Source organism: Lagopus muta, chromosome 21 (assembly GCF_023343835.1).
Source record: "Lagopus muta isolate bLagMut1 chromosome 21, bLagMut1 primary, whole genome shotgun sequence".
Lineage (NCBI taxonomy): Eukaryota > Metazoa > Chordata > Aves > Galliformes > Phasianidae > Lagopus > Lagopus muta.
Window position 1 is genome coordinate 6,235,766 of NC_064453.1, and position 71,586 is coordinate 6,307,351.

The window sequence follows — 71,586 nt, forward strand, 5'->3', positions numbered from 1 at the left end:
ATTATCTGGAAGTGGTGAAAGAAAGAAAAGAAACAGTAAGAAATGCTTCCAGCTGCTGTGAAACACCAATCTGGGTGCACAAGGCAATCCAACCTCCTCCAGCCCTGCTCTTCTCACCTGGCTGAGAAGGGATCTCCTCTCCAAACTGGAAAGATAAGGATTTGATGGGTGGACTGTTCAGTGGGTGAAGAACTGGAGATGAGATCGCACCCAGGGAGTGATGGTCAACGGCTCAATGTCTGCATGGAGATCAGAGAGGAGCAGTATCCCTCTGGGATCACTACTGGGACTGGTGCTCTTCAATCAGTGACATCAACAGTGGGATCAATTGCACTCTCAGCAGTTTGCAGATGTCTCCTCCACTCACACAGGCACAGCCTCTCTATCTCAAACACAGGACCATGGGCACAGCGATGAGGGGAGGCCAGGCCTGGCACCAGGAAAGCCACAGGGCTTCTGCTTGCCCCTCAGTGCTCACAGCTGAGGACAGATCCCAACCACCTCCTGACCAAGCTGTGGGCTGGAAGGGCACTGGGGGTACTTTCTGCTCTCACTTTCCTCTCTTGTGTTCTTCCTTCCTGCTGGAGAGCAGCTCTGCAGAGAACAATCTGAATGTTCTGGTGGCCAACAGTTGAGCAACAGTTGACCAACAGTTTGATTGGCCAACAGGGTGACCGTGAGCCAGCAGTGTGCCCTCGTGGCCAAGAAGGCCAGCTGAACCTTGGGGTGCATGGAATTTGGCCAGCAGGGTGAGGAAGGTTCTCCTCCCCTCTGCTCTACCCTGGGGAAGCAACATCCAGAGCACTGGGCCCAGTGCTGGGCTGCCCAGTTCAAGGCAGAGAACAAAGTATTTCATAGAATCATAGAACCATAGAGTAGTTTGGGTTGGAGGGGACCTTAAAGCCCATCCCATTCCAACCCCTGCCATGGGCTGGCTGCCCCCTACCAGATCAGGCTGCCCAGGGCCCCATCCAACCCGTACACGCACGTTTCCCTTTGCGCTTCTGCATCAACCACAGGTCCCAGCTGGCTTTCAGCAGGAAGAGCCTGGTGAAGGGTAAAAGCAGTGGGATGTTGTAGATCCTCATCGGTGGGAGCAGTGTCAATGACACGCATGGACAGCTCTCCAGGGGACCTGATGTGACCGGGTTGTCCCAGCCCAGCCAGTTGGTGGAGACGGAGCCATTCCTGCCGCCGCTCAGGAATGTGGCTCTGTGTGCAGCAGCAGGTGCTGGAAGGAGGGTTGCACCAGTCTCGCCCTCCAAGAAAAATATCAGCCCCGCTCACCGCAGGGAAGGAGCAAGAGTGGCCTCTGCACAGCCAGATTTATGGGTCCCATCGGGCTGGAAAAAATCCAGTGAACATTTCAGCAAATCCAGGCTCCGTCAGAAGTTACAGAGTGATAGGTGTAAGCCCCCACCAGCCCCACAGCTGCTGCCCTTCCCCGCATCGGTGAAGTCACCCTCACACCTCAGGGCTGTGGGAATTGGGGTCCGGGTCGCAGCAGGTTGCAGTGGGTTGTGCAGGCACTGGGTTGGCCAGGTTTCTGCAAGGGGAACAGCGTAGGAGCACTTGGGGTGGGTGAGGTATCCTCAACACCTGGAGTTGCACTGGGGGCAGAATCACATATAAATGGATGTGGCATCTCTTAGGGAATGCCAGTTCTGCCATGAGGTGCATAGGGATCCTTTACCTGATAGAGGTGCATCCAGGCTGATCTATGCATCCCCTTCCACACCCCATCTAACCCACCTTACTCTCTCTGGTGGGATGTGCCAAGGGTCACTGCCTGTTTGCATCCATTTGCTGCTGCCCATCGAGAGTGCCCACGAGGAACATCACAAAGCTTTTGGATGCACAGACAGCTTGTTCACAAGGATCTCACAAGGGCATCTGATCACTGAGAACTGAATAGATGGATGAGAGGAGAGAAAAAAAAATGGGGATATTCTAATGGGGATATGCCTATTTGTACTGCCTAGTGCCAGGTCTCTGCCTCCACCATTCCACTTATCATGGAATCATAGAGTCATGGAATAGTTCGAGTTGGAAGGAACTCTTCCAAAGGCCATTTGGTCCAACCCCCTGCACTGAGCAGGGACACCCACAGCTCCATCAGTGCTCAGAGCTCCTCCAGCCTGACCTTGGGTGTCTGCAGGGATGGAGCACCTCCACCACTCTGGGCAAGCTCTGGGCAACTTATCCTCATCTGCACACTGCAGACTCTGTGACAAGGCCAATTTCCTTGAGTTTGGAAAGGACTTCCCAAGCTGCTATTAGCTTCCCAAGGTGCTATTAGCTGTCTGGAGCTGGGAAGAACCACCACATCCCATATATCCTTCCCCATTCATGCTCCTCTGCCGCACCTCCAGGGCAACCCCTGCCCTCTGCCATCTCCATGACTGTTTTGCACAACAAAACCAGCCCTGATCCTCAGATAATACCTCGATCCCGACATCTGATTAGGGAATGATGGATGAGAGGCAAGCCTCTACCCTTGCACAGACCCAAAACTGGCGTCTGCCTTGTGCCCTTCCCACACGTTCTGCTGCAGAGGAGACGTCCGAAATCCCCCCAGATCCTCAGCTGTAAAGGCAGAGGGGATGAGGGAGGGAACCTTCTGCCAGATCTCCGCCGTCTGAGGCAGATAACAGCCCAGTGCCTCCCCCATCTCTGCAGAAACCCGAGCGTCTGTCTGGAGACACAGCTCAGTGGAGAGGAGCCCTCAGAGCACGAAGCGTGAGGAGGATTAATCAGCTTCCATGCTCCATGCTACATGCCCTGGAAGGACTTGCTTTGTCCTGCTCGTTCTGTCAAGGCGCCTCCTGCATCCATTCCTTCCTCCGTCCTACATGGAGCCGTGCAGGACCCAGAGTTCTTCCACAGACCTTGCAAGGCGCCGTGTCCATGGAGAGATATGGTGGGTTAGGGAAGGACTGCCCATGGCCATTCAGATCTCCCAGCCAGTTTCACTCCTCACCTGGCTACGACATCTCACCAACCTAGAGCCTGGGGTGGGACTCAGGGCAGCAATTCAAGGGCTTCTGCAGGTTTTATAATGCTTTTTATCTTGGCTCTGAAGCAGGCTGTGCTCAGCCAGGCCTTTGGAAAGGGCTCACTCTTCACTTTCCAAGTGCATCTGTCCATTTTAGCCACATTTCCTAATGAAACAGAGGTCATGGGATAGCATTCTGTGCATCTACATTTCTCAGCCCTCTGAAAACTTGCCCAGCTTCTTCTCCAAACATCTAGCACAGTTCTGAGTGACATGGCGTTCCTAGGAGATTTTTGGAAGGAGGGCTAAAGAGGTCCAGGCCTTCATAGAGCTAGATGTCTAAGTTCAGAACTTATTACTCATCAAATAATCCTTTCAGAGACTGTTGTCTAGGCACAAGTAAACAGGAAATACAGCTCCAACATAACCGCTCTTCCCAAACATTCTCTCCTTCTCATTCCCGAACATTCTCCTTCCTCAGCCTAAAACTCCCCCTTTGTCCCATATTTCTCTCATGCATCCACCTCTGAGCATCCCCTCCAATTCTGATCTAGAATCATGGTATCACAGAATCATTAAGGTTGGAAAAGACCTCGGGGGTCACCCAGTCCAGCCACCCACCGACCACCAACAAAGCCCGCTGCCCACATCCCTAACCAGGGATGTAGCAGGGCAGAGAGGCAGCGGTTACAGGTGTTCCCTGCCATCATCAGAGATCACTGGATTGAGTTAGGAAAGCCATCTTTCAGATATCAGCCTCAGGGTTCATTAAATGACTGTCAAGGACAGATAAAACAGCGCGGCCTTGTTATTTATTTATTTATTTTTATCTAATTTAAAAACTTTCTACCTTGTGATAAAAAAAGGGGGTGTCGAAGCCTTTGAATTCTCCCCCTGGGCAATCTGTAATCCCTCAGCTAAGTCCTGAGCCCTTTAATTAAGACCTCAGTCATTTAAATTGTTAATGAAGATTCATTTGGGGACCATCATCCTCATTCTTGATTTCATCGTGTGCTCATTAGGGGCTCCTGATTAAAATTCATCATCTCAGAAGATATTTATAATTCTAACTATCTCTAGACCTCATTAATTTATAGACACCTGCTTGGAAAGGGATGAGGGACCTCAAAGGCACCACCCTGATTAGGAGATGTGGTAACACTGTGTTGGCTGATGCAAACAGTGGTGGCCTTACGCTGTATGTGAAGGGACACGAGGCTGGCAGTGATACCATGGGACCAGAAGATGAGGTCAGACTGTTCCTAGCAGTGTGCAAGGACGACCAAGCAGCCAATAGATGCTCCAAAGAGGAGAGAGAGTCCCACATCGGCATTCTGGACGTGAGGATTTGGAGATGTTGAGCCACTGGGATACAACACCCAGCAACTCCCTCTTTGTCTCACTTGGGTCCTGTCTGCCCCAACAGACCAACAGGGACAAGGCTCCCCATCTTCCCAGGCTCTGGGTCATACAGCTGGGCTTTATGCTCTGCTCTCCCCACAGCACTGAACTCCTTTCCTGAACGTCACTAAAACTCAACCAGCCTTGTGGACCTGACCCTTGGATGGCACATGGGTTCCTTTTCCCAGCAAAAGTGACCAGTCTGTGAGGGAACACCAAAGCATCCAAGCCAGCTTCTTCCAACCCTTGCTTCTGTGTTTCACCTCTCCCTCTCCCACCATGTCCTCCTTTGCATCACTCACACCATATCATTTGCCACAGCTCTCTCCTTGCTGATTCCTCACCACCTCTCCAGCACCAACAATTGCCATGACTCTGCTGATCTCTGTGCCAGGAAGTTCTCCCCTGTGCTTAGCCCATGCCTAGGTGAATCCTGGGGCTGGGGACCAAGCTTAGGGATCAGAAGCATCATACCATAGAGTCATTAAGGTTGAAAAAGATGACTAAATTCATCCAGTCCAACCCCAACTCATCCCCACCATGCCCGCTCTGTCCCTCAGTGCCACATCTCCACGTCTTTTGAGCACCTCCAGGGATGGGGACTCCATCACCTCCCTGGGCAAAGAGCTTTTTCTTGAGTCGTTTCTCCTCTTGACCCAGAAGGAACCCTTTCCTTTGGGAGTCCCAGTGTTTTTGCTTAGCCTCATGTTCTTCTGCTTTGACTCATTCCTTAAATCAAAATACCCTAAGAAAATAGGAAAAGAGTTTTGTTTCAAGGCTGTCTAATGAAATACTCCAGCACTTCTGAAATGAGACATTTTACCTTGGAAATATCTCACAGGGCTACGCTGACACTTTCACACACATCCAAATGGCTGAAACCTGAACTCACAGCTCCTTCTGAAACCCCGTTTTTGGAGTTCCAGCTGGCTGCTCCCACCACGGCCCAAATTTCAGTGCCCAGATGAGATCCGGGACAGGTCACTGTGGGCTCCTTCCACCTCGTGTGCCATCACCAATACTGCAGGAGCAGCAAAGTGCCGTGCCAATGATGTGTGGTGGTGAGCGGAGGCTGCTTTGTAGCCACAACCACATAACGAGCAGGAAAATGTCTCTGGGTTGCTGTGGACAACAGAGACGGTGAATAAGAAGGATGATAAACGCTCTTTGAATCTCTTTGCCTCTAGACAGACACATTTAAAAGTGACCTGCGAGGGACCTTCGCCTTTTGGTCACAAAGAATAGGAGCTCTGAATGGGTTTATTCCCCTCCTGCTTTTTTGTTCCTATTAGAAATTCAGGTCCTTTTGCGGGCTCCTGAATGAGCGAGCGAAATGAGGATGCAACGGGAGGGAAGAGTGAACACAAGGGAATGAAAAATTATTTTTCAACACTTTCCAAAGTGCGCCGTTTTCTTCCAGCTGCGGTGGGAGAGGACGCTTTTCAGTGCTCTTCTCTTTGTGCATGACAGATTTATTTAACTCCAATGCTTGTGTCACAGCTCAGAGAAAGAAAACTTTTGTTAAAGTTACAGCTTTCCATGGCAAGCGAACCCCATGCCCTTGCAGGAGATGGGCCACTTTGCATGGGTGAATTCATTGCCTGTGTGAACTGAATTAAGACTGGAGCCTGCTGCCCGCTGGGCTGGCCCACCTTCAAGACTTAATGCCATCCCTGATAGACAAAAGGACCTAAGGAGTACATGAGGCCATCCCAAAGAGCAGAGTGCCCCCTGAGCGATGGTGTGACCCATGGTCTGGGCCAGAAATGCCCAATTATCATCAACATTCCTTGAACTCCCTGCAGGGACATGCTCATGGTTGGAGATCCCAGGCAGCATTTGAGGAAGAACCACCTGGAGTAATGAGCTGAGTGGGATTGATTGTCTCCACACCTGCAGGATTTTTCTGCCTTGCCCAGGTCCATGAAAAGGCTTCCACTTCAAATCATCGTCTTGGTATATATAGCATCAGGCAAGGCTGATGGTTTGGAGAGATGTGGAAAAGAGTCAGGTCAACACGCTCCAATGCCTGTCCAGATAAGCTCCCCATCCCTCTTCTTGACCATTTCCCACCAATCTATGTGGACAGCAGCTGGGGAGAGGGCAGCCAAGCAGCAACAGAGCTGCTCCGATTTAGCCATGGCATCCATGGCATCATGCACATCTTCCTCCAGCAGATGCATGTCACCAAATCATGTCCCATGACGGTGTGCCGTGTCCCGTGATGATAATCTATGTCAGCTCTTCCCATACACACAGTGACACGTCATGAATGAGCCCCATCCATACCATTGGGCTTCCCATCCAAGCATCAACCTTGGCACACGTACCTGAGCTCTGGTGATACACGTGTGTGGTGCAGGGTGGGTATGGCCCCATGCAGCAGAGGTACGGTCCTAAATAATGTGGGTATGGCCCTATTTAGTGGGGGTATGGCATCATGCAGCCCGGGCATTGTGGTTAGGGCAAACAGCAAATTTAGGGAAGGACCAGGAGCACCCTGGGAGCCCTGGACAGTCAGCACCCTCAAAAGTTCCCCCAGCACTCAGCCACATTAAACAGTGAATCTCCACAAGGCATGTTATGCTCTCTGGCATCTGGGAAAACAAGCATGCAGAACCCAAAATGGCTTATACAGCCACATGGCCCCTCTTGGTTTGCCCATACAGCTGAACACTGACCTCCCAGTAGACTCACAAGTCAACTTGTGCTCTCTGTGGATGCTGGTACTGGGACTGAGCCCAACAGGGAGAGCAAGGGATGAGCAATGGCACAGGAACCAAGTTTCTTTGGGCCCTCTGGTTGAAGAAGGCTGGAAGATTGTAAAGATGATCAGGGCTGGCTGGAGATAGAAAAAATCGACCTGTCTACTTAAATATCTGACCCGGAGTATATTTGCAGAAGACAGCAGTAAAGGGCAGAGCAGCAAATCCAGGGGACCTTCTGGCTGCTGGGATCTGAGGTTCTCTCTTTGGAACCCCGTGCCCATGGCCCATAATGATGATCTTGGTCAGCTGTTCTGGCAGAGTGACACAACATGAACCAGCCCCAGCCACCCACTGTTGGCATCCCATCTTGGAAGCCCTTCCAAACCTGTAGGACGCCATCTGGGTCCCCACTGAAGGCAATATGAAGTGGCCGTGAAATCCAGGTAATGTAAGGCCAAGGCCAAGCAGCCTAATTAAAATCTGTGGGCACAACGAGTGGCAGAACATCCCCAACTTCTCCCAGAGGTGCTGAGACAGCCCCAAGGGGGATGTTTTAGGAGGTCTGAAGATGAAAAGGCTGAAAAGAAATAGCCAGGGGAACTGAGAAGAATATGCAAACTCAGCCACAATCTACAAGGAAATGATAAAGGCCAGGGAAAATCGGAGAGAAATAACACTGCCAAGAGGGCTATTGGGAATAAGAAGGAATTTTGCAAATTGCAGCAAAGGGAAAGCAAATATAGTGTGAGTCAGCCCATTAATAAATGAGAGGGGAACACAAATTAATGAGAATTCAGAAGCAGCTGAGGTACTGACCTGCTTTCAGATTTTCTGTTGCATTCCCAACACAACAGGTTTTTAGGAGGCATTAACCCTTTCCTCTGTGCTCTGCAGGACTGGGCATGTCATTGATGATCCTTGAGGTCCTTTCCAACCCAAGCCATTGAGACTTGATTTCCTCAGGAGCCCGTGGCATCGCTGTGACCTCGTTCAGACTCCTCCCTGTGTTTGTGAAAAGCTTCGTATCACCTCTGGAGGTGTTCAGGTAACGTGGAGACGTGGCACTGAAGGACGTGGTTGGTGGGATGGTGGGGAAGGCTGGGGTTGGATGGGGTGATGTGTGTGTGCAGCCCTTCAGAATGGTTTCAGGTTCTGAGGTCATCAGCAGTCCGCGCTGCTCAGAGAGGCTGTGCAACCTCCATCCCTGGAGGTTCCCAAGACCAGACTGGATACAGCCCTGAACAAAGTGATCTGACCTCCCAGGTGCTTTGAGCAAAACATTGAACCAGAGGTTTCCTGAGGTCTACTCCAACCTGAACTGTCCTGTGGGTCCTATACATACAGGTCTATGGACAGGCACTGTCCTTTCACATACAGTGAGCATCCCTACCCTGGTGCCAGGCCCAGACACAGAGCAGGAGATGAACGCAGAGCCTCAGAGAAGCTGGAGAATCTGCTTGTTTCCATTTGCTTCCTTTTTGTTTTGTAAAGCAGCAGGGAATCCATCCAGCCCTTCTGCCTGAGCATTTTGCTATTTACCCAAATCGCATTTTCCCTGCTCTCCCCAGGAATGCACTTGGCCCTTTAGGAAGATGTCCCAGAGGTTTCCTTTTAAGAAACACAGCCTCAGAAATAGTGTTAAGCTAGAGCAGATGATGGCTTTTCCTTCACTCACACCACCTCCCATCCAAACCATGGCCAAGCCAGTCGCAGAGCACACTTAAACTCCAAAATAGCATGAAATTGGCTAAGCCTCTCGCAGACTTGTTTAAATATTACATTTGTTAATTTGGTTTATAGGCCTTCAGCTTTCAGGGCGTTTAAGCTGTTTTAAAAACAGTCCCTCAACCTTTTTCCCTTGCAATAGGAGGATTAGAGATGGAGTTTTAGTTCAGAGGAGAGCCAAGAGTTGTAGGCATTCACAGGACTCAGCATCTCAGGTTGTTAGGGAAACAACTGCTGGCAACTGTGTGCATTGGCAGCACCTCAGCACACACCCACACCCGTGTGTGCTCACACCGTGCTTTGTGGGTTCACACGTGGGGTCTTTGTTCCCATGTCCCCAGTACCCCAATGACACCCAGGCATCCATGCCCATATGATGTCTGTCCATCCCCACGTCTCCATGGTGTCCCCAGTACCTCAGTGTCACCCAGGTGACCATTCCCACACTGTCCCTCCATCTTCGTATCTCCACGCTGTCCTCAGTAGTCATATCCCCATAGTGCCCCCAACACCCCAATGTCCCCGAGGTGGTCATGCCCACATGACGTCCCTCCAACCCCACATCTCCATGGCATTCCCTACATCCCAATGTCCCCAACATGGCCATGCCCATGTGACGTCCCTCCATCTCCATGGTGTCCCAATGTCTCCTAGGAAGCACCAGATAGAAGTGGGCCAGGACTGAGGATCAGCTGCAACACTGGCAGTCAGGGGTCTTGGTGGTTATGCTAAGGCTTGACTGAGGACTGAAGTCATAAATGCTGGTTCAGGTAGACTTGGCCTTTAACCTCCTTCCATGCCAGATGGGAAGATTGGTGTGCGGCACAGTTTTCTCTTTATCCCATCATTGGGTGAGGAAGGAGAAAAGATACAAGGGAAAGAAAGGAGAGACAAATTATAAACCTCGCAATACAAACCACTGTGAAGCTTATCCAACTTCCAAAAGCCAGGATCTGCCCTCCACAGGCACTAAGAACCAATACTCACATACAGGAAGGCTCACAGTTTCATCACAGCTGAAATGCCCCACAGTCAAAGTCAAGCCAACTGGAGAGGACAGCCTTGAGGTAAGTGCTTGTGAGCATGGCTGTGCTGAAGGAGAGGAACTCAGCACAACAATACAAAACCCAAGTCCACCCCAAGCCCTCTTGCTGTCCTCATGTCCCTGATCTTTCTCCAGATTAGGATGCCAGAGCTGGCACTGCAACCTGCTAGGTGGAGAATGAAGGAAGTGCAAGTGGCCCAGGGAAATGCCTCTTCTCACAGGTAACAGCGATAGGACAAGAGGTAATGACTTCAAGTTGCACCAGAGGAGATTCTGATAGGATATTAGGAACATTTTTTTCTTAGGAAGAGTGGTGATGCACTGGAGCAGCCTGTTGGGGAGGTGGAGGAGTCACTGTCCCTGGAAGTGTTCAAGAACCGCGGAGGTGCGGCACTGAGAGACATGGTTATGGGCATGGTGGAGGTGGGTTGGGGTTGGACTGGGTGATGTTAGCAGTCTTTTCCAACCTTAATAACTCTATGATTCTACTTCTTTATTATTTGTACTTCTACCATTCATCCAGTACAGAAAAAGGAAAGGTTACAAGAAGAGCGAGGATACACGGAGCCACCACGCTGAAGGAGACAGTGGAGAAAAAGCCTCGCGTTGTGGGAGGGATGGCGAGGCTCCCCGCGGCCATGGGAGCGGAGGATGTAGGGCTCGGCGAGGTGCCGGTGTGGAGCTCTGCACTTCGGCCCGGCACGGCTAGATGGCACTGTGTACTCTTCCAGCAGTGAAACGTCCAGGAACGTCTTCCATGCCCAAAGTTTTAATTTCCTGAGTGGTTTTATTCACCGTTGAATCTCTGCTCTGAGATGCAGAGTATCTGAGGGATCCCATGGGCACAGGCAACCTTCTTGGGGGAGAAAACTCTGGCAGGATTTGTTTCAGGATGTAGTAAAAATGAATATGCACCTGAAATAAGAGAAAATATAATTTCCAGCCCTCCATAGGCTGCAGAGACAGGACCCCAGAGAGCTGGTGGTGCCCCATCCCTGCAGACACCCAAGGTCAGGCTTGGAGGGGCTCTGAGCACAGATGGAGCTGTGGTGTCCCTGCTCCGTGCAGGGGGTTGGATCTGATGGCCTTTAGGGTCCCTTCCCCCCCCCCCCCCCCCCCCCCCAAACCATTCTATGATTCTCTAACTCCAGGAGTCAGGCTAAGATTTACTGAGACCATTATACCTACCAGGAGCCCTACCAGGAGTCCATTTTATCCATACCACCTCACCTGGTGTTGGAGATAAGGACCTGGATGTAGGACTGCCAAACACCGAGAAAACCATCTGGTCCATCTGGACATTCTCTTCTGCAGAGTGGTAGGCAGCTGGTCACCAAGCAATGGGTAGAGATCAGAGCAAGAGGAGCAGAGCATTAGGTGTGAATAGGAGAGCGGATGGGTAGAGTCAAGAAGTGGACAGGAGGACTATTGAGTGCCATCATGGCTTTTTGGTGATACGAGATTTCCTTGGAGCCAGTCTAAGATTGCAAGTATGACTTGAGATCCAAGAAGCTGGTTTTGCAAAAGGCAACCCCATTTTCTCCCATATGGTGGGAGGCTGGAAGGCACCACTGAAACCCAGCTACGAAATGTCCTTCTGGACTCACAAGCTTGAAAGCCACCAGCATGGAGTCCTGGGGCTCATGGACCAGCTGGAAGCCCCCGTGCCCCTGCAGCAGGCTGCACAGGAGTCAGATAGTTTAATAGCCTGGGAGCCGGGCTCCCATGTTCCCCTCTTCTTGCCAGCTGGCCAAGCGGGCTGCCAAGGGTATGCTGGCAGGAAACCGGGCAGGTTTCCATCAGGATTTCATCCACGGTGACAGAACTCTGGGGAATATTTCCATCCTGATGAGTCAGCAGTCTCCAGTGGGAGACAGGCTGCCCACTGGAAGGGTTAACATGCAGCAAGGTGTGAGTGCCCTGCCAGGCAGGTGCTGGATAATCCATCCCCACCGAGGCCTCCCTGTAATCTGTTACAGTCGGCATTTGCCCCAAGGCTGTGGATCTGATATCTCTTCCAAGCATGGTGTCGATATTAACTATTATAACTCTGGATATTCTTGTTAGCCATGTAAATGTCCAGCCCTGGCTGGAATCTTGCTAACTTCCCTTCCTCAGCAACATCCTGTGGGCAAATCGCTCGGCTGCTGAACTCTGTGCAGAGACGCTCCTGTTTATCAGCCCCAAGGCACCACCTGTTCATCTCCCCGCGTTCCAGCGTTATCCTGCAGTCAGAGCACGCTGTCTCTGCTGCCCTCCCTTGTCCCACAATGTATTTGATACCGAGAAAATGTTGGCCGTGGCCCTTGAATCCAAAAGTCTCTGTTTTCCAGCGGACTGGAGATGAGTGGGGAGAGAAGAGTGGGATGCTGAGGGCCACCTCAACCCATCCCAAGTGGTGGCTGGGCTGTTTACTGTGCACCTACTCATGGCAGAGCCCATTTATTTTGATAGGATGAGCGGTGATGGGCTGGAGTTGCACCAGGAAAGGGTCAGGTTGGATGTTAGGAAGAATTTCTTCTGAGAAAGAGAGGTTGGGCACCAGCACAGGCTGCCCAGGCGGGTGGTGGGGTCACCATCCATGGAGGTGTTCAAGAAGAGGGCAGAAGTAACACTTGTGATCATAATGGTGGTAGGTGGATGGTTGGATTAGATGATCTTAGAGGTCTCTTCCAACTGTAATGATTCTGTGCTTCTATGTCCAGGTGAAGTGGTTGCATGAAGGGTTGGGATTGGACTCAATGATCTCTGCAGGTCCCTTCCAACCCCTACAATTCTGTGATTCTGTGTGATTCTGTGAAGAAAAGCTGTCCAACATGGCTAAGGACTTGACGCTGAGCCCCTTGTTATCAGTCCTACCCTGGAATCAGTGTACCCTCCCCACAGGATGGGGAAAGATAAATGGCTTCAAAATGGCCCATAATGGGCAAGGGGCAACTTTCTGCTCCAGCGACGTGTGAGGCTCCTATTCATCACGTGGGAAACAGGTGTAGAGCTCAAACAGAGACCGAATGGCAGTGGGACAGATAAATGTTAACAGGACCAAAATCAGCAAGTGCTGCACTGAGCACCGCAGTGTGATTAATAAAACAAACACGTGAAAAAAGATCTCTGTTTCAACACATGGCCAGAAATGTGGAGTGCCATGCTATCGGGGCTCTCTTACCCTCTGAATATCTGCCTCTCTGTTTGGGTTCACATTAAAATATTCCAACGTGCTCTCAAAAAAATGATATGTATATATATGTATATATTTTTTAAAATTTTTATTTTTACAAATGCTCAAACTTTCCTGTCACAAATTATTCTTGGCTGGGTTACAAGTGGAACGGCTGCCTATGGCCGTTTCTTGACTAAAAAAAAAATAAAAAAGAAAGAAAGAAAGAATAGAAAGAAAAATGGTTTATGAAATATTTTGGTTGCATGGTTTCGGTTTGGTTTTTTTTTTGTTTTTTTTTTTCTCTTCCACCGTTGCACGCTGTGAAAGTTCAGGAGTTCTCACCTCTTTCCACCCCAGAGCTCAACCTCCAGCAGCTTTGGCATGACCTCACCTTCACAGACTGTGCACTTGGAAAGCACATCGTTACAAACAGAGCCTGCACAAGATAGGCTCTGTGGGCTCCTCTTTCACCCAAAAAAGTTGTTGAGATCTATTGGAGGGACAGGCTGGCACCAACAGCTTTAGAAAATATTAAGTGTAGGCTCTGCAAGATTATGACTTTGGCATAGAAGCTGTGATTAAAGCGGCCATGAACAAATGCACCTTATTTGCCTTTTGCTCCCGGCTGCTCTCAGGTCATCGTTTTGAACCATGAAGGGTAGAGCCTTCGTGGGGGACTGGCTATGAAAGCACATAGTGCCACTAAGCTGAGAATCGAGGGAAAACAGCAAACACTGAGACTTGCAAAGAGCCTTGCTGAGGAACTGGCACCTCTGATAGCACAAATAGCTATCAGATAGCTCCCCTGCATCATGGGAGCTCATGGGCAGTTTTAGGATAATTAACCCCCAAGTGCGTTAGGTTCAAGTCAAACTAATTACTTTCATGGAACAAAAAAGGTTGTGTTACAGGCACTGTTGCTCTTTGGCCACATCTTTTCTGGAAAATGGCACCGGTGACATGAGATCAGTTTTATTAACTGGCTTTGCTACAAAGGGATTTACAGAAAAGGACTGTTTGATGGGCTTTATTTATAGATAGCATGTCCATGACCAGAGCTGGAAAGAAAGAAGAGCAAACCTTTCACAGCCTGGTGGAGATTCAGGTCCACATCAAGAGGTGCCATCTGAGGTGCCATGCTGCACTGAAGGGACAGCTCATTGTCCTTCAACAGTAAACCCAATCAAGGGCCCATTACTGCATAAGAAAATAAAGATCTCTGTTATCAGCCTTTTGATTAGGGGTGGTTTTTTAGTTGCTGGGTGATGGAGGTGTCGGGAATTTGTCACTCGGGCTGAAGGATGAGAGGTTCATTTGAAAGGACTTTGAGAGCCTCCCCAACTGCCCCAGATGATGGCTGGGCTCTTCACCGCGCATCTGCTCGTGACAGAATCCATCCATGTCCAGGTGAAGTAATTGTGTGAAGATGACTCATCCCACGTGGATAAGGACTGGACAACAAGCCCTTGGTTGTCACAAGAGTAACAAATGCACACAGCCCAGATCTGCACACAGCATGGGATAAGGTGCAGAAAGGTGCACTGGGAGCACTGCTGCCCGGTCCTGCGGGGACAAACTGCCTCTCTGGCCCCAGACATGGGGAGGTCTTGTCTTGCTGGAGATTGTTTGGGTAAGTCGTGATGGATCGTGCCCCGATGTCGAGAGTTGAGGTGCAGCAGGAGACTGAGAAACTGAACGTTGAAAAAGCTGTAAAGCAAAGGGAACATCAAAAGATCTCCAGGAAACGGCAAACACCCAGAGTTCAGCAATCTCTGAAAAAGATCCCCTCCTCCCATCTCCATGTCTGGATAAGAGAGACTCCCAAGACAAAGGGCAATCAAGATCAGAGAAGATGGTAAGCTATAAATCAGCCACCTCTCTCTTTTCACCTCCCTCCCTCTGCCCTCCAGGCTCAGGAAACCCACAGAGCTGCAGACACAAATTCAAACAGCCCCATACCTCCTCCCATGTGCTCCTGGGGGATTTGCCCCACACAGCCCCCAAGCCTTCCTCCAATGCTGCCAAGCCCGCAGAGATGCCCAATGGGAAGCATGAACCATTCCCTGCAGGGCTGCAGATGATTTTAGCTGTCTAATCCAATTTAGGCTCTTCTAGGAAAGCAAAATCAGTCTCAAAATCCAGGAATAGGGCAGAAGAAGCAATGCTGGTCATGCCAGACAGGGCTCAGGTCAGAGCCCTGAGCAGGCACAGCCAGATCAGGCACTGGCAATGCTGGCTGTGCCTTTGGGTGTTGTTGGGCTCCTTCCTCTCCATATCCAGCTTCTCAGAGCACCTTGCACCTTGAGTTGCACCAACATGGGTGATTTGGCTGAGGAGAGATGTGTCAGGAAGGGAAAAAGGAGAAAAACCAAACTGTAAGGGCAAGATATACCTTTGAGAAGGGCCCACCATAAAACAGCAACTCAAGGAGCGCAGCCTGTCTCCAGTGTAAGGGGATACGGTCCTCAGTGGGTGCTGGCGCTGGTTCAGGGGAGATGTTTTATGAACATGCATGCATTAGTGCAGTTGCCAGGTTACCAGGCAGACAAACTATGTTCAGCCTTTCTGGCCAAGACCTAGAGCCCATGGGGCTGTGGGTCAGAAGCACCAGCAGCCCCCAGATGCATGAAGGGACTTTACTGCGGCCATGAAAGTAGGAGAAGGAACCGAAAGGCAAAAAAAGAAAGAGAAAAAAAAATGAAAAGAGAGATGCTGGGATGGAGTAGCACCCCCAGCTTACTGCCATGCCCAGGGTACCCCTGGTCTGAGCAGACCCCAACTCCAACTTCCCCTATGGCAAATTGCTATCACAACAAGGGACGGTATAACTCTCATCTTTGGCATTTGCATCAGTTCTCAGATTCACCAGACACTCCCTCTTGCTTGTCTTCACCCACAGGAAAGCAGATTGGCCGCACTCCATCTCCTCACTTCCAGCCAGGATTCGCTCCTAACTTAGAGCCTCTTGGCTTTCCTTAGGGGCATGTGTCACCTGCCTGGGTAGGACTTCATTACCATCCTTACTCAATTACATAGGCCTTATTCTGGGGGAATTGGGCTCCTGGATCTTGCTGGGGAGATTTGATTCCAAAGCTCCCTTAACTCACAGCATCTCTGATTACCCACTGTTAATCATCAGAGAAGCAATCACTTGTGTGAGTGGAAACCACTTTGAAGGAGTAAATGCTGATGATGCCCAACAAACAGTCCCTGGAGCAGAATGTCATGGGGACTTTGCGAAGCAATGTGAGCCTTGCTTTCCACACAGGCCATTTTGGGGTTCCCACTGCAGAGCTGGGATCTTCACTGATAAATAACATCCAGAGTGTGCTGAAAGGGTCTGGGAGTCAAACCATGCCAAAAATCTAACTATGCTATGCTTCTAGTCAGCATGGAAGCAGGGTTCCCAGATGGGCACCCCAAGCCCTACCATGCCCAGAAGGCAGCCCAGACTCAGCTTTCACCATCCTGCCCCAGTGCTTCTCCCATGAGTAGAGCTCCAAGGCCATGCAAGATGTGGGCTGGGATGAAGGAAAAGCCTTCTCACCTTGCTGAAGGACGACACTGCCATGACAAAGCTTTTCTGACAACGGTCAAAGCTGCACCGTGTGGGAAGCTCCTTGGGAATGGTGTGGGTATGCGATGGCCTCTCATGACCTTGAGGTGGTGGTGCCCCATCCCTGGAGACATCCAAGGCTGGAGGGGCTCTGATGGAGCTGTGGGTGTGCCTGCAGGGAGGGAGGACGGAGCAGGTGGCCTTTAGGATCCCTTCTAACTCAAACCATAACTGTATGATTCTGTGATTTTGATGGATCATTGAGGACTGGATTGGGAGCACACAGCATCTGGAATTGGGGCTGGAATGGCAGCAGGAGGCTTTAAGACCCACAGGAAAGCTGGAAGAGAGCTTATGGCATGCTGGGGTGGGCTAGTGGGGAGCAGTAGTCAGAGTAGAGCCGTATGCACAAGATAGTGCTTGTGAGGACATGATTTGGGTGGGAATGCCGGGCACCAGGGAGTCCAAGGATAAGAGACGGGACTGGCAGAGCCCGTGTGGCTCCTTGGAGGAGGGGGGCCAGCCCGGAGGTGTTTTGCAGGCACCAAGCCACTATGGCCTCCCCCGAGGGCTGTAACTTCAGCTCAGCCCCAGTCCCGCTGTCAGGCCCTGCGCCCAGAGCTTGTTATTGCAGGTGCAGCACCACCTCCCCGCTGCCTGTCCCTGTCCCCTCCTGGTGCCTTTCCTCCGCTCTTTGCCCCCCACAACAGCCACCCCCATGGAGGTGACCCCGCAGCGCCCAGGGATCCAATCCTGCAGATCCCTCTGGGCATCCCCGAGGCCTCCCAAAATTTGGGTCTGCCCTGAGCCTCCAAAACACCTCTGCTGGCGGGCCCCAGGGCTGGGCGCTGCAGCTGCATGCAGGGAGTTGGTGATTTTATTCCCTTTGGAGCGGAGCCAGGCGTCGAGCTGAACACCCCCTCCTGTTAAAAACGTCTCTTTGACATCTTGAATGACCTCAGCTCCGGGAGGTGCCACCGAGTGGTGCTCAGCAGCTCGGCTTTTTCAGCCCCTCTTCCAGCTCTTCTCTGCTGGGTTTTGCTGGTGAGGATAACCAGGGGCTGTCTTATCGCACAGCAAGTGTTTGCAAGCCCTCCACCCTCCTCTCTGCTTTGCAAGGAACAGAGGAGTGCAGGCGTGGAAGCAAAGCCCTGTGTTCCCATGCCCTGGCCTTGGCCTTGCTTAAACACCTTGATGCATTCCAGCACTGAGCTCCAAAGGACGAATAGTCCCACGGCTCTGAAAATTAGGAAAAAAAAAAAAAAAAAAAGGTTAAAAAAACCCCAAAAGCAGTGGTGGTTTGCATCTGCTGGCACGGAGCAACCCCCTGCCCGTGCATGGAGGCTCAATGCAGCTCCCAACGCAGCTCTGAAATAAAGTAATGCTCTGGAAGTGCCGGGCACTGACTCAGAGAGGTTTATGATGTAGGAAGTTCATAAAGCCTCCAGCAGGGCTCGGTGTCCAGATCCCCTTCAGCTCGGTGGTGAGGAATGGGGTGAAAGCTGATGAACAAACACATGGTGCAGGAGTGGTGGAAGGTGCCGAACGGGCTGCAGAAAGCTGGGGAAGGCAGAAATGTGGGTGTTTGAGTTAATGCTCCAATGTGAGAATGCTGGAGGCTCGGGATGCAGAAAAGCAAGAAAGAAAAGACGTGGTGATCAGGGCTGTGCTCTCCCACCAGCTCCCAGACGTCTACATGGGGGGTGCTCAGGGGCTGTGCCCCATCTAGGTGGGGGGACAGCTTCATGGGCAGACCTCCGTGCCAAGGCTCTCATGGACAGGACATCCCCATCCAACCCTTTTGAGCATCCATCTCCCATCCTGTTAGGGGGTCTGGGGTGGTGGATCCGGGTAATGGCGTCCATTCCAGGCTGGTTGTGGCTCCCACATGCCCAACCCAAAGATATCAGTCACAAAGTTGGGTGTCAGCCCATGCAAAACCCGACGCTGAGTTCAAGGTGCTGAGTTCCTGATCCCCAACTTCAGCACTCAGCTGAGACAGCCACTCTCATTGGCTCCCTTCTCCTGTCCCAGCCTCAGTCATCTCCAGAGCACCTGGAGCTTACTTGGAGATATCCATCTGTGATGGATGGGATCTGTTGTGCTTCTTTGAATAGGGCTAGATGACCTTTCAGGGTCCAACACAAATGATTCTGTGATTCTTTAAGGGAGGAGAGGTTGATCTTCCCATGGGAGGACATGGTACACTAAGCTCAGGGGAATGAGAAAGTTGCAGGGTGGAAAAAGACATGATTAGAAGCATAAAATTTCCATAAAAGGAGACATTAGCCCAGCAGAGAGACAGGGAAACTGTGTCACAGAGCAGCAGACTGGCCTCGGAGATGACAATAGAGTGAGACCTCTTAGGGGCACAGAGAGCAATTGCCTCAAAATCACTGAGTCACTAAGGACTCAAGGACAGAAAAGACAAGAAGGGGTGGGCCAATAGACTTCGGTTTCTAGATCTTATCTCTCTTCATCTTAATGTTTGGCATTGCCCTTCCTTATCTGCTCCAATTTCTATCCTGTAAACACCTTGAGCAGTCCTTAGAAGGCCAGGACAAAGCCTGGCTGGAAAGCAGAGATCAGATCCCCTCGTCAGTACCGTTGACCTTGTGCTTACTCGGTCTGTGGACGTATCACTCCCAGACCCCCACCAGGCTCATTGCTCCAACCCCTCTTTCATCTTTTACCTATTGATTCACATCTGGACAGAGACGTGGGAGAAACAGCACCTGAGTGTCATCTGAACCTCACAGTCATGGCCTAAAACAGAGCCCTGACCTTTTGTGCATGAGCTCTGTGGACCCCACTGTGCCACAGCACAGAGCGGCTGAAAGGAGCCCAATGGGGCTCCCAGGCCTGGTAGCTGTAACAATTTTGACTAAACAAAATGGGAAAAGACTCCAGCGCTCCCAAGATGCTGCTTTTTTCTTCCAGAAGGTGAAGAACTAGAGAAGGTCACTCTGGAGAGACCTCTGTCCCTCGGTGCCTTGTCCTGGGTCAGAGCTGGAGGAAGCCACCAGCACATCTCCCAGAAGATTGGTCCATCTACCCTTGGCTGCCTCATCCCACTTCTGCACTGAGCGTAAGCACATCTCTTGTGATGCTCCAACAGGAGATGACTAAATTAGAGCTCTCCCAATCATGCCAACTCCTCTGCTGGCCACTTCTCCACGCTTATTCGGCCAAGATCTTCCTGCTGTGATCTTTTTTATAGAATCATGGAATCGCTTGAGTTGGAAGGGGCCCTGAAAGACCATCTGGTCCGACCTGCCTGCAGTGCACAGGGACACCCACAGCTCCATCAGTGCTCAGAGTCCCTCCAGCCTGACCTTGGTTGTCTGCAGGGATGGGGCACCACCACCTCTCTGGTCAACCTGTGCCAGTGCCTCACCACCCTCACCGTAAAAAAACTTCTTCCTTATATGCAATCAACATCTCCCCTTTTTTGCTCCAATCTGAGGCAACTAGACAGCTTCATGCTGCTAACATGACCTTTATTTGCAGGCAGGCAGCATCTGAATCATGATGATTCGTATACACTCTATGGCTCTATGATTCAGCCTTCCTCAGGGGTTGTGGTGGGGTTTATAATCAGCAGCAGGACTACTTTTTGACATCTGAAGGATGGCTTCATCTGGAAGCCATCCAGACCAAGGCATTGTCATGCAAAGAACTGTACAAACGCAAACACCTCCACAGGAGAGCTCTACATTTGAGCACATGAGTCACCAATGGAGGCAGTAGAAATGGGTACGGAACAGTTGGAGACAGTCTCTACAGCCTCCTCTGTAAAGGAGGTTGAAAGGAGGTTGTGGCGAGGTGGGGATCGGCCTCTGCTCCCAGGTAACAGTGATAGGGTGAGAGGCGATGGCCTCAAGCTGATCCAGGGGAGTTTTAGGTTGGATATTAGGGGAAATTTTTTCTTGGAAAGAGTGGTGAGGCATTGGTACAAGCTGCCCAGGGAGGTGGCGTGGTCATCATCCCTGGTGGTGCTCAAGGAAAGGGTGGATGTGGTACTGAGGAGCATGGCAGTGGGCAGTGTTGGTGGATGGTTGGACTGGATGATCTTAGAGGTCTTTTCCAACCTGAACGATTCTGTGATTCTATTTCAGCTGTCTCTCTCCGACCTGCACGTTTCTGTATTGGAGAGGAAAAGGAACAACACGGAAAGCAGGAAGAATAGAACAAAAAGTGAGAAACACTGGGGACAGCACGTCCTGTCAGGGGGTTTCATGAACAGGGTGTTATAAAATCTCTGTGTGGTGACGGGCAGATGGCTTTGCCCATGCTTCAGCGCAATCCCAGTCTCCCCTTTGCCCAACTCGCCTGGAAGGGAGCTGCTGTGTGGCCCTTTGCCTCTCGCCCTCCTGCCCGCTTTCCCAGTAATCACATTTTTTCCAGTCCCCTGTCTGTATGACCTGTTCCATAACAAGCTACAGTCGTGCACTGATAGATAGCATTCAAGGCTTTTGGGGCCACAGAGTCTGGGCCCGGCAAATCTCCCCTTCACCTCCCCATAACTCAATATTCCCTTCCCTTTTGCCCCTAGTCTGCACACACACTGAAAAAAGAAAAGAAAAAAAAGGACATTTTAAGACATAAGCGACCTAACCAGTGGGAATACTGTAATTGCAGATGGTGACAGATTTTTGAAAGACAAACATCTCCTAGCAGCTCCTGTACGGATTACTTGAGCCAAGTCTTGCAGGAACCTCAGTGTCCAACAAGCAGAGCCCCCAGCCTCTACATGTCTTAGCAAATTCACATCTCAGATTTGCAAAACAAGACTGGTGACTCATCTGAAGAGTTTGCAGAAAGCTCAAAAATGTGGTGCAGCAGAAAGAAGTCTGCAAAGAAGCGTAGATCAGTGAGAGAGAGTTACCTATGGTGCTTCCAACGTGAAATGGCTTCCACCACAACACATGCTGGTGGCTGTTTGGAATGTCAGAGTTCACGTAAGGCAGAGACTTAGGTGACAGGAAAAGGGGAAATGGTTTCCAACTAAAAGAGGAGGTTCAAACTGGATATAAGGTTTACAGTGGGGGCGGTGAGGCATTGGCATAGGTTGCCCAGAAGTGTGGTGGATACCCCATCCTTGGAGACCAAAGGAGAGGCTGGAGGGGCTCTGAGCACTGATGGGGATGTGGGTGTCCCCTGTGCATGGCAGAGAGTTGGACTGGATAGCTTTTAAGAGCTTCCTCCAATCCAAACCATTCTGTGATTCTATTCTGTAATTCCATGACTTTGTTCAAAGAGCAAGACATGCTGCAGGGCATTGCACAGCAGAAATGAACACTTCACCCTCTAAGCCACAGGAATCATCCAGCCTGATGCTAGTGGCCGTGCAGAAGCAGGGCGAGCTTTACAGAGGCAAGAGACCCCTTCCCAGGGCTGCTGGGAAACATCAACGTTGGTTTCACCATGATTTGCACTCAGAAATCCCTGAGTTCCCCATGATGGAGCCAGGCAGAAGCCCTGGCTTGCAGCCCTCAGCAGGGTGGGCGGCTGGAAGGGTTGAGGCACGTCTCCTTTGGCCCTCTGCCTGCTTCCCATCAGAAATGCCGAAAACTGAACCCTCTCCATGAAAACTTTTCCATTTTGATGAGTCAGCAAAGGTGTTGGCAGGTTTTGTGCCCTGCCTGCAAGTGACTGCTGGTTGGTTCTCGCCTTCCTCCAGAAGGTCCAGGCTGACCTCAGGCTCTGTTTTCACCACCAGCATGTCAAATCCTGCAGACACTGGCCCAGTGCCTCGCACCCAGATGAGGGCTGGAGCTCTGCAAGCAGAAACTCTAGGGTTAAAAGCTGTTTCATGCTAATATTGTCCATAAACTCATGTGAGGGATGAAGGCAAGTCCCTCCAGTGACAGGAAGCTGCTTTTATCACCCAGTGCTGATAAAGCAGAAGGCAGCAGCCACTGCCTCTTTGCCAGCCTGGGAAAAGAGAGAGCTGCATGGTCTGCTGCCTGTGGGAGGCTGTTCCCATGCTGCAGGTCTGGCAGTCCATGCAGACTGCAAGGCCACCACCTGTGGTCATGTTTGGGGGTGGACAGGGGTGCCCATGTCAGCAATGCCGGTGATCAGAGCCATGCCCACCAGCTCTCCATGGCTTGTCCATCCTCTCCTACCCACATGTCAAAGCACTTTATGCTGTCCCTGGAGTACAGACCAGCTCCAGCACCATGCAGAGGGTGATGTACGGCAATTGTTCAGAACAAGAGGATGAGCATGAAGTTCAAACCTCCTGCGCATGGACGAGAGCCTGCCCTTTCTCCTATGTGCTGCCCTGCAGGCTGGGGAGGGTCCCCATGAACATCTCCCAGCCATGCTGCTCATGGAGCCTGTCCCAACACAGCACCTTTCCCAGTGCCCCAGTGCAACATCCTCACCTCAGTGAGCAGCACTTTGCTTGGCTGGTCACACTTCAAAATGTCTGGGAGCCTCCGAAGAGCACAGCACACTTTGGAGAGGTGTTGAGGGGCAGACTTGGTGCCCTTTCCCAAACTTCTCTAGTTGCAAGGACCTTTCTTCTGCTTGGGATTTGGTATTTGATATTTCCTGCAGCCACCATGCACAGCAAGAGAAGTATGGGTGCCCCATCCCTGGAGGTACCCAAGGCCATGTTTGGGGCCTTGGGCAGCCTGAGCCTGAGCTGATGGGGGGCACCCAGCCTACAGAAGGGCTTGTGCTGGATGGCTTTAAGGTCCCTCCATTCTAAGGCATTCTGTGGTTCTGTCTACTCTCCCTAGAGATCCCTGCACATGTTCCCATAGAACATCCAGCCTGGGGCTATCTCCCTGCTTCCAGCGCTGCCACCCCATCCCATCCCACCCATCTCCTCTGCACATCCTGGATGATTAAACCCGGTTGGTGTTGCTGACTTCCTCCCACACCCATCCCTGGGCATACGCCTTCTGGGACCAGTGTGGGCAGCCCAGCTCCCAGGGCTCTTGGAAAGGGTCTGTCATGGGAGATAAGGGAGCCACGTGCCACTGTGGTGACAGGGAGTTGCCCTGCCAGACCGAGCTTTATCCCAAACCAAACAGATGCTGAGGCAAGGAGGGTCTGGGAAGGGGTGAGGATTTGGTATCTGGCTTCCTGGAGAGCCACAGCCCTGGGGAATCTGCTGAGCCTCCCATGGTAACACCCCAAATAGTGCAGGGAGGAAGCAGCTGCCCAGCATGGCTGTAGGGCCGGGAACAGGGAGGACAAGGCAACATGCCAGGCAGTGGGACTGGTGCTCAGAGAGCAATGTCAGCCCCAGGCCAAGCAGAGCTGCACCTTCACCATAGCAAGGGAAGTTGCACTGCGATGCCAGGGATGGGTCGTCCCTTTATCCACCTTTCTGACAGAGATGGGTCTTTGCTTTGCCCATATTTTGTCTACTTGATTTCATCTCCCAACAGCACAAAAATACAGAAAGTTCATGAAATTAAGGTGAGGACTACATTACAAACAGCCTGTCTTTGCCTTGAGCCCTGTGTGAGGATCTCCTTTAGGTATCTAAAAGGGGGCTATCCAGAAAAGGGGACAGACTCTTTAGCAGGGTCAGTTGTGATGGAACATGGGGAAATGGTTTCCAGCTAAAACAGGAGATTTAGATAGGATGTGCCATCCCTGCAGACACCCAAGGCCAGGCTGGAGGGGCTCGCAGCACTGATGGAGCTGTGGGTGTCCCTGCTCGTTGCAGAGGAGTTGGACCTGATGGCCTTTAGGGTCCTTTCCAACTCAATCCATTCTATGACTGCGATTCTTCATTCTGTTGCTCCAGGAATTGGTCTCAGCCACAGGGGTGGTGGTGCAGAAGATAATTTAGCAACTTTTAATTAGAAGTTGGCCAGGTATGAGACTTGCAAGGGATTTTTGCCACAGGGTTGCACCTCCCCTTTCATTCTGATACTGAGAAAAAGAGTGGAAGGAATTTGCATTTCATGAAGAGCATTTTGCTCAATTTTTCACCCTGGAGATGTGGGTGAGGTGGGTTGGGACCACCTGGAGAGGTGGTTTTAAAGAGGAATAAGGGAGCACTGCATGTTTTGTCTTCACAGCTCTGGGACAATGAGGCAGAATCAGTCCTTCAGGACCCCCTTCAGTCAAAATATCGATTTGCCCATTGCACTTCAGATAAAGCGGTCTGGAGAAGTCCAGTTCCTTACAGATGCCTTAGATTTCGTCCCCAGTGTCAGTGCTTTGCTTCCCTTGTCACTGCAAAGCCTTCCAGCCTAAACAAGGCCCCAAACACAAAAACAAACACCCAACTGGGGGAGAGGAGAGAGCGGAGCACAGCAGCAGCTCTCAGCCCATCTGCTCCTGCGATAAAGGCGCGGGTTGGGACGCTGGCCAAGGCTGTGCTTTGTTCCCTCTGCAGGTTGCACCCAGCGCAGCTCTGCAGCCATGCAAGACATGCAGGTATCCTTCAGCTCTCGGGGGATGCTCAGGTGCCAGGACTGGGCTGGCACTGTCCCAGTGCTCTGTGCAGTGGGATGCAGCCAATGTCCCCCCTCCCCACACCGGCAGTGCGTTCAATTCGAGGAGAAGCTGAGCCCTGAGGTTTTAACAAGAGCGCTGGGCTCCATAAGGGGGGCTTTACACCCAGCGCCAGTCAGCCATCTCTCACGGCTTTCCGCTTGCTTGCTAATCAAGCCCTGCTCTCAACAGTTAACAAAAGCGATAAATTATCAGGCAGGCTGCAATCACACGCCCCGCACTGCAGACTTCCAGTGTTAACCCCAATTAACTCCTCAAACCCACCCCCAGACCACCCCATAGGACTTGCCTCGAACACACACTGCCCTCCCAAGGGTGGTGGTGCAATGCTTGCCAGGCCCTCATGCACAAGGGTCTTTTATCAGCACGGACAAATTAAGCCTCATAAGGACTAAACCTTGATGCCAGCTTTGCTCCCCGAATCATGGACTCATGGAATAGAATGGTTCAGGTTGGAAGGGACCTTTGAGGTTGTGGAGTTCCAACCTCCTGCTACAGGCAGGGATACCTCCCACCAGACCACCAGGGTGCTTACAGCCCCATCCAGCCTGGCCTTGAACACCTCCAAGGTGGGGGCATCCACAATCACAGTGTGCTCTCCCCTTGCAAAAGCATCACCCACTCCTAAAGGAACCCTCTCATCAACTGGGATCGCAGTGGGAGGTGAGTGGTCACCTGCACCACAGCAGAGATACCCAAGGTCAGGGAATGGGGCTCTGAGCTGTGATGGAGCTGTGGGTGTCCCTGCTCAGTTCAGAGGGGTTGGACCAGATGGCCTTTGGGGTCCCTTCCAGCTCAAACCATCCTATGATTTCCCACATGCACACTGTAGTCCTGAGCCTTGCACATTCACGGAGAGGAGCCCTTGGAGAAACCCAAACCACTTTCTCCAGCACCTCTGAACTCTGTCAGGATCATCATCCATCAGAAATCGCTGAGTGCCAAGATATTCTCCCCAAGGGCAAATCTCCCTTGTGCTGTCAGGAGCAAAGCTGCTCAGGTTCACATTGCTCCTCAAGGTGAATGCGTGGCATGTCTTACCAACTCATTATGAAATCACTGGCTGCTCCAGAGGCAGAGAGAGGCATTTTATTGTGAGCAGAAAAATTAATCATACCTGGGGCAGTACAGATGTCAGCAAAAAACAATGCAGAAAGGATTTCTCAGGAAGATTGCTTGACATAAACAGGAAAGGGTTTGGCAGTGGAGTTTTTTTTCAGGTCTTTTTTAGAGAGAAGTGAAAGATACTCAATGGCTTTTGTGTCTCCTGTTTTTACATCTCTTTTCTAGAGCTAATGTTCATGTGCAGAAGCTGAGATATAAGGGGCAGCAATGTTATACTTGAAAAATGGAACCTCCCCATGCCAGCGCTAGCTGATGAGGATAGTTTGTGGCAGAGATTAAAAGACACGAAGGATAAAGCATCTCAAAAATGGCATTTAAGCAGGAAAACAAGAACAGACTAGACTTGGGCCCTTTGCTTGTGCAATGCTGGGCTGATTCGCTCTCTGTCCCAGCATTCAGGTCCTGCATGAGGAAATACCTCTGGCTGCTGTTTGCGTGTGTGCAGCACAGTGTTTCATCACACCCTGTGTTTGTTGCTGAGTGGATCCCCTAGGTAACACAGCCACCCCCTCTTCCATCCCTTCCTCTGTGTGTTTTTCTTTGATTGGCCCCATTACCCTCATGCCCAAGGATGTGCTCTCCAGTGGCTGTTTCCCATTTGGAGGCTGCTGAGGGATTGGTCCTATAAGTCACCGCAGGGCTGTCATTGCACAGCTTCTTCCTGGCAGCATGGGGCTGTTGCTCCAGCCAGGGAGGGAAGGAAGGAATTGTGATCAATGCAAGAATGGAGGTTACAAAATGGCTGAGTATGAAACAAAGCCACATGTTGTGAAAGGTGAGGAGGAAAAGGGAGGGCATGCGAGCAACAGGCGGTTGGGCTGTGAAAAGTTCTGGGAGAAGGACGTTTCCTACAAAGGATGCATTTGATGATAGAGGACAATCCCACGGCTTGCCACCCAGCCTCTCACTCAGCTCCGTTTAGGCTCAGATGCTCACAGACCTGGAGATGTGAACAGAGTCCCCCCTCCTCCTATGCACCACATCAGCCCATGCACAGAGCCAACACCAGCAGCAGAAAGGCAACAACCAAGTGAAGGCTGGAGGACGTGTTAGAGACACAGGGCTCCTCCAGGGACGTGCCCTGACCAGCAGGTGAGGGCACTGCATGGCGAAGATGTGGCATTCTCCTTACTCAAGTTTACTTTTGCTTTATAGGAGGAGCCATACAGCTCAGGACAGGCTGCTCTTTCCTCCTTGTCATCCTTATTTGTCACCTCTGGATGATGCCAGGCATGACACGAGGTTACGGCGATGTTGTCTACCTGCACGTGCTCCCATACCCATGCCGATGACATCAGAGTCTCAGGGTTTGCACAGGGGACCCACTACCAGGAAATGACTTCTCTTTAAGCATGAGGAAAGCTCGGTGTTGCCTTTGTAGCTCCTAGTCCAACAAGCTGTAATATTCACAGGAATGAGACTCAAATTTCTAATTATTGGCTGAGTTATTTGTAGCTTCATATATTTTAAGGCCAGAAGGGACCATCATCTAGTCTGGCTTCCTTAAAAGGAAAGCTCCATAACCAACAACCAATTCCCCGAGCTTCGTTACAGTAATGAGCTCAGGAGTCCTGCCGTCTCGTCTCCTGCTCTAACTGCTCGCGCCCGCCATGCCAAACACAGCTGCTCAGATCTGCCTCCAGCTCCAAAGGGAGGTCTGAGAGTTCCTCCCGAATAGGTAATAAATCAAATGTCAACATCCACGCTGATGGGCTGGGAGGTACAGGGGGCAGAGGAGGGAGGAGTGCCCCACTACCAGCTCGTGGAGTTGCCCCACTGCACCGTCAGCCCCTCTCCCGTGCCCGGCTGCCCCAGGCTGACGGATGTGGCTGTCTCTCTGATCTCACGGGAGAGCTGTCCCACACACAGCCTCCCTAATCTGCAGCTCAGTCTGACAGCAGCCTTAGCTGGGGGCTGCATGCTGAGGTGGGCCCGGCTGCCTTGCAGGTGTCCAAGCTGCATGTCCTCCCTCAGCTGCAAGGCAAAAGTGGCAGAAGCCCTGCAGGGCTTTCAGTCCCATCCTGGCCTCCAGTCCCATCACAGCCTCCATCTCCATCACAGCCTCCACCCTCATCACAGCCCTCATCTTCATCACAGCTCTCATCTTCATCACAGTCCTCATGCCTATCACAGCCCCCATCCCCATCACAGCCCTCATCCCCCATCGTAGCCCCCATTGCCATCACAGCCCCAATCCCTGTCACATCTCCATGTGCAGTGCTACAGGTTTGTGTTGGAGGTGGGTGAGGGAACCATTGGCACTCACCAGCCACCGTCCTGGTCCCAAAACCTGGCACCACATCTCACCACTCTCCACTCCTGCCAGCCCTGGGCATCAGTGCAGGGATCGTTTCAAAGCAGCCAGTAACCAGACACCCAGTGGGGCAGCTCTTGCAGGGCCTTTGTCCCCGTCCTGGCTCTCAGGTCAAATGGCATGAGGAACATGGTGACAGCTCTCCTTTCTCCCATGTGTCAGAGGCAAAGGGAGGGATGACAGCCTCCAACCGCTGGCACCAGACCCCAGGAACAGTAACTTAATTCTCCTTGATTGCATAGGAGTGGGATTTGAAGATTGGTCACCTGAACTACATGCAATGGAGGCCAGCCCCTTACCCACACCATGTTGGCTCTTCAGGCCATTAGCCAAGGGCAGAGACTTAGAATCATAGATGGAAGGGACCTTCAAATGTCATCTAGTCCAGCTCCCCTGCAACGAACTTGTATTGGTGAAGGTAAGCTAGATGGACAGGGCAATAACAAACTTCTTACATTGGTGTTCACATGTTCTTTTTCTCTTGCTTTTCCTGAAGCACCAGCAGCTGTCAGGAGCATTTGGGAGACTTCTGTGTTTCCCACTGAGGCCCCAGATTTGCAGAAGTGCCACCAGAGTGGTTATGGCCACCGGTAGGAACCTCAGCTATGGGGAGATGGATGGAATTGGTTGAGACTGGGAGCAAGCATCTTCATAAAAACCAAAGGCCACCCGCAGCCTGACAGCTCATGGAGGAAGGAGATGTTCCAAGTTTTTGGTCAGGACACAAACCACAGCCTGTGTCTGCAACCTGACTGCTGGAAAGAGACAGGGCAGCAAAAAGCCAGAGCTGTGGGCATGCTCCCCGGAGGCAGCTGTAAATATGATCAGCAGAAGAGAAGCCATTGCATCAATCAGCAAGGCTTTGCTGAGCACCGTGGGCACTTCCCACACTCCAGTTTGAACTGCTCTGGCTGTGACACCCCTGTGAGTCACCACCCCAGTGTCTACCTGGTGGGATGTGTTGGCTGCTGGTCTCCTTGTGCAGCACAAGTTGCTTACCCACGTTGCCACAGCTACCACCCGTCCTCCCCTGCTGCCATGGTGTTTGTAGTGATAACAGAGGCAGCTCAAGACTTCTTCCTGCAGGCAAGAGGTGATTTTGTGCCAACAGAGGAGCAGGCTCTGGGAAGAATGAGGGCTGGGTCAGAGGTGTGGCATAGAGAGCATTAATCCAGGGGGAGTTCTGCTCATTTGTGCATTGAATTGGCCCAGCCATCACTCTGTGCACCCTTGGATGTGTCCGTCACCTCCTTGGGTACCAGGCACAGAGATGGCAAGTGTCAGGCCTGTTGGAATCAAGGTACAATGCAGAGTCCTGCCAAAGCCAGCCCAGTCCTTTCAGGGCCCAGTAAAAAGCAACCTCCCTCCTACCTCTCCATCACCTGGGGAACCGCAAGACCTGATCAGTAGGGTAGTGAGGACAGCTCGTCTTACCTGACCTGGGAGCTCCGGCCGTGGGGAAGGATCAGCTCCCTCCACCCTGAGCTCACACAAAGGGCAGGCATTGGGTTAGCTGCCAGCCCATGGGAAAATGGAGCCTTGCCTGCTGGGAAGGGGCTGGGCAGTCTCAGTGACTTATTGCAGGATCCTAGGGTGATAAATCGTGGCTAATTGTGGGCAGGTGACAAAGGCAGACTAAGGGAAAGGGAGCAAGGACATTCACTCCCTTGGCAGCTGCTACCCAGCCCTGCCCCCTCCTTTCACTGTTCACTTCAGGCCCATTTGAACTGTGAAAACACAGTGCTTTCCAAAACATCCTGAGCCTCCCTCTGAGGGTTCTTCTTGCCCCCCTCTGTTCCCATCCCTTTGCTCTCCTGGTGGCTGAGCAGCCCTGCCAGCAGCACCATGTTGCGATGTCACACTGTGTCACACGATGGATGCTTCACATTCCCACTTAAGCCCTCTGGATCCAACCTTGGTGCTCAGCTGGCTGGGAGGAACAGCACAATGTTGTGCCTATCCACAGCATCTCACTAAAGAGTTGGAGCGGGGCTTCACACCACCTGGAAAAAAGTATTCAGCAGATGGGATGGGGATGCTGTTGAGTTCAATGACCCTTTGGAGAGGTTGGTTGCTATGTAGGATATTGTTTTCCTGTCCCTAGAAAACTGAGCCCGCTGTAAAGAACCCAGTGCTTCTGCAGGGTCTGCAGCCCCACACGAATTTGTGACCAGCTCTTGATAGAGGTCGGATGAGTCAATAAGGGGAAGCATTTCCAACCCAACCCATTGCATGCTGCTTCCATGAGGGCTGTCCTCAATTTCTGTGCTGTGTTGAAGGCAGTCTTCCGCATTTCTCCACTTCCCACCTCCCTTCAGACATCTTCACTCACACTCGCCTGCTTCTTTGCAGCTTGTCAGAAGATGATACCCACACTGGAAAATCAGTTTTAAATAAAGTCTTCACAGGCAGCTGAAAATTATCAAGCAACATGCTACATAAATGAGCTAGAATTATTTCTTTGTTGTGCTCTATAGAGCTCTTTAGGTTCTACTCCACACACCCACCATCCACTGCAAGCCACTGAACGTTTGAACTCGGCTGATAATTGGATAGCAATTAATTGGATAGAAGCACGTGGCAAATACCAGCTACTGTGCACTAAATGGATTTATCACGCTTGGAAATTATCAGTATTTGTCTGAACATTTACTGCTCCCGACCAAAAAGGGCAAAAGCTAAAAGCGTACAGAGCGTGCTATTCCAGCAGTGAAAGAAATCTGAACTCAAAAGGGGTGAGGTTATAGGTGAGCTCTGCCCATGTTTGTGTTGTTGATTTGGAGTATCTCCAGTAATGTTGGCACGATTAAGCTCATGACAGATGCGTGACCTTGGCAGCACATCTGCAAGGCTGACGGGAGATAACTGAATCCCACAGTGTTCCAAAATTATTTTCTGAGGGCTCCCATCATGGAACCATCTGATTGGGAATCCATATGATTGTGACACAGAGACAGCTTTACCCACATCACCACCAGCCCTCCCTCTGCCCAGAGAAATGAAGGCAATAGTGAAGGTCCATTCGAATCTGTTTGGCAGCCCAGACAAGATGGCATTAACTCACTGCCTTACATCACTTGTGTTTGCTTTTAGACCAAGCAGGTGCCTCCACACTCCCACTCCAGAAAAGCCTCAGCATCTTTGCCACCCATCCCATGCAGCTGCAGTGTCCCCACGGCACTGCCCTGTCCCTAGGGTGGTGTGGGAGGAGGCCATCCACTTTCAGCAGCTTCTGGCTCTGCTGCTTCAAGTGCCCCCTGGCACACACACTGCATGGATTAGATATTTGGAGGACACCTGCCCTCACCCTGAAAAACAAACTAGGCAGTGTGAGCTTGGAGGGCGCTCCGGGGTTGCTGAGGCTGAGGCTGCCTTACGTCACTTCATCCCCTGTTGGATTCCAGAGATCCTATTTGCTCTCTGCAAGCAAAGAGCAAAAAATCCTGCTTCTTATTTTAGGAGGCTCCAAGTGATGTTTAAATCCAGATCTCACTTGCACGTCTGCCCAATTTCCACTGTCCCTGCCAGTCTTCTTCTAGGGCTCCCTGGGTAGATCTGGAGGAGAGGAGGGGGTGTTTCTCATGCACAGAGCATTCTTCTGCCTCCAGGGATGCAGAGTGCCACAGACCACCAGGAAAAATACATGTCCAATCCCTTCCCTGTTTCCTCCCTTGACTGCCTGCAGTGCTTTAGATGGCCAGACATCCTTCCTCCCATTCCCATGGTGCCCCAGTCCCCACATCTACAAGGATCTGGGAGCTACCCCATCTCCTCCAATTGCTCATTTCCCTATTTAATTGCATTGCTGCCCCAAGGTTTTTTCTAAGGGGTTGGTCATTCCAGGGGGCCCAGGCCCTGCAGCATTCAGCCTCTTTGCTTGGCCCACGCTCCCCACAGCCCCACTCAGGAGTCACAGTGGCTGCGGCCATCCCAGACAGCGCCTGGGCTGCAAACACATCCAACCCCCTCGTGCACCCAGCACCCGGCACCACTTGGTGCGTGTTTGTCTGTCTGCCTGTCTCCTTTGAAAGAGGTTTCCATAGGAACAGGCATGACAGCAGCCCACTGCAGCCTGGTTCTGGTGCATTACCCAGCATGAAAGCACACAGCTGCAGCGCATTGTCCGACAGCTGTTCCCACATCCCCTGGTGCTCAGCACCGCCATCGGAGCATTGCGAGGCCGCGAGGACACAGCACTACAGCTCCGTCACCCAGGCACCCAGCCAGGGCTGGAGATGCTTCTTTGTGGGGTCAGTTCCCACTCTTTCAGCTGCACGCTTCCAGCGGTGCCCTATACGTGACGCGGCGGAAAGCTGCCCCATGCTGTGCTTCCACCCTGCAGTTCAGGTCTCACGCTCGCTCCCAGACGGCACAAAGCCCAGCTGGCTGCACTTCACCAACAGCCCGACACTGCAGCGGGGCTGAGGCCTATGGGAGAGGGCGTGAGGAGCTCACCAAGCAGGGGGGATCAGGCTGGGACCCATCTGCGTGTGTGGCATCAGCCCAGCGGCCGCTCGGCGTGGGATTGGCAGCGCACAGTAGCACAAATGGCCGCACGGGGGGCCTGGGGAGGATGGAGCTGGCTGAGCGCGGAGCATCTCCCAGACAGGAGATGCCAACAGAGCTGCTGTTGTGGCCCCGCCAGGATTGCTCCCAGCTGGGAGTGGGGCAGATCCCCTTCCTCCTGCCTGCCCTGTCCCTGACACTCAGCTGCAGCTGCCTCTCCTGACGCTGAAGGGCGCTCGCCAAAACACCGGAGCCTTGGAGATGGTACCATGGCTGGGCTGTCAGCACAGCTCAGCAGCAGGGTGGGCTCCTGTTCTTTCAGGAGAGCTTCCAGCTGGGAGGAAGCTGCCTTTGTAGCCATTCCTTCCCGATCTTCCTTTTTTCCTAGAAGACAGATGTCCTCCTGCAGCCCCCCTTCTCTCTCACTGCTTCATCCCAACCAGTTCACCCATTCTTCATCGTTCCCTCATGTCCCACCCCTTTGGTAATGATGGCGACTGAGGAAGAAGGTTGGTGAGAGGGAGGAGAGCAGGGTAACCCTAACAAGAGAGGCAAGTGATGGAGAGCATGGGGGAAGGGCAGGGAGCAGGAGAGGAGAACAGGGCAGGGAAGGGCTGTGCTTTATAATTCACTGCTTCACCAAGCCCCTAACTAGAGATACCACAGTAGGAACATAGCAGGCTGGTCAGCAAGCAGCCTCCCTACCAGACAAGGGACAGGGAAAGGCAACTAGGGCAGCCTTAGCAGGCAGAAAACCCCAATAACCCCATGCTGCCTATCAATCCCAGGAGCAGCTCACCTGCAGTTGTGCCCTTGCTATGGGGCAGTGCCTTCAGGCATCCCATCTCTGTGTTCCTGGGGGGCAAGGGGTGTCCTGCATCAGCATCAGCTCCTTTTCTGGTTCAGGAAGGGCGATGCAGCACCCCAGCAACTCTAAAGCAAACCCCAAGGCTCTCCCCAGTCTCTGCAGTGCGTGCCAAGAGGAGCATGTCTCAAGGAACCACAGAATCATGGTTTGAAAAGACCTCTAAGATCATCCAATCAACTGTCCACCTACCACCAATACTGTCCACTAAAGCATGTCCATAGCGATGAACCTCTTGTGGAGAGAGAAGACCCAGGTGTCCCCAGGTGTAATCCTCTGACCCTGTGGTCAAGAATAAGAGGAGAAAAGGTCAATTTTAGGAAGGAAACTTCCATTTGGGGTTGTGAAGCCATAAGAATCAAAACTGTGCATATGGTGATGGGTTGATGGTTGGACTGGATGATTTTAGTGATCTTTTCCAACCATAATGATTCTATGACTCTATGTTCTTCCACCTGACAGCCCTGCACACCAGAACTAACAAAAGTCACTTTTAGGCACAACTGCTGTGAACTGAATTTGGAGCTTGAATTCCTTCCATCCCAAGGAGTGCTGGAACAGAATTTTCTGGACATGCCAACCTTGCAGGCTGCAGCCTTTGCCCAGCCATCTAGATGAGAACTTTTTATTTCTTGCCCCGTTAAACTGTTGGGGACAGTTCCTCAGCTCATGTTAAGCAGCAAGATGGGACCCTGTGTGGCATCACCCTGACCAGGAGTACCTGGGCTCACACCCACTGCCTCAGTGTCTGATGGAGCAGCTGATGCCTGTGCCCCTTAGCAGGAAAACAGCTGAGGAAATATACAGGACCAAAGCCCTCCTCAAATAGCATCCGTAAAGATGCTTGGGAAGTGTCCATCAAAGAGTGGTTTTCAAGATATACTGAACATTTCACCCAATTGCATTCTTTTTCATTAAAACATCTGATTCCAGTGTTCCATATGAGAAACACAAAAGACCAAACAAGCAGGGTTGCACTTGAAAAGGGTGCAGCTGCAACACCCAGCAAAGGGAAAGCTGGTGGACCCTGCAGTCCACGTGCATGACAGCAACACCAGAAGGTGATTGGAATCTTAGATTATCATTTTTTTACCCAAAAGCTCAAACATCCCATAAAATTTAATGTCCTGCCCTGCTCTAACCTCCTTATATGCGCACACAGATAAGAACATACATGTGCTGCTACATCTACGATGTGCATAAATGTTCTCTCATATCTTCAAGGCATGAAGTCCTGCCCGTCTGTCCCAGCATTGAACTCCCACATCCTCTGCCCCAGTTAATGCTCCCTGGCATGGAACTCATTAATTCCATACAAAGCAGCCCCAAAACCTGGCACCAAACTGTACACTGTATAGGCCCTGTGGTGAGCACCAGGGAGACGATTCTGGCTGACAGCACCTGAGCCTTGGTGCAGAGATGCTGCTCCAGCCCACATCCTGAGCAGCCACCCCAGCGAGGCCAGGTTGGACCCTGCGAGATGCCGTTTGCATGGGGCTATTGTTCCATGGGAAACTGGCTGTCTTCCTGCTCTTCATCTGTCAGCAGGATTTTCAGAGAATATGCTCCCAAATATGAAGTGAATGTGGCAGGCTGGGCTGGAGCCCTTTGCTAGAAAACCTGGACGTCAGAGTGTGTCCGGTTTAATCCCAGAGTCTGTGAGAATCAGTGTAAAGTAGCATATCAAGTGAACTTTTCACTCTGTGGCAGGAGGGATTACCACAGCCCCTTTGTTTGTTGTGCACTGCGTAACCGAAAACACTTTAACCCTTTCGAGCAGCCCTTTGGCACTAAGTACCCATGAAAATTCCTGGGCAAACTGCAGCTGTTTTGCTCTCCGCTGGGTGGGGGGAGACGGGTGCTCTTGTTGTGGACAAGCTGCCTCTCCTGGGTTCATTCCCAGCTTGGGAAATGGGGAAATGGGTCCTTCTTTAACATGCGCCCCCACTGTACTCCCCGTGAAGGTTTTGTACGAAGATGTTTCCATCCACACGAGGGGGCGAACCAAAATGGTTGGTTGGTGGGATCCTGGGCAGCCTGAGCTGGTGGGGGGCACCCAGCCCACAGCAGGGGGTTGGAACTGGGTGATCTTTGAGCTCCTCTCCAACCTCAGCCGTTCTGTGGTTCTGTGATACGACGATGAAGGCAGCCCCAGCTGCTTCTAGCTTGTTCACAACCCAGGCTTTGCAAAAGCAGGGAGGAGACTGCACCAGTTCGCCATACAAGTGAGTTTTGCAGCTATAAAGCACCAATTACAGCCCTTTCAGCACCCACACAGCTCACCAGCCCGTCATCTTTTACAGCCCAGCGTTGGTGCGGTTCAAAGGAGGAAAAAATACACAAGAAAACCCTGCCAAAATGTTAAAGTGAGATCATTCCTGTTAGAAATGTTCCCTTTGGGGAGGCAGAGTTCGACGTGAAGCAAATCAGAAGAGCTATTCTAGTTCAAAATGAAGGAAAATGTAAATCCTGGTATCTGAAAAGTTTATTTTTGATTCATCACTGGCATCAGCCCTCCCTCCATCATTCTTGATCCTTTTTCCCTTCTAAAATGCCTCAGAATGGCAGCAGTGCTGGGGAAATCGCTGGGTGACAAAGTGCCACAGTCGTAATGTTTCTTTTCCTGCTCAGTGACATTCCTGCAGTTGTAGAAAATGAAGGGGGAAATAAAATGGGGAAAAGGCAGAGAAGAAACCCTCCAGGACGTGAGTCATCTCATTGCCCTCAGCTGCGAACAGAGGAACGAGAGAAGAACTCCCATTTCCAGTTTCATAAGCAGGGCTTTGCAATGCATGCTGAGAAGCTGAGATTGAGACAACACTGGACTTTCCACCTCATCCTGCTCTTTCCCATTGCCCACTAGAGGAAAACAAATGAAATAAATCCTGGGGGGGAGCAACAAAAAAAAAAGTATTAAGGCTTTCCTGATAGGAAACTTTTTCCCTTAGCTGGTAGGTCTTCTCTACAGCATCTTCTCAGCATTCATGGGAAACCAGCTGTGCAGCTCCCACTCATCCCCTGAGCTTATCTTCAAGGCCAGCTCACGTGTAAAGGCCGAGGGAGTTTTCTGGAGGGATTTTTAATTATTTCACGTGGAAGTTGCCACAAGGTGCAGGCAGGAGTGGAGAAACCCAAAACGAGTGTCAGGATGCAGCAATGAAGTCAAGCCTCCAAGTGGAGGAGGTCGGAGATACGAAGGTCTCCCAGTCCCTCAGCAGACTGTTGCTGTGGTTAATCCAGTGGGTGATAACATCTCTTCCTCGTTTCTAGTCAGAGTTTGCTCAGCTTCAATTTCAGGCTACAAGACACTGTTATACTCTTTTCTTCTTTTTTTTTTCTCCACCGGATTAAGCCATCATCCCCCAGCAGGAATCTCTTCCCCTCGAAGGTGTAACATGAATTTCAATGGTAGAGAACTTGTTCACTTTTAGATTTCAACTCTCCCTCATTGCATTTCTCCTGGAAAAGAGGAATCTGTGCTTGCACACAGCTGATGCTGTTGGTTAATAATCTGCAGCCAACTCTTATTGTGTCTTCAGGCACAGGGATGAGGTCTTGCATGTGTCTGTTCTGAGTTAGCAGTAGCATGGGCTTGGCTGACTTCTGGAGGGTTTACTCCTCCCTGCCCAGTCAGGGGACGCTTCCCACACCCTTGTGATGTGTTGTTTTAACAAAATCCTATCAATTTTGTCTACTCCACACTTTTAAGCTTCTCATCTTCATCCTAATGGTGAACGTGCTCTGCACCCCCTGGGCCTTTTCATCTTCCTGAAGGGATGGAGAGGTACTGGATACCAGGAAATGAACGGTGCCCACGAGTCACTAAATGCATCCATCCTCACCTCCCTGTTAGCAGAATCTCAATTACTCCCAAGCACTGGGCTGGTGACTCAAACTCATGGGGGAAAACATCAGTCCTGGGAACAAAGTGATCCCAAGAGTTCCCAGAGATGTCCAAGCCTTCTGTCCAAGGCTATGGAGATGCCTTCCATTCCTGCTTACCCATGGCTTATAAGACAAGCACCAGGCAGCAGTGGTGATGATGGCATGTGCTGGAGAAAGCTCAGCCATTCTTCCACTGAAGGCTTCTTTGCACTGAGAAGACTTGAAGCCAGGATGCCTTCATGGGTCCTTGCAGTTATCACCTGCTCAGACTATGACAAAACTCCTGCTAAGAAAAGAGCTTGAGCATCATGTCTGATTTTTGAAGAAGCACTTCCAGCACGTAGTTATCACTGGGACCTGCATGCCTAACGTTCCCAACAAGGAGTCATAGAATCATACAGTGGCCTGGGTTGAAAAGGAGCACAATGCTCATCTCGTGTCAACCCCCTGCTGTGTGCAGGTCACCAACCAGCAGCCCAGGCTGCCCAGAGCCACATCCAGCCTGGCCTCCAATGCCTGCAGGGATGGGGCATCCACAGCCTCCTTGGGCAACCTGTTCCAGTGCCTCACCACCCTCTGGGGGAAAAACTTCCTCCTAATATCCAACCTAAATCTCTCTTGTCTCAGTTTAAGACCATTCCCCCTTGTCCTATCACCATCCACCCTCTAAACAGCCATTCCTCCTCCTGTTTATACGCTCCCTTCAAGTTTTGGAAGCCCACAATGAGGTCTCCCCAGGGCCTTCACTTTTCCAACCTAAACAAGCCCAGTTCCCTCAACCTTTCCTCATAGGAGAGTCATGGAAGAATGGCAGAAAAGAAAGGACCAGAAGAATGCACGGCCCCACGGTAGCTTGGATGGGTGTCACACGGGGTTGCATACACCTTAGGACACAGTGATGTGTTCACATATGGGCTGTGCAACAGTGCCTGAGGGGTACGTGTCCTGCAGGGCTGCAGCAGGCTGACTTTGTCAGGCAGGATGTGAGCGCACGCGAGCGAGCTGAGCCTGGGAGCACACGCATGGGGGTGGGGAGGAGGAAGAGGATGCCGCACACAGATAGTGCTCGGAGACATTGTGGATTACTGCTGCTAATACCTCTGGTAGGAACAGAAGTCTGCTGGCTGGGAGCGGGAGCTGAAAGCTGAGCCCCTTGTTATGTTTCCCTGTTCCCGCCTGCACTAATCCCTTTGAGCCCCAGGAAAAAACTGCAGAGAAATCAAACGGGCTGTTCATTCTGCCCCAGCATCCCCGGGATTAATTAATTTAGGATTTGTGGGGAGTCACAAGGTCACGCTGCCCCCACTGGCAGAGTTGGCTCTGCAAGGAAATGACAGGGCTGGGGGCTGAGTGGCCCCATTTAGGGGAAATGCCCCATCGTGCCATGGCTGGGAGCAGGTCCCTGAGATGGCCACCCTGGAAGGTTGCTGAGCAGCGGGCAGGAACTGACCCAGGGTGACAGGGCATGGGAAATCATCAGAGCTGGGGGAACTGACAGTCGGCAACCGTGTCCATATCCCGTAGAGACCAGTCCACAACAAGAGGCCCCCAGTTGGATGGGATCCTGCCGTAGGCCTGACCAGGAGCTCTTCTTACCACCTGTATGCTGTTTGGGCTGGCACAGGAGAGGATATACACCAGAGAAGGATAAAAATTCCAAATGGATGCCTTCAACCCATGTGTGATGCGGCCTCACTGTCCAGTGAGAGAAGAAGATTGTGCAGGAATGGATGAGAACCAGGTCTGGGGTGAGGAGAGCAACGCTGTCCCAGGGTCACCAACCTTCTCGGAAATTGGAGGTGAAGAAGTGACAGAGCAAATCCTGGAGAAAAGGTCCTCTGTGATGGATAGGCAGATGAGCACGCTAGGTAGGAAAGGGAGAAAACACAAGACCAACAGGGATGGAGGGAGAGCAGCTCAGTACAGAAAGATCTGTACCTTGAAGGAAACCAGAGACCTGCAGTGGGACCACATAGGAGACAACACTGCCATAGCAAGGCAGAGGTCTTCTCTGTCTCCAAGCCAAGAAGAGTCATTAGGCAGTTGGTGCCATGGCCAGCAGCATCTCCATTGTCCAAGGCATGGCTAATGGAACAGCAAGCCCTCATGCTCAGTTCCTTAACCATCCTCTGTTTTCCCCCAGGCCTCGATGTGCAAACATTTGTCGGAAGTCAAGACTCACGCACAATCCCCCTTCTGTCATTATGCACGTTGCACTGTTTGCCCCACTTATCCCTCCCAAGCAGGCAGCTTTTGAAGACTGTCTCAGATGCCAAATTCCCTGCTCCCACCATTAGTGGTTACTTAAATGATTCAGAAATTTGTTTTCAGGGAGTAGTTCAGGTTATGATGTGGGTTTTCTGAGTGTTTGCCTAGGAAAGCTCATTCTCAAGAGAGCACATCAAATCAAATGCATTTCAAACTGCAATTGAATATTTGTGGTCATTTGTTTGGGCTGCATCTGCCAAGCACTTGCAAGGGGACTTTATTCATTTGCACCTACTCTGGGTTCCAGGACCAGCATTTGAGGATCCACAGTCCAATACAGTCCAGCTGTATTGAGGATTTTGCTTACCTCTGGATGCTCTTGGTATGAGATCTGGACAGTTCAAGGACAGAGTGATCTGTGAAAGCATTTGCGTTCATGAACTGCATGTGCTGTAGTAGATAAGTGAAATGGAGCTGAGATGTGGGCCTGGAGAAATTAGCCAAGGATTGTTGTAGACAGCAGCTCTTTCTAGGAGTCAATGAAGACTGAAAAGCTCATGGCGCAGAGGCAGTTCAGCTTCTCACTAGCTGCTTCTCCCTTGCTTTAATGCAGTGTGTCCTAAAAGCTTCCTTTCCAGTGGTCACAGATTTTTCTTCCTCTTAATTTGGCTCAGAAGAAGCCCAAGCTGAGCACAAGCTCTCAGGACAAAACAGCAAAGGGGCAGAGTGGTCTGTCTCCATGCATGATAGGAGCACCTCCATCATTGCCAGCTGGCTTCTTCACTAAGGTCCTGGCAGAACCAGAGGGTTAGACTTTTCCCTCCGTGCCATGCTCTCTGTCTTGCACAGCTCATGGGAGCAGACAGCTCAGGAGGGTGCACACACAGCAGCGTTGGCTTGTGTCATTTTTTTGGACAGGGCCTTAGATAAAGAGCAAGGCAGGGATTAACGCAGCTGCTGCCCCCAGGCCAACTGCACAACAAGTTTGTCTGCTGGAGCAGAGTGGGGTAAAGCCCTCAAACCTGCCCACCTTTGTCTGGCAACTGATCCAGAGGCTTGTCCCTCTCTGGATATGTGAGCCCCCTGGCCCAGCCTGCTTGCGTGTCTTCTCCAGTGCCTGCTTTTCAGCCACACAGCCTGAGCATGTCTCTGACGGCTGGTTTTGGGTGTCTGGAAGCCCTCCTGGTATGGCAGGGGCTGGGGCTGGTATTCTGATCTTGCTGCCGTTTCCCCTATACTGTTATCAACCTGGCCTCAGGTTTCACTGAGTGCTGTTCATTGGGGATGGCCAGGGAAGAAATCGCCAGGGCAGCAGCACTGCCTGCATTCGGAGTGCATCCATCCTCCAGGGCAGACATTCTTGATACCATGGGACCCCCAGCCCTACATTTTCATGCTTGAGGCCACAGCATCCTGTGCCCTGTCCCATCAGCTTGCAGGGCCATTCTGCCACGCAGCCCACATGTGGCACATGGTATCCAGCCATGAGCAAAATTAGGCTTTGAGGAAGACATACCAAGAAAAGCCATCAGAATAGAACTATCTCCAGAAGAGTGGTTGGTGCTGGCACGGGCTGCACAGGGCAGTGGTGGGGTCACTGTCCCTGGAGTGTGTAAGGACAGGGTGGATATGGCACTGAGGGATGTGTTCAGTGGGTGATCGTGACGGTGGGTGGATGGTTGGACTGGATGATCTTAGAGGCCGTTTCCAGCCTTCATGATTTTATGATCCTATGATTCTTCCTTCCTAGCTGCACTGGAGAGGTATCACCTCTTCAACAAGAAGCCTTCCTAACCTTCTTCCAAATTAATGTGCATCCTATTCAATTAGTCATTTATTATTATATTGATAATCTTGATGCAGAAGTCAGACTCAGTGGCTTCTATTTTCCTAAGTCTTTTCTGGTACCGTATTTACCAGCCTCTAGTGTTCTGAAAGAGAAATTTAGACGGTAGAGCCCACATAACATCTGACCTCCCTGCAACAAAATGCAGCATGCCCTGGTGACAGTTTCTATCAAATTATCAGTTTATTTTGCAGCTTTCCAGCTTCACTCATTAGCACCAGGGGATTTCTCAGCTACAAACTCCAGAGAAATGGAGGGGTGTCCCACACAGTTGTGCTCTCTTCTTCCACTGTGTGCACAGGGCAACCTCCCTGCCCAGCCTGCAGTAGCTGTGGGTCGGCACCTTGCCCACTATGCAACCCTTTGCTTTTCACAGCTCTTCTGGCTGCAGTATTTCACAGGAAACAAGATTGTAAGGCAGGAGCACACCCATGCATGCATCTGACCCTGCAGACAAGTGTGGGTGAGCAAGGTGCATCTGTGACACATCATAAGGGAGAAGATTTTGTACCTCTTGCTGATGCAGGCGAGTTACTCATCTAGGTAAAGCCCCTGTTTACACCTCCCTGGGACTACTCCTGGAGCAGAAGCACATTTCTCCCATGCCAGGACCAATGTTAGTCCACAGAAAGCCCTTCCTCTGCAAAATGTTCCTTCCCCACCGGCAGGGGTTTTGCTGGCCCACCAGCTCCCTGGGAGTAGGGCAGGTGAAGCCAAATACTTTTGCTAATCCCAGCTCCGAAGAGCTGCTCTCAGGTTACAGACGATGTGAATAGGATCTATGTTCCAGGGTGATCAGACTTCCTGGAATTTCTGCAGGACCAGTTATCTGTTCCTGTAACCATCTGCAGCTGAATGTGCTGGGATGGCCCAAGTCCAAAATGCCCCCATCTCTTCAGAGCCCGATCTAATGTCTGTGGGTGAAACACGGCTGGCAGCAGGAAAGCTACCCTGCAGCTTCACACATGGGTCTCCATTATTGAGCTTCCAGAGCACCTCGGAAACCTGATATCTCCGCAGCCTTCAGCGGCCCAGACGAGAAGAGACAAAGAGAGCCTTGGCCACCGGACGTGCCGAATGTGACTCCTAACTTAGAACCAACCACAACCTGACACTGCCCTCGCAGATTCATTTAGGGTTGACTCAGCTCCCCAGCATCACTGAGAGCCTGCAGCACTCCTGAAATGTCCCCGTCCTTAGAGGAGTGCCTCAGATGAGGAGCAATCCTCACGTTGCAGCCTGCTCTTTTCTTAATGGGACCAATGCTTCTTCTTGGGTGTCAAGAGATGCTCAGAGCTGGGCTGATGATGAGAGGTTGGTCCATGCTCGGAGCTCACCAGCAAAGCAAACTGCACTGAGTGAACAGCCCAGGTCATGTTATTGCATGTTATTCCTCCTGTGCACCCTGCAGAAGGGAGTGCAGCCTGGCACTGCAGTGCAGATCGGTGTTTCCACCCTGTCACTGCCACTGGTGGCTTTCTGGAAGGAGTACCATGACGTGCCTTCAGGTCTTCAGGCAAACTTGGCTCTGACAAGGCAGCCCTTTAGGGCTGGAGGATGGAGCCGAGTAGCCCCACTCATGGTATGGCCAAATCCCTGCTCCCCGCTGCAGTGGCTAACAGCAGCCCCTAGAGCACTCACTGCGCCCTGTCAGCCCAACAGCACTGCTAATTCTGATATGGGAAGATGCCATGTGTCCTTTATATCATCAGCCACTTCCATCAGGATCTCTATTTCATTTACAGGTCCTTTTATTTCATCCCTTTCCTAGCTCACACCTGGCTCTTCATGCCCTAGTATATACCTTACTACTACGGCATCTGCTTGCCCATGAATTTGCCTCTCTGTTTTCCAGCTCTAGAGACTGAGAACAGAAAGAAAAGTTTCCAGGAAACTATGGAGCAAACACCATCTTTACCCCATTTCCCAACATCCTGCAGTCCTGACTGCTGCACTTCTACAGCCTTCATGCCATCACACTGGCACAGACATGCATCCCTATGGACACCTCCGGGTCACCCACAGCTTAGGTCTCCCCTGAGCTCCTCTTCTCCAAACTGATCCATCCCAGCTCCCTCAGCTGCTCCCCATAGGATTATGCTCCCAACTCCTCACCAATCTATTGCCTTTCTCTAGACATAATCCAGAGCCTCGATATCTTTCTTGGAGTGAGGAGCCCAACACTGCGCACAGCACTGAGGCACAGCCCAGAAGATACGTGCCCCCAGAAACGGAAAGCAGGCAGTGAAGAGAATGCCTTTGGTGAAACTCACTGTCTGTCCAGCTCTTGGAGTTCCAAAGAGTGTCACAAAGATGATGAAAGGTCTGGAGGACAAGACATGAGAGGAGTGGCTGAAATCATTTGGTTTGTTCAGCCCAGAGAAGGGCAGGCTGAGGGGCAGCATCATGGCATCCTACAGCTCCTCGTGGCATCCTGAAGCTCCTCATGGCCCACAGCTTCCTCCTGGCATCCTACAGCTCTCTCATAGTGACCTGCAGTCTCTGCTCTCTGGGTTTCTAGGAGAGCTCCAGCCTTGCCTTTGCAATCTGGCTCCCGGGGAGCTGGCTGTGTCCTGAGGAATGTGGCTCCTGACTGAACTCCAAAGGCTTTTGCAAGCTTTTCAATCCCAAAGACAGAGGCTGAAAAGGGGCGAGCACTCCTGCGGAGGGGAGAGCAGTGGGGTGGGATTAGAGCAAACCTCAGCACGGCGCTCACAGCCGCAGCATCTGAGCAGTGCCGGGAGAGGTCAGGATTAGGGGAAATCCTTTCAGAGCAAAGCAGAGTTAAGCAGTTCTCTCCCCACACGCACAGAGGAGCACCCCGGGATCTCTCTCCTGCAAAAGGCCATGCTGGGGGCAGGAGGCAAGGGGCAGCCTTTGTCCCTTTGATTCAAAGCAGAGGGCAATTAGGTGACGGACTTAAAGCCCAGGGAGCACCGCTGCCCGCCTCCACAGGGACCTCTCCCTCTTTCTCTGCTTTCTTTCATCCTCCAGCCCAGCTCCTAAATCTATCTGCTCTGGGCCGTTAATTGAATTAGCCCTGCACCTTTCACTGGGAGCAACTTAAGACCGTTTCAATACAGTATGATTTCTTTTTACAGCTCTGGCTGGGTTTTGACAGCCACCACAGGGCCGAGTTTAACACAGAGCTGAGACAATTTATTCTGGGTGCCTCCCGCGAGTCAAGACGTGAGATTGAGTCAGGTTGGGTGCATTGCAGAGCAACACCACATCGCCTGGGAGCACGTGGGCAGAGGGCCTGTTGTGTGATGCCTGGTATTTCATAGCATCACAGAATGGTCTGAGTTGGAAGGGAACCTTAGAGGCCATCAGATCCAACCTCCTGCACTGAGCAGGGACACCCACAGCTCCATCAGTGCTCAGAGCCCCTCCAGCCTGACCTTGGGTGTCTGCAGGGATGGGGCACCACCACCTCTTTGGGCAACCTGTGCCAGTGCCTCACATCCCTAGGGAACCCACGGACAGCTGCACACACAGCTTTGGAGACCACAGAATGGGAATGCACTGTTGCTATCCTTGTAACCTTCTCCATCCTTTTCCACCCTTATGTGGTTCCCCCACTACTGTAGAGATGCAAGCACCAAATGCTGCCATGTCCTATTGCTCACCCAGCTCTCTCACTTTGATCTGTTCACATAAGATGCTAAGTGTCTCTGTTGACACCCTACACATAGATTTTTAAGTGACATGCAAAGCCTGTTTGCTCCAGGTTCATCCCCTTGAAGAGACAGCCCCTAAACCACGAACACTCTGACCAACCAGCTGCCCACAGTTGACTTACATAGCAATTTTGCCAATGGGAGATTCATACCAAATGAGCCTTGCATTGCCCTCCTCCTCCTTATTTCCCATTCTCCATGCCTGGCAGCACTTTGTAATGAACGTACCACAGCCTGGGGTTGATATGGGGCACTAAGTTCTTCTAAGTGAGCAGCCTTGTTCTGCTCAGATTCCAATCTCTGTTCTAATTTGGTTAAGAGCAGGAACCATTCTGCAGCCTGGGAATCACCGCAGACCAGCTCTGTGTCTGTCTCCAGTGCCAGGACAGCTCTGAGAGGCCACAAGGGCCAGAAGACGCAGCCCACAAATGTCTCAGGAGAAGCAATCTGGTCTTTGCCCAGAGATTTCACACATCCCACACTTGCAGTCATCCTGTGAGCTGCTTATGAGGAAGAACCACTGATATTTGTATTAAGAGGAGAACAAAGACTCTGGGAGCGCAGAAACGGGGCTGTGCAATTAATCATCCCCTTAATGACTGAACATATCAGCTCAGAGCTCTTTGTTATGGAAATCTTTCATCTCTGCTCAGGCTCAGCTGTGTGATCCTGCACCCTGTGCCTCCATTCCCACGTCACCAGGAAGGGGACAGCACCAGTAGGTTGTGACTCTCATAGAATTTGGAAGCATTTGCAAGTCTAATCATACAATGGCTAGCTGAGGAATGGGTCTCCATGGAGGGCTTAGGGCTGCCTCCCAGCTCACCCCAACCTCCAGCTATGCAACTGCTGAAGTGTGGCCGTGGGGATCTCAATGTGATGCTAGGTTCTATGGCACTGAAGTTATAGGGCCTATAAAACCTCCATGGTATGCCAAGGCTCATCATCCCCTGTTCATGCTCACAACTGCTGCAGAACGTCACCCATGCAAAGCAGAGCACTGTGTATGTACAACCTTCCTGTGTTGGAGAGATAGGAAGATTTGTGCCTCCCAGTGCTCCCACACTACTTTCTTCAATCCCCACTGTGCAAGAAAACAGCCAGACCTCATTTTGCTAGGTGCTGGAAATGCACTTATCAGCAGCGTATGCAGAAGGTATTATGTAGAAACTTGTCCAGAATCCCTCAGGGAACAGATGACAAACTCAGGAACAGAATTAAGCTGTAGGGCACTTCTGTCTAATACCTTAGCTCCAGCCCATTTCTCCCCTCCTGCTAACTTTCATTTAATGCACGCTTTAGAATAGCACCAAGTAATTACAGATGTTATGGGCAAAACTGTGGGCTACACCTCTTGTGACTTGCAAGGCAGAATGTGTAGAAGAAAGAAACCTTGAAAGGGACAATTTGAAAATCATTTCCCATGATGAATTATGAAACTGAGTAAAAATGTAGGTCAGAAGGGCCCTCTGGAGATCTCCTAACAACCCTCTGCTCAGTGCAAAATTTGAATTTAGGTTGGATTGTCAGGACCTCGTTGAGCAGAGTGCTGACAATCTCCAAGGGTAGAGCTGTTGGGGCCTCCAGGGGCCCTGTTCCAGTGCTTAGCCACTTTCAGGCTGAATACATTTTCACTTACACCCCATCGGAATTTCTCATGGTGCAACACGTTCCACCTCTGCGGTCCTCAGCTGGACCCAGCTCAGTTTGCAGACACTTTTCTTTTGGATAGTGGGCCTAAACTGGGCAGAGCATCTGTATTTGTCCTTCCCTGTGTCCTATTGTGTCAGGCTAATCCACCCCAGGTACCAGAACTTGCGTTCCTCTGACCCACACAAGTTTCCTGTCTGCCTATTTCTCAGCCATGTCGAGGTTCCCCCGAATAGCAGCTCTGGCCTCCAACACATCAACCGCTTCCCTCAGTGTGGTGTCACCCACAAACTTGCTGAGGCTGCACTCCCATCAAGGTCACCACAACACAAGGCATCTTCAATACATCCTCCTGAATGGAAAAAGTAGAAGTTTCCAGAGAGAAAAGGACTGTGATTTTGGACAGGTGTTGGTCAGTGCATTGCCCATCCATGTCTTTGGAGAGAAGGGACATGGTGGCTTAAGGGAGCCGTGAGCTCACTCCTGGGTGGTGAGTGGTCCATGTTGTTAAGCTCTCGGTAGGAATTGTAGCCTGAATCCCAGGCGGTGACTTGTCAGCATTTTCGCTTTGTTACCCATCACTTATCATGCCTCTAATTGATCTAAATTTGCTTTCCAGGTAGACCTCAGGAATGGATACAAAAAAGGTTGTAGCCAAAGAGGCAAGATTGAACCAAACGCAGCATGTCCAAGGCACGAGCTCTTACCTCCTCCCCAGTAAACTGCTCGACTTCATGCCCTGCCTGCAGCAGTACAGCACAACCCATGGGATGAAACTTCTCACCAAGTGACACAGAGAGTTTGAGGATCATCCTCTGCCTGTCAGCTGTAGAGACACTTCATAGAATCATAGAACTGTTCAAGTTGGAAAAGATCGATCAACCCATCACCATTGTGCCCACTTACAGAATCAGTAGGGCTGGAAAAGACCTCTAAGATAGAGCTTGGGCACAGCATAAGTTGCAGTGAGGGATGTTGGAGGATGAGATGATGGGGAAATGTTTGGCAGAAAAATAGGAGCAAATGTGCAGGAGCTTGCTGGCTCACACCTGGGTCCCAAGGTCTCTCGTTCAGAAGAGTGACCTTCTTAGCAGAAGAGTTGGACCACAGGCTTCTTAAGAAGAGGAGCTGAGGTTATTCAGAGAGCTCAAGAAATCACTGGTCCTTTGGCGTCTATAGCAGACGTGTCTATAGCCATGCCAGGACACTGTGCAGGGGGAACCTTGGTAAGCCTGGGGCCAGGCAGGGCTACGGCTCCGCAAATAGCCTTGGAAACAAAGTAGGCAGCAAAAACGTGTCACTTAATCACAGATAAACACATAATCTACTCAGGTTACGCCAAGGGGGAAACCACAAACCACAAACACACAGGAGAGGAGGGAAACAACAAGTGAAAGAGAGAAAGGGAAATCCACCAGGAGAGATGAAAGCAAGACAATAAATCACAGGGGTTCCTTGCTCTGCCCATGGCCCTCCCCTTGCCTTCCCAGCTCAGAACATTTCAGCCAGGATCTCGGCTCTCTGCTTTGCAAAGAAGAATTTAGAAACCATTGGACAGTTCTGCAAGGAGCATGGAGAAGCAGTTGGGTTTGAGCACCCAGGGCATAGGGAGCAGTTGCCATGCTCTGCTGCCTCCTCCAACCCCAAGAAACCAGAGGTTTTGGCTTTCTGTAGCTCACACTATGGAAATAGCCAAACTGGTGGAGACCAGTGGGACCAGATTCACCAGTTCTACTGCAAAGCCCAGTTCCCACAGGAAGGAGGAAAGGAGGGAAGGAAGGAGGGAAGGAAGTAAGGAATGGAGGAAGGATGGGAGAGAAGGAGGGAGGGAGGGCGGGAAGGAGGAAGAGAGGGAGGAAAGGAAGATGCTGTGAGCTGGGCTGAGGGTTGACAACCACTCTCATTCAGGGATAACTCTTCAGACAGCAATGGACTGAAGAAGTGCAGATGGTTTGGAATCAGAAAGCAGCAGGCATTTCCTCCTCTCCTGCCAGTGCCTCCTGAACAACCGCACAGCCTCGCAGGAGAAGATTCACAAATGAGCGCGGGCAGAGGAATGCAGTGGGAGTGCAGGCTCCTTTGAACGTCCTTGCCACGGCACGGCCGGTGGGAACACATACCCAGAGAGGCCGAGCTGGGAGATAGCCACTGCTATGAGATCTGCCATGAAATCGGTTCCCGGGAACGTTCTGCCAACCGGCCACGGCTTTCCTGGTAGGGTAAACATCCACCAAAACAAAAGGTTTTGCTTTTTGTTTGGGATATGGCAGTAAATTCAGAACATGTAATATCTTTGCTCTCCTTCCCCAGCCCTCTAAAGCTTGCGTGAGTACGTGAGCTTCGGTGGGTCCTTGCAGGGTGAGTCTTGGGTGCAGCTCACTGGGAAAGGTTCTTGTCCAAAAAAGAGGAACAAAAGCCCCCACCACTGCTGTTGCTGTCCTCTGCCTTTGGCTTTCCTTAGCACTTTCCCTGGTGCACAGGGTGGGTTAGGACTATGCTTTTAGGAATGAACCTGAAGCCAAAAGTAGAAATTGTGATGTTCCTTGGACTTGTGTCCACTTGAGAACCATGTACCTGCCCAGGTGTCCCCCATCCAGGCACCAGAGCAGAAGGCTTAGCACTGACCACAGAGCCTCCTCTCACCCTAGAAAACCAGGCAGGCTCTGCCCCACCACAGAATGCAAAGTCTGTGTCAGTATGGACTGTCCCTCCATTCACATGCTATGCCCCAAGTGCTCCAGATGAAGCCATTCCCCATCTCCCTGCATGGGAGTAAGCGATGCTCTCCTGGGATCCAGCACCCTGGGGGTGCAGCTCCTACGCTGTACTCACAGGTATACAGGAAACACTGCACACAAAATAATTCCCCAGCCACCCAGCCCAAATATCCCTCCTGCTAAATGCATGACCTCTCCGAATTACCAGCTTTCTGTAGAGACCACACATAATGCCCGTGGATAAATTTCCCCTCTCCGGTTTCCGTTTCCATGAGGCCAAACTGCTGGCTCACACCTTCCTCTGCTCTTCACGGGGCATCGTGCCCTGAGCAAGAAAAGCCACCTGCTGCCCTGCTTCCCTCCCAGTACCCCCATGGGGGACCACAGCCCCCCCACATCCCCCCCCACGGCCTCATAAAAGCTTTAAGAAGCTCCACCAGTCCAGGCTGAAGGATATCCTGAGCAGCAGCCTAGGGAGGATGCTTGTGAGAGCAGAAATGGTTTTGCCTTCCCATTGAGGAGAATGGAAAGATGATGGTATGTGCAAGCCATAAATGAGGACTCATCACCCCGTTTCCCAAAGGCTTGCTTGACCTCCAGCCTGGATGGAGCAATATATGGGGTGGGAGATTGGACCACGCAGCCAGGACCGTCCCAGGTAGGTTTGGATCCTGTGGGAAATGAAGACCAGTTGAGGCTCATAAGGGTGAGGATGTGGAAGGGATCGGTGGAGGGATACTGGGTTGGTGGATAACTGGGGATAGGGGAAAAGTCGTATGGGTGGACCAGGAGCCCAAATCTGCCAATAGGAGAGGGAGCTGGGAGTGGTTGGCAAAGGATGGGGTTGGAGGGTGGGTTCTCTGTGCCAACAGGGTGGGAGTGGTGGCAGAGGGGGTGGCAGTCCCACCAGCAGCTGGCTGCCATGTCCCCCAATGACAGCCCCAGCCACACAAGCAGCAATGCAGACACAGGAACATCTCCTGAGCAAAGGTCACAAGGCCAGGGATAGCCAAGCTTCCTTTCTTCAACGCTGCCCTTAGTCGAGCTGCTCTGAAATAGCTGTAACTCACCTTTGGATAAGCAGTCTGAGCTTCTTTGAAGCTAAATCCTGCCCAGAGGGGCTGCAGAGACCGTGAGTCAGCTCCATGTTTACAGCGGGGCAGGAGCCAGGCGGGTGTCAGGGGCTAACAAGGGCACAGCAGACCCACGCTGCCAAAGCCTACATTATTTTTCCTGCAAGGAGTGAATATTTCCTACTCCTCAACCATTCCCCACCCCCTAGGTGCAGGATAGATCCTGCTATCCCCAGCAGCACTCGCTGCATCCCACTCAGCAGAGCAGTTTGGGGATGGGTGCAGAGCTCGGTCCCAACACGAACCCCAGAGCAGGGATGCTCCCTGCATGTACAGCCCTGGCTTTTCCCCATCCTCCCAGCACTGCCCTGGAGGCTGGGAAAGCCTCAGCACACACATGCCGCCCACAGCAGACTCCCAGCTCACTTCCACCTGTTTCCGATAAGCTGGCTAATCCAGCCCCATAATGATTCTTTATTAATGGATGCTGCTGTCTTCATTACATGCCTTAATTAGTGTTTTGTGAGCAAATTCAAGGGGATAAGAAGCGTGTCACATTTTCCAACCGGGGGGTTTGCGCACAGCTACCAAAATAACTTTGTCTGCGAAGCCGGAGTTCCTGTTTCACCCTGCCCATAAGCCGTCGTCACCAGAGCTGTTTCTGCCTAATCTGGCCGGCAGGCTGGGCAAGCCAAGCTGCTGCCCACTGCCTTCCCCTCCCTTCCTCCCTGGCTGGGATCACTGAGCTCCCGAGAGCCAAGATGAATTTCAGTCATGCACAGACTTGAAAAGAGATTTGGTGTTGGGAAGTCCAAAATCCTGGACAAGGTCAGGCTGCTGCTGCCCTGCACTTGGGGTGGCTCTTCCCAGGAGCTCCGTCTGTCTGAGGGCACCTGGGGCTGCTGACACTGCTCCTGCTGCTCCCAAAGGGTGAAGGGATGAGGATATCTGCATGGACGGCCCCAGGTCATGCCACAGCCCTGGTCACCCCATCCAGAACCATGTGGCCAGCCAACATCCCACCACCCTGCATCCCAACCTGGCTTACATCTGCCCCAAGGCTCACAATGCCAAAAGAAAGGGAGAGGACCCAGCGCTGGGGAAGCACTAACCTTAACCCTAACCCACCAAAGCATTGTGGTTCCCAGTAGGACATTCCCCCTTTTCCCTGTTTCCCCAAGAGTGAACTGAACCAAAGCTTCCCCTCCTCGTCATGGCTCTGCGGAGAATTTAATTCCAAGGTTCAAAGCTTCCCAGATAAAAGGGTGATCAGCAAAAGGGGATGAGCTGGTTAATAAAAGCCAGAGAAGAAAGCAGGACAGAAGGGCTGTGCCTATACAGGGCAACCCAGCAGGAGAGAAGCGGCTTTTCTCTGTGCAAGCCTTTCCCCAGTTAATAATTACAGGCCAGGACTGCCAGTTCCAACCCGCTGCTCTGCAAGAAAAGGCAATTAATTTAAGACTAATAGGATTTTAAATTCAAAACAATCCCAAGTGAGTTTGCATGGAGGGCTGTGAATGCGGCGGCGAGGCAGCCAGCAGCAGGCGGGATGGAGGCTGGATTTGGCAGAGCGGCCGGAGGAATTAAGGACGAGGAGATGAAACCTTGTCTCCTGCAAGCACCGGGCTGAAATGGCAGCTCCCCATTCACAAGGCAGCGCGGGGGGGGGCGGGGGGCTCTCCTCAATGGGAGTGCAGCAAGAAGGCATTTCATTGAGCTAATGCCAGCAGCAGGACACAAAGAGGAGCCGCTCGCCATGCCGAGCCCAGACCACCTCTGACACTGAGGCCAAGGGACTGCAAAGCCCATCCCATGGGGCACAGCCACGAGCTGCCCCCTGGCTCCTTGGAGCAAGGCTTCCCCGAGGTGTGAACATGCCACAGCTGTCTCCACTCTGTCCTGGGGCTCAGGGGACTGCAGCCCTCCCGCTCAGCCCACACCACCATGAACACTCTCTGCCCATGCAAGCACCTTGCAGAAGGGTTTCCACCTTCCAGCCCGAACAGGCTGGTGCAAAATTTCCTGCCAGTCCCTGGAGGAGCCTCCAGCACCACTCAGCCAGGGGAAGCTCAGAAAAACAGTGATGCTGTGGCCCTTGTGCTAGGAGCAGGCTGGGAGGGCAGGGGTTCATCTACAAGATCCGTGGGGTGATGGTGGGGTACGGATATACACAGGGGCCCTGCAGGACTTATCACTGCTGCAAGGAAAGGCTCTTCAAGGACTTCTGAATCATCCCTTCGTTTCCCTCCAGAGCAATTGTAGATGTGGGGCTTGGGCTCCCAAGCACGGTCTTGGATGTCACAACACATCCGAATGCCCCTGTGACATCTGAGTTTCGGCATCTGATGTAACCGGAGCAACTTCCCTGCTGTGTCTGCTGGGATCCTGGAGGCACAGGGATCGCCCCATGTGGCTTCAGTGCCATCAGCCATCGTGTGAGCAGCTGCGTCTCGCTGTGCACGTGCAAGGCAAGAAGAGGGAGGCTACATTTAGGAACACACAGCTCTCCCCTAGGTGTGTGAAGCTCCCAGTGCGGGTCATAGGGAGTGCTGTTGAGACCTCTCAAGATCCCACAGAACTCAGCCTGGCCTGTAGGAGCGGCTGGTGTCTGTGCAGTGCCCTGCACTAATCCCAGTGCATGTAGGACATGGAGAGGCACTTGTGTTGACCCACAGCCACCCCATCCCCTGCCAGGTCCCCAAGGAGCTGCTGTCCAGACTGGATCACGTTTCATGCACCATATCAGCCTCCAAGGCAAGTCCAATGGAAAAGCTGGCTCTTGGCCACGGAATGCTTTCAAGAAGATGATGAAGAAGAACTTCCCAAAGCCAGGCTGTTCTTCCATCAAACTTCTCACACCCACAGACACCAGGCCTGGAGGAATTACTTCCTAGTCTGGGTTAGGTTTTCATTTTTACCTTCTCCTCACTTTCTCTAGCAAAACAAGCCCCAGACACCAGGGGGCAAGTCCAACCTCATGTATTAAATTTGGCAGAGTTCTGAAACACTCTGTGGTTGTTCTTTCTTTATGAAAACACTGGGTCACCTACATGTAAAGGAGGCTGTGGCAAGGTGGAGTTACCTCTTTTCCCAGGTAACTGTGATAGGATGAGAGAGAGTGGCCTTAAGTTGTACCAGGGGAGCTCCTGTTGGAAATGAGGAGCAATCTCTTCTCAGAAAGAGTGGTGAGGCACTGGAACAGGTGGGGGGGTGACTGTCCCTGGAGGTGTCCAAGGAGCGTGGAGACATGGCACTGAGGGATGTGATTTACTGGGCATCGGTGATGGGCTGGGGTTGGGTTGGATGATCTCAGTGCTCTTTTCCAACCCTAATGATTCTGTGATCCTATGACATGGTTAAGGGGCATGGTGGGGACGGGTTGACAGTTGGACTGGATGGTCTTGGTGGGCTTTCCAACCTTCATGATTTTATGATTCTATGTAACAGGCAGAGTTTCTCTAGGCAGGCTCAGGATACTGAAGGACCCGGCCACAGGCTGGGGGAAAGTTCCTTCCAAATGTCTTTGTTGCTGTGCACAAGAAGGACATAATCTATGATGCTGTCCTCATGGGCATCAAGCAGAGAGGTTGGTACCTAGCAAACACACGAACAAGATCCTGCTGACCATGGTCATTATGTGAGTCCCAGCTGGGCACACTTAGCAGGGAGGGGTAGGGATGGAGCAGAGCAAGGCATCAAACACGCCAATCTGTGGACCGAGGATGAGGAGAGTGGGCTGCTTTTTTGTCCCACTGAAAAATGCTTCTTGACCTTGCAAAGCCTAAGGAAAACACAGATAAAATGTTCATTGGAGCTGGAAGAGGATGTCATATCCCCAGTGCAGAGACAGAGAACTATTAGAAAGCATTGCCCAGCAGAGTACCAGCATTCTGTAGAGCAGGAGCTCTTTCTGGCTGTGGCTTATGCTGCTATAGGGAAAAATGAGAGGTAGCAAGAGAGGCAGAAATAAAACCACATTCTTTTTCCAAGTGCAAAAGCACTAAGGGTCTTATGGATGGAGGAGGAGAAGCCAGCTGGGACATGATGCAGAGCTCTGCTGCTGACATGGGGTCAGCACAACCGAGAAGAAGCCCATTCTCCTGGGTCAATAACGTCGATGGGGTTTGGGATGCTCAGAGGACCAGTGACAAATGCTGGCCACCAGCCATTCAAACAAACAGTGGGCAGCCAGCTGGCCAATGGCCACTCAAATAGCCAGCCCCAAGCTAAAAAAATACAGTAAGCTAGTAAATTTAGTAACCTGAAGAGAAACATTCCTCTACCAACCAGCATGCAAATAAGCCAGAAGGGGATATAGAGCTGACACAGTTCCCTGTTAGGCTTTTGATATTCAATGGCCCTTATCCAACTGGCTGCCAGTTACTTATTTGCATTGGAACAGGAAACAAATTTTTCTCCTATTTATACTGCTTACCTCAGGAATAAACTAATTACTGTTATAAAATCCCATTCCCACAGTGTCCAGCACACATCTGTAACCCCTGGAAGCGACAAATGCACACAACTTGCCAGCTGGACTGTCCCATCGAAATGGCCAAATCCCAGCTTGCTTTTTAGCTGGCTCCCCTCACTAGATGATGAAGCAAAGCCTCTTGCTGCAAATCCACTGTATCAGCTGTTCACCTCGTTCGTAAAGAGATCACTGCCATAAAATGCTCTTCTGGAACTGTGCAGTGCACAGCAACACAACATGGACATGGGCAATGGGAGCAATAGGAGCAGGGAGAAAAGTGCTGGTGGTGGGGTTCCTGTAGCCAAGGGAAAGGCCAGCTGCTTGCTCCAGCATCCATTGGAATGGTCAGAGTGGAGGGGATCTGGATGAAACAAGGCTTGGATGTGCCACTAGATGGAGTTTGGCATGAGACAGCCCCACGTGTCCCTATCCTGCTGCCAAGATGATCTCTCGTGGCGGTGGTCTATAACTCAGGTGGGAGATGGAAGTTGTTGAGGTCCAGCAAAAGACCCCAAGTCCCCGGACAGTGGAGTCCATGCCAAGTTCATGCATGGAAATCCTGCATGGTACCTTCCCATTAGCTTAAACACAAGAAAGCTCCAATATCAGACCGCCGTGTGCACGAAGGACACAACAGCCATGGCCATGCCCAGACACCCCTGTCTGGATGGGCCAAGCAATGCCCAGCAGAGCAGTCAGAGACCAGGCTTCCAAGGACACTGTGGTTTGGCCAACTCTCAGCATACATTTTGTAGGATTTGCTGTTTCCTTCAAGATCCAGCTGCTGGAGTCAGGGGATTAGTGAAAGAAAGGCTGCATCCTTCTGCTTTATCCCTGCCTGACCCACAGGGTTGTAAAGACCTTCTCGTAATGTGCAGCTTGCAGATGGCATCCAAGGAGCGTGCAGACTGTATGCTTTGATTTCATCTAGTTCTTAAAGCTAGACTTGTGACTTGCCAGGCCTTGACCCAAGAACACTTGGAAGCGTGTGTGAGAGCCACTTCCCTCGCTGCAAACACCTTGTTGCCTTTGGCCCCCTCCCCCCACAGGCCGCTGTGGGTGGTAACCCTTCCCTCCTCCTTGGTGTCTGCAAACTTGCTGAGCATGCACTCAACATTACTGTCCAAGTCAGTGACAAAGATGTCCCACTATAGATCCCTGGGAGGCACCACTGGGCTCTGGTCTCCACCTAGACACCAAGACATCGACCATAACTCTTTGAAGTGCAACAATCCACCCTATCCACCCTATCCACCAAGTGGTCCGTCCACCCATCTCCAAATATGGTGACACAGAAGCAGACAAGCATGGCTGAAGATGACACAAAGGTGGCGTTTTTGTGAGTCTGCACACCCCGCTGCCATGTACATCTTCCCTTCCTGACCCCAGAGGGGCATCAGCACAGGGAGAATCACAAAAACTCGTCCAGTATGGACGAAATACAAGTGTCCATCACCCAGCTCTTGCTGGAGGTCTCATGAAGCTGTTGCCCTCTATAGCCCAGCTTTTAGCCAAGTAGAGGCCTGTCCTGGCCTTCCTTGGAGCCACCACCACTGAAAGAAGCTGAGGAAGGATTGCAGAGCTCACAGCTCACAGCCATGCAACAGGCCCTTTGCAGGTGGAAGAAACAGAAAGAGGCAATGGCAGCTTCAAGGGTGGGATATTGGAACAAGAGCAACCAAGGCAAGGAGGACAGCAGGGATACACGGGCTGGAGATGGCTGAAGATGAGCTGCAGGAAAAGATGGAGTTTTGTCAGTGCAAGTGTGGGCAGAGGGGCTGGGATGAAGGAAGATGGAGTCAGGATGGGAGATGGCAAACAGCACTGCTCTCCTCAATGGGCCCTGAGCTGCCCCCAGTCCTAGAGCCAGAGTTCAAGGCCATGTACAGAGGATGTCTCAGATAATCCCAAAGATAGAAATCTGGACAAATGAGAATGGATTTTTCATTCAAAAGACCTACAGGGAGGATACAGTGCTGAGGAGAAAGCAAAGCCTACAAACCACGATCTACCAAAAGCCCTTTCTGTGTCCAGTGTCTCTTCCCACACATGGGTGGTAGGACTGGATGGTCTTAGAGGCCTTTTCCAGCGATTCTATGGTTCTATGATAACTGGGGGCAAGTCACCATCGCGTGGAGCAGGCAGAGACCAGGACAGAGAGGCACTCAGAGTGGATTAGCTTTGAGATTGGGTTAATTGCGCCTCTCCATCATTTGTTTGGTTTGGGATCGATCCAAAGCGTATGAATGAATTCCCCCCATGCATGCTACGTTGCTGACAAGCGGATATTGCATCTGGTTTGAATATGGCAAGCGGCTGCAGACGCAGAGACAGTGTAGAGCTGCTTGAAATACAACACACACCTCCTCACGCTCCAGGCCCCTATGGGCCACGTGCCCCATAGTTACACTGTGCTGCAAGACCCCACCCTGTATCCCCAAGCTTTTGCCATAAGCTCTGCGTGCTATCATCTCAGATCCCTCTCATCTTGACACTGCCACACCAAGCAGCTCATATCCCTGGCCAAATGGGTTTTTCTTCAGGATTTTCTTGCTTTTTATGAGGAAGATGGCAAAACATTGGCCTACTGGGAACAGGTGTTCCCAATAAGTTCTCATTTGGGTTTGTCCCACAAGGACGTGACGTAGTTGGTCCAAGCGGCAGCACCACAGAGGACTGGGAGGTGATGGATGTGCACTGGTTTTTCTACTGGGCAATTGTTGCTGGCATCTCCGTCTCAGAGATGGGAGATGGAGGAAGCCTGGAGCTTTCCACGCTCATAATGCTTGGAGTCTGTCATTACCAGGAGGGCAAAGGGTCTTCCCTACTGCCACCGCCCATCGCACCCAATCGTAAGTTCACTCCATCTCCCACCACGACCAGCAGAGAGAGATGCCAACGCTGGGCCAGGAGATCCATGCAGGGCCCTCCCTCCTCCTCGCGGGACAGCTGAGCTCTGATTTGCACAGGTGTTGAGCACCCTCCGTCCCCGGCGGCCCTTGGAGCTGTCACGATCACTCGGCACCTCCCAGGATCTGGCCTTTTTTCCCCTGTTCTTTTTATGAAGACATTATTTTACGGCTTGTTAATTTGTACTTTTTCAAGCTTTTAACAGGGAGCAGGGGCCAAGTCCCCAGGCAGCCCATTGGCCGTGAGGAATCCCATTTGGTATCTTATAAATTATTGCAGATATTACTAATATTGCGTGTATTGTGTAAATACTGACTAAATGTTTGAAAAACACAAATAAATACGAGCTGAGCTGATGGCTGGAGCAGCTGCCTATGAGCCATTCTGGGCCCCGGGGGAAAGAATCCACATTTTAAACTAATGTGTAAATATGTAACCTGCCTCCATCCCCTGCCAGATCGGCATGAGCAGTCCTTGGAACCGGCCCAGTCCCTCAGCTGCATGGTTATGATTTAACAACAGCTATATATACATCTCATCCGCCGGGCAACTGCGCAAACAAGGGTTCACCTGGCAGCGAGGGGTCACCCAGGAGTCTCCCACCTGAGATTGCTGCACACAGAGGCCAGGAGGCCAACCAGGCTCCGAGGGCTCTTAAAACTACCCACAGTTTCTGTAGCGGATCAGAGCAGCCCCCAGGTAGGAATAGATGGGCTGCTGGTGACAGCAAAGCGCCTTTTTAATGACAGTCCTTCCCATCACTTGCCATCTCTTTCCTCCTGCAAGAAAGTCAGAGTCCTGCAGAGTCACAGCCCCTCAGAGCCATGCGAAGCCCCAGAACAGCCAGAGGGCAGGACTGGCTGAGCCCCCCATCCTGCCATCCCATCAGCCTCCTACTTTGGTGTCCCATCAGTCTCCAACACTGGAAGTTTCCAGCCTCTCCCCACAAATCCCAGTTCCATCCAGAGGTGGCTCTAAGCAGGATGAGGAACCCCACAGACCCTTTCCCATCCCATCCCAAACCAGGGGAACTGCAAACTGACCCCCAGCACAGTTCCACACGGTCACACAGAGGTGACTCTAAGCGGCATGAAGAATGCCATTAATGTTTTCCCATCCCACAGCAAACTGGAGGAACTGCAAGCTGTCCCCATGGCACTGCAGATGGATGGGTGAACCACAAGCTGCGTCCCTTGGCTTTGCCTTTGTTAGACACGGTCTGGTGCAGATTTTGCCATGGCTTTTTTGTAATCTTCCCTGAACTTCATCATACTTAACCGGGTGTAAACCCCTCTGGGTTTGCCCGGAGCTCCTGCAGGGATTGAAAGCTGCTGGGCTGGTGACAAGAGGCAGCACGGGGCGGATTTGCTCCTCAGCTGATGGATGGCAGTGTGGCAGAGATGTGCCAGGCTGTGTAATGGGGTCAGCTCACCAGGGACTGCCGAGGGAGGTGCCTCCAGCACCCGGCCTGCAGGCGGGCAGTGCAGCTCAGGGAGTGAACAGAGAAGCCAGGCCAGGAAGATGTGAGTCAGGGCAATAAGGTCATTGCAATGGGAGCCGCTCGAGGCGCTTCAGGGTGGATGCCTGGCCCCCGAAGGGAAACGTGGGATTTCATGCCATTTCTCCTGAGAAAGGTGAAAATCATGATATGGGTTCCCATTTCCAAAGTTGCAGTTGCTCTTCGGATATGGAGGTGCAGATGACTCAAGTCAAAGACCAAGTCCACATGATCCACATGCATTCCACCAGACCCAAAATTGCGGGGAGATTCCCCCCCTTCTCCTACCTCCTATCCCCTCTCTGGGACAGAGATGCTTTTGCATTAATTCCCCTATCTACTCCCACATCCTGGGAATGTGCTGAGCTTGGATCCAGGCAGCACAGTGGCTGCAGACCCTATGGCATTTCTCTGAGCTCTAAACTCCAATGTGACTCTTTCAAGGTGCTGCAGGGGGCACAGGTTCCCAAGCCTGGTTGAAAAAGGAAAAAAAAAATCCCCAAAATATCCTTTTGACTCTTCCATGCCATTTATCCGAGTTTTTCTATAGCTGTGGGCATTGGGTCTTCATCCAGATGCATCAAATGGAGCCAAGCAGGGTGAGGGACCAGGGAAAGGACAGCACTGTGCATCAAGGCTCAGCTCTACCTCTGTAAGAACAGATTAAAGTAATGAACGCAGAGAAATTCAACATTTGGCAGAGCCTGTGGAGAAGTGATATTTGACTAGCCCCCAGCTCACAGGCACACCCAAATAAATAGCATTGTTTATAAGGACTGAAAATTAAAAATTAAGGGCTGTGATTTGCAAAGCTCCCCGAGGAGCCCTCACATTGAGCTCCCATAAAAAATGAACGGCGTGAAATCCCGTCCTTACATTTCTCTGGGGAGATAAAAAAGAGCTATTTATTGTGCAATCAATTGCAGAAAATCATATACTAAAGAAATTCCAGGTAATTTCGCTGCTATGGAGAGTTTAATTTAGCAGTAAATCTGGTAAATATAGTGCCTACCATTTGAGTAGGAGCAAAGACTGTAAAATTCAGCAAATTAGCCAACACGTTGCAGAGTAATTTCACTTCTTATTATCTGCTGGGAACTGCAGGCCACCAACTTGAATTCTTTTACTCTTGTTTGAATTTTAAGTCATTTTTGCCTCTAGGTGAAAAACAAAAGCCTCCCAACCTTCGAGGCTTTACAGAGGTGTAAATCAGAGATCAAACCAGTGGTACCATCAGAATCCATTACAGATAAGAGTTCCCAAGAAAAGGGCTGGTTTGGCAGAGCTGTGTGTCACAGCACCAGGCATGTCAACATGCTTATCCCAAATCAGTGATCTTGCCACGATGCAAGGAATTAGAGGAGGAAATCTCTTTGGGCTGCTTTTCTGGTTTGAAACTATTTCTGTGATTTGATTTATTTCTGATCATCCCAGGTCACAAAATAGACTTCAGGTTCTGAATGCTTATTCTTATGGAATAAGAATAAGCATTCTCTCTCAAGGAGAGGAGTGAAAATGCAGCATACGATTCCACAAACAGGCCAGACATATTTTCCTTGGGGCTGAAGAGGATAGGCCACCCTTACTCCCCAAAGAGCAGTTTGCAGAGCTCATTATATTTGATACAGAGCGTTTTTCTCACCAATTGCTTCCCTAAGCTTTCCTCGGATCACTGGGACGCAGTCCTGCTGCCTCTTCTCCTTTTGAGGCAGTAGGTGTCTCCCAGCTTTTCCTGGCAGATAAGTAAGGATTTTACCCAAAGAGCAGCTCTTGCAGAACCCAACAGGTGGGAATTGCTCCTGGTAGACAGCCACAGGATCCCCCGCCCTCATCATCTTCATGATGCTCAAGGGAGAGATACAGTCCTTCCAGCCACTACAGTTCACAGGAGGTCACTGAGGTCAAAACCCAATGCAATTACTCACCAACCTCACCATAAAACCGAGACTTCGGTCTTCCCACAAGCCACATCCCCCTGTGTGTACTCATGTGTGCACTCCATGTGTTGAGCAGGACTGCTCTGCAGAGCTGGAAAACATCAGGCAACCTCCAGTGTAACATCAGTGATGAGTGGGAGAAGCGTAGCAAAAGGTCTGCTCACATCCCACCGCACTGCCATTGGTTTCACCATCAACACAAGGCTTTGCCACCAACACAAGGCTCCATCAACACATGGCTCCACCAGTTTTATTCACTCATTGCCTTCTGGAGGGTCAGTCAAGGTCTGGAGGGCCTCAGACCCCGAAGGCTCTCGCAGGTCCTGCTCATTGGGCCACCACGAGTACCTAGCAGGCCCACGCTCGTGGCTGGTGGCCATGTCCTGTTACACATGGCTGTGTCCCCCTCTAGTGGCGTGTCCCAGCCAGCACATGGAGCTGGACACGCTCACTCTTGGTGTGGTCACCACAAATTCAGGCCCCGGCCATCCTGTGGGAGGACAGACCCGCTCTTCATTTTGAAACGGTGGTGACCGTATGACTCTGAGATGACGCCATTATCTGGGAGTCCGCTGAGCACACGGGGATTGAGGACTGTTCTTAAAGATGCATCTCACCAATGTATTTTTCAATGTGTAATAAAAATTGGATGTACAGAGAACTATGTGGTCCTTTCCACTATGTGACGCCCCATCAGTACTGAAAGAAGTCGTCTAACCAGAGCTCCATCAGACAATAATAGTTACAATTGGCTACCTAATTGAAAAAGCATGTTATGTAATTAATAGGAGCACCCCAAGACAAAGGTTGGGCTCAGTGATCTTTGTGGGTCCCTTCCAAATTGGGATATTCCACGACCTATGACTCTAAGACAAAACTCAGTGAGCCGCATGCATCTCCCTAATCCACATTCTGCAAGTTATGAGTAGCATGAGAGAGCATTTGTTTGTATTTAACTGCAGGTGTGAATCAGGGCTGAGAGATGTGTGGGACAGCAGTAGGAGAGAAATTGTTTTCTCCAACACTTTATTCTAAACTGGGGTCCGCAGACTGGATGTCCTTGTAAACATAACATCAGTGTCCAACCTCTCCCGCACCTCCGGAGAGGCAGTGCTTGGAAATCAGAGTTCTACTTATATTTCAGTTTTCTTGATAACTAGAATTTTTCCCAAGCAACAGAAAACAGAAATATGAAAAAAAAAATATATATATATATATATATAATTACCCCAAAAATGTACTTTGGGAGGGAAAAAGTAGAAATGAGAACTTCCAACTCTTTTTCAATGCCTTTGAGCAGGTCTCAGTCCATGCACACTGGTGGCTCTATAGTGGTCACCCCAGCTTGGTAGAAATCCAGAGAGATGGTTAAATATCTTCCCTTTGGCTTCTCCTTAATGCCAGACATGCACCAAGGTATTTCCTGAGTCATGCAACATTTTGGGGTGGTATGAAGTCTGTCACCTCATACAGCATTTCTAAGATGGGAGATGACCCATATATCAACGTTAGTATTTACAGCTAGAAGTTCTTTGAACCTCTTGAGTCACCCAAGACTGCACTTATGAATTCTGGTGTCTGTGACAGCAGCTCTGTGGCCCTGGGTCGCCTGACTCTCTGCTGTAATTTCCCCTTCAGAGACACCCAGTGAAAATGCCTCAAATCAGCCAGTCGGTCACAAATTTTGAGTCTCACATGGGCTGCCAGGGATGAATTCATCTCACCCAAATGCACTCATCCAAAGAAGTCCAGTCTTTAAAACTTTGAAGGGCTCCTCTACAGCTTTTCCAAGCATTGCCACATACTCCTGAAGAATGACTCCCTGGGACAGATGGAGTGAATGCTCACTAGAGAGGCCAACATTTCTACATGGACTGGGAAGGGACTCGGTTTCTTGACTTAAATCTCCAGGCTGGTTAATGCTCAGAGTGCCCTGACCCAGGGCATTTCCCTTCATGCTGAGCATTTCTCTCCTTCACAGGCTGTCTACCCTATGGCTGGATGCTCTTGCAATCCTAATAGCCCCCAGTGTTCGTGTTTCCACAGAGCCTAATTGTTGCCCCTTGTGATGGGGCTCAAGAAATAGTGCCCAGTTCCTCCTTACCCCCACCAGCCACCCATCACTGATGTCTGCCCAGAAATCCCCCCAGAAAAACTCAGGAGGTGCATTTCCCCATATTAGGGAGACAAGATTGCTCTTCATTATGGCTTACTATCTGCTTGTCAAGTTCAAGAAACCCGCAGACATGGGCAACACAATCTGCCATTATAATCTCTCCATCCTCTACTTCACCTTCTCCAAGGTGTCCTGGCCCCTTCCACATGCCCATGACTTGTCCCCCAAACCCGTATGGTTCCCCTTCTCTTTAACACACACAAAAGGCAGCTGGAGGTGCACTGCTGCTCCCCTCAGCGGTCCCATTCTTGGTGACATCGTTGTTTCCCAGAGCACACCACTCCCATGATTCAGAAACCCACCTAAATCCAATAAATTATTCAGGAGACTCTCGCTTGTCTCTTGGATCTGCACTTTTGAACTTCTGATCTGCGAAGCCCTACTTATGCGAGCTCCACAAAAAGTAACTCATCAACCTGGAGGCTCCCAGCAGTACGGTTCAGTTGCTTTAGAAGGGGCTACAGTGCCATAGGAAAAGTTTTCATACTGCAAAAGAAAGCAGGTTGAAAGCCCCAGACTGGAGGTTTTGGGGCACATCTAAGGTGATTCAGAGGCTCTTAACTTCCAGAGCTGAAATAGAATAAGAAACTATTGACTTTAGTTGGGATGTTGACATGAGAAGGAAGTTCTGACCAAGAAAAAAAAAAAAAGAAGTCAATATTTACCAGGTGGGATAATAAATCTTTCGTTATGATCAATGCAAAAAATCCAGTGGATGCGTTGCTATATACAGTCCATCAGGTAAACGAAGCCACTGCACTTCCTTTATTTCAATTAGATGCAAGCAATTTGCTGAGATATTCAGAGTAATGTGTAACTGAGAAGTTCTGAGGGCTGTTCCCAGCCCACGGCTAAATAACCTGACACCTCTAAGTGATGTGGAACATTTTTAGCCTTTGCTGCAGGCAAAAAAACCAAGAGCGAGACAGCACGACCCTAATTCTTGCCCGGATTGCTGGGATTGTTTCTGCCCCACAGCCTGGGCGAGGGCTGGAGGTGAGGAGGGCTGCGAGCGAGGGGCAGAAGGCAGCTGGGTGTCCACATGGCAAACCCACCCCGTGGTGACTCCAGCAGATGGGATTGGTGTTGCCACCCAGTGTGCATTATGCAGCCTTATAGTCCAGTCCTCCACACACCTCCAGAGAAAGAGCCATAAAACTCTGCCTTTCTTCCCACAAACGTTTCAAGCTCCACTGATTAAGTTTGTATTGTATGTAGCTAGCTATTAAAGCCAAGCATTTACGGTCCTTCCAGTTTTGCAGGATAATTTCTGAAGCAATAGCTTCAAATGGAGCCCTTTGCTGCAGTGGAATAACCTGATTTGTACAAATATTTTAGCAAAAAATTTGGGCTATTCTGATTTCTGTATGGCTTCTCTCCCCTCCTAAGAATAACTGCAGCAGATCCTCCAAGGCGCAGGATAAACACGGTGGTTTCATTTCATTATAACAAAGTAGAGATTTTTCACTGCTGTGTCACCAGGTCGCCCGCTCGCCTTTGTCTCTGGAAGATTTTGTTTTCATCATTTTACCACCATATTTATGTAGAAATGTGCTGGACAGCTGAGGGGATTTTACTGTCTCTAACATTTCCTGTTCTGTTGTTTAATTAGTCATTTTCTGAAAAGAACGTTACTTAACATAAGAAGTTTCCTGCACACGAGATAAAATGAAGTCCAAGTGGTCCAAACAGACCAACACGGCTCTGCAAGCATCATTCCTTGCATGTTCCAGGTGAAACAAGGGAATCAGGTTTGACTGTGGGTGGCATTTTCAGCAAAATGGTGGATCCAGTGATGAGTGCAGAAAGCTGTCCCTTGGTTATCACCCAACGTCCGTTCCTACGTCTGCTCAAACTGTAGATGTCTCTGTTCATTGCAGGGAGGTCAAACCAGACAGACTTTAAGAGTTCCTTCCAAGTGAAAACTATTCTATGGTTCTACAGTCTTCCAATCAAAGGACAATGTTGAAGGACCTTCGCCAGCCAGCAGCACGATGTTGGGAAGTCACAGGTAACGCTTGGCTCCATACACATCCAAGGGACTCAATGACACAAAGGACCAGCTCTCAGAACACACCTGAAGGTGGCTCATATCAGGTTCCTGTTTCCTCCCCTTTGTTGGATGCAGATTGTACATTAAGGCGGTGAAAGAAATGGTTCAGCACAAGCATTAGGACCCTCTGGGGGTTGATGTGGGGGGGAAATATTGTGCTCGTTAAAGACACTCCCTCCTCAGGAAGAAGGAAGACAGGCTGTCTACCAAACACAGGCCAAAACCACAGTAGTAAGAGCACTAGCAGGAGGAAGCTGGATCGGGATGCATCCCCACAGCACGGTCACACAGAGGAGAGACGTGAGGGCATCGCTTCAGCTGAGCACCTCAATAATGATAAGAAAGCATGATGTAGGACCTGATGTGCTGGGTGTCTTCAGCTCCACCACCAGCCACCAGTGGCCAGATGTGCTTGATCTGCCCATTCCTTCCCTGGCCACCATCAACCTGGAAGATCCTTTGCTAGCATAGAATCACAGAACCATTCAGGTTGGAAAAGACCTCTAAGATCATCCAGTCCAACCATCAAACCATCCCCACCAACTCTCAACCACAGCCCCTGTGGGGCTGCATTCCCCACTCCCACCCCGCTCAGCTGAGCATGCCTTCCCAACAGCTCCTGCACCAGGGGACGAAGCCCTGGTGCTCCCGAATGCCTGGAGGTATAATAAGCACTGAAGAGGAGTCAGTCGCGGTGTTATGTATCCAACCAGCCTGCAATCTCATTTTCTCCCTGGGCTGGGTGAGTAGGGCAAAGGTTGCAGTCGCTGGCTGTCACTCCGGTGCTGCCTTGCTGTGTGTGCACCGGTGTGTGCACGCATTGCCCAGCACCTGGACTGAGGTTTGTTTCAGCAGCGCTGCACACAGCCTGTTTGGTTTGGACGAGGCTGGCGGAGCAGTGAAGCCAGTCAGGATATAATCTAAACCCTGGATTCTGCAATCACAGAATAATTAAGGTTGGAAAAGTCTTCTACGATCAACAAGCCCACCTATCACCAACACTGCCCACTGTACTGTGAAGACAGCCCAAGCCAGGGGGCAGCTCAGCCCCAGCCCCACGATAAAGGATGCCTATGGCTGGTGGAAACCTTGGCTCTTCCGCAGTGCTTCGGGCTGAACACCCACATTCAGGGATGCTCTTCAGCTCCCGTCACAGGCTGACCATAAGCACTCACATTCCTTTATCCCAGGGAACCTTTCACAGTGCATTCGGAGGCAACGTCCCAAAGGAAAGACTGTGGATCCCTACGCCTCTTCCAATGCCACACCTGAGAATATACAGAGAGCAGTGAGCCTCCCAGCCTTGGCGCTGGGTTTTAGGTGACGGCACAGCAGATCTGTTAGGACTGAATGCCTGCATCTGTGGCTTGTGAAAACTCACACAAATAAACGCACGCCCACCAGCACGCCTGCTGAAGGGCTCTGCGACCCACATGGCTGCAGAAAACCCACCTTTGCACGCCGTGATTCTCTTCTGACCGCCGTCCCCTATTTAGCACACCTCCACCAACCAGGTGAGCACGGGTTACTTTCCGTTTATAATGCACTGGACACAGTTCTTTTGTCAGAGCAATTTTCATTTGGTAAAGCTGCTTCTGTTTGTGAGCTGCGCTCGTATACAGCACCTTCCCTGAGCAGTCATCAGAGCAGCTCTGAAATGTTTGGATAGTTTGAAATAAATTTCATCAGAAAAACCACAAGTTTCTATAAAGGAGCACAATTGTCCTGTGTTTTCTGGTTTGGAGGCTCTCAGAACAGCTTCTCCTTTCTCCAGGACAGGATTAATACATGTACTGTTGCTAAGTGTCTGATATTTATGTTCCATTCAGTTCAAAACAGAATTTGTTTCTATTCAGTGCAAACCCCTGCAGCCTCACTTGCAGCTTTGCCTCAGCCTTTCTCACAGCCCTTCTCCCCATCACGTGGCTGAGACCACTGCAGCTGCCACACGTGGTCTTCTCCAGCCTTAATGGTTCTATCAGGGACGCGGTAGTGGGCAGTGCTGGCTGTAGGTGGGCAGTTGGAAGGGATGATCGTGGTGGTCTTTTCCAGCCTTACCGATTCCAGGACTTTCAGTCCCACCTGATAAGCCCCAGAGGCATCAGAATGCCCAGAGAGTGCTTTGGTGGTTGGATTTGATGGAGGTCTTTTCCAGCCTGAGTCATTCTATGATTCCAATAGGGACGTGGTTTAGTGGGCAGTATTGGTGGTAGACGGACAGTTGGACTTGATGGTTTTAGTGGTCTTTTCCAACCTTCACGATTCTGTCAGCAGGAATAGTGGGGACTGGAGGTTGGACTGAATGATCTTTGTAGGTGAATGATGCATGGGAGACCAAACACACAATATCACTGTGTGCTGACATGGCTCCATCCAGACATGCAGCCTCCATCCTCCTCTACCCATCCACCCCTCAGTTAGATTTTGCCTTCCTGACGACTTCACTCAACGCTTGCAGTGATTAGAAGCAAGAGAAAGGCCACAGCTTTGCCGTGCCCGATGAGCCAGATTAATCAGCTCCAGTTGCAGTGAATTACCTGCTCAGGCCTCGCAGCAACAACCTCCAATTCACAGCCCACCAGCCCGCATCCCACTTCCAACCGGGATAATCAGCACCGGCAGATGAATGACTGGGCGAGGGTGGGCTGCAGGCTGTCAGGAGCTGGAAAATACGTCAAAGCACTTTGAAATTAAATCCTCGCTTTGACAGGGAACCAATGCAGAGATTTTAAAGTAGGTGTAACACACTTAGGCAGGCGTGTGTGCAGCACAGCGCGAGTTGCCGTGCTTTGGATAAGCGTGTTCCAGCCTTGCTGCGAGCAGGAAAATGGAGTTGAAAAGACAAAGGGAATTTTGAATAGCTCCAAACCAGCTTGGCAAGATTTTAGAGATGGGAGCAAGAGGTTTTAGTAATGGACCTAACTAATAACATTGACAGGAGGAGATTTGGTGTGCTTGGGATCTTAGGTTTCATGCCAGGCAGCCGTCTCGTGTCATCTCGTGTTGCTCCTGGCCTTACATCGAGCTGTTTGTGTCCATGTGGGCTGGGGAGGAAAGATGGAGACACGGGGATGGGGAGCAGAGGGGCATCGCCACTGCACCCCGTGGCCTCAGGGATGGGGATGCAGGGATGGGGAACCAGGCTGCTGGAGCTACTGAGGTCCCCAACATTCAGCCTTTCTGGATAACCTGAGGTGTGGATTCAGTCCTTGGTTTGTGGTCAGGTGTCATCCTCCACATGCCTGGCGATGGAAATCCTAACCCATGACCCTCTCCCAGAACACTGCCAACACCAGAAGCTGCCTTTTTGTCCTGAATCCTCCAAAAACCGAATCTGGAAAATTCCCTACAATGGAACAGGAGGAAATGCCTTCTCCGCAATGTCTACCATCAACAGCAGGTTGCCCAGAGAGGTGGTAGAGAACAGAGTAGATTCTCTGCTCCTGCAGACACCCAAGGTCGGGGAATGGGGCTCTGAGCACTGATGGAGCTGTGGGTGTCCTTGCTCGGTGCAGGGGTCTGATGGCCTTTAGGGTCCCTTCCAACTCAGACCATTCTACGATTCTACGACGGAAAAACAAGGCACCGCCACGCTCCATCCCGAGCTCTGCTCTCAGAGCCGCACGGAAACGATCCCGACAGCACGAAACGTGTAGGAATCCCTCCATTCCTCCGCCGTTCACCCCCAGGAAAACCCGAGGTGGGGAACCCCAAAGGCCATCACAAAGCGCCTCGGGAGCAGCGGAGGGGCAGCACCGCGGGCACAGCGCAGCGATGGGAGCGGCACCGGTGCCGTCCCCGCTGCCGTCCCGCCCCGGGGGTGTCCCCAGCGGCAGGATCCGCCCCAGTAGCGGCGATGTGGGGCCGCCCCCGGGACTGCCTCCGCCCCCGGCCCGCCCCCGGCCCTCCGCTCCATCCCGGGATGGGCCGGCCGAGCTGACAGTCGGGCTGGGCGGCCGCCGCGGGCGCATCCACCGGGCAGCGCCCGCCGCCGCCTGCCCGGCTCCCACCTGCGGCGGCGGCTGCTCTGGGGGCCGCGGGCCGGGCGGGGGGCACCGCACCGCACCGCACCGCACCACACGGCACCATTCCCCGCCTGCCCTCCAGGATGAGCCCGGAGTATTTCCTGCGCTCCTTGCTGCTCATCATCCTCGCCACCTTCTCGGCCAACGCCAGCAACTGGCTGTGAGTAGCCACGAGCGAAGGGGTGCCTCCGCCGCCTCCGGCACTTGTTGCTCCGCGGGGGCTGCAGAGCAGGTGCCGCCGGGGTCGGGCAGCATCACCCCGTTGCGGGGGACGGAGGTCGCGGTGTGCGGTCCCGGAGCCGCGGGGACGGGTGGTGCAGGTGGGTGCGGGGATGCCGGCTCTCCCCGGCTGCTCCAGCCTGGTTATAGGATAACTTGGTGGGCGCCGAAGCCCCCGTCCACCTTTTGTTCTTAAATTACTGATTTGGGCAGCGCTGGGAAAGTGAGGTCGGGCCGGCGGGTCAGAGCAGGGCCTGGGGCTTGGCCGGGCGCCCCGTGGGGGCAACGGGGCCGGGAAGGACTTGGCAGGGAGCGGGCAGGCAAGCAGGGATCGTTCGGATGCTGACCCCGGGGACCCGCAGTAGGCAAAGTTCACACCCAGCACTCCATCACCCTGCGGGGACGTGGGGACCGCCGTGTGGAGGAGCCGGGTGCCATCCGGAGCACGCTGAGCAAATGCTGAACTAACGTGGAAGGTAAACAGGGGAGGAAACAGTTCTGGAAAATTCCTGCCCGTTCACCAAGGGCTTCTTCTAGGGGAGACCCTCGGGACAGGAGGGATGGGGCATGGCAGCGCCTCCCATCAAAATGCAGATGAAGGCAATGTGTCCGCTCCGTTCATCCCATCTTTGGGGAGACGCCGTTTCCCCACTCCCAGCGTTGATGGCAGACTGAGAGTCAGTGCGTTCCCGATGTGTGCAGAGGAGACCCGTGTTTGTGTCATGTCCTGCTCCCCCGCCCTGGTGCAGGCACGGTGTCCATAGGCACAACGCGCTCCGGTGGTTCCCACCATAGCCCAGGAGCTCGAGGAGCACTCCTGCATCCGGAGATGGGCTCCCGTCGGCTGGAGGCTGCGGGAGGTGCGCTGAGTTTGGAGGATGCTCCAAAATCAGGCTGGGAAGCACCGGGATGGTGCTTTTCTCCCCGCATCCCACCGGTGGGAAAAGCGCTGCCCGTCGGTGTCCGCATGGGATGCGTTAAGCGCTCAGCCCTCCTCCCCCTCGTTCGCCAGATGGAGCGACTTGCACCCCGCGCGGCTCCGGCGCAGCGTGGGTGGATCGCAGCCGCTCCCGAGGTGGGCTTGAAGCTGTGCGCGGGGAGCGGTGCGAGCGCCCTTCCCGCAGGGTCCGGACAGGGAAACGCTGCCGGGGAGGGGAAGCGCCCGGAGAAGGGGGATCTGAGGTTAAGTGGCAGCAGTGAGGTCAGCGAGGCGCGGTGCCGCGGCGGAGATGGGGCTGTGCGCGGCCGTTCGTGCTCACCGAGCATCGGGGTGGGCGCGGGGGATTCGGCGGCGGGAGAGCGGAGGGCTCATTCCTGCCAACAGGGGAGGAAAAGCAGATCCATT

The 71,586-nt window shown here is 51.6% G+C and overlaps 1 protein-coding gene across 1 annotated transcript in view; it reads left to right on the forward strand.

Moving 5' to 3' along the window:
- Window positions 1-69,973: 69,973 nt before the first annotated feature.
- Window positions 69,974-71,586, forward strand: part of WNT4 (Wnt family member 4) — an 11,645-nt gene continuing 10,032 nt past the window's right edge. Inside the window, exon 1 of the mRNA XM_048967761.1 lies at window positions 69,974-70,182. Coding sequence (XP_048823718.1) covers window positions 70,106-70,182 — 77 coding nt within the window. The 5' untranslated portion in view covers window positions 69,974-70,105. The remainder of the gene's footprint in view (window positions 70,183-71,586) is intronic.